Source organism: Bidens hawaiensis, unplaced genomic scaffold (genome assembly GCF_021521415.1).
Source record: "Bidens hawaiensis isolate Kalapana, Puna unplaced genomic scaffold, B.hawaiensis_p1.1 tig00036872_1, whole genome shotgun sequence".
In the NCBI taxonomy this organism is placed as follows: domain Eukaryota; kingdom Viridiplantae; phylum Streptophyta; class Magnoliopsida; order Asterales; family Asteraceae; genus Bidens; species Bidens hawaiensis.
Genome location: NW_027496446.1, coordinates 1 through 72,089, shown reverse-complemented (window position 1 = coordinate 72,089; position 72,089 = coordinate 1). Strand labels below are relative to the sequence as shown.

The window sequence follows — 72,089 nt, the reverse complement described above, 5'->3', positions numbered from 1 at the left end:
GTTAAAAATGACAATAATATGGAAAAAGAGAGGATTTGTAGTAAAAAAAATCAAAGAAAGCATGGAAGAGAGATGTAATGTAATGAACCAATGACTGAATTTGAATGAAGATTTCATGTTTTATTTGGTAGGGTTTTATTGTATTTTTTTTTCTTATTGGTATTTGGCTATTTGATTGATCATGTGTACCTTTTGGTAACCATGAAAACCCATTATCGGAGGCTCATAAGTCGAACATGAGACCACTGTCCGCTGCTATAGGCGAATTTTCTTACCGTTAGTACTTTTTCAAGGGTAAATGGTAAACCATAAAAGAATTATAACTAATAACCTTTAAAAGTGAAAATGGTTGTTCTAATATTCTAAAAAACTTTATTTAACCAGTAACTTGGATCAAATAATAAAAAATACTCTTAAAAAAATATTTAAAGAATTCGGGATCGTTGATCATATCAATTTAGTAGTTGAAACTGACGTCGTTTCAGTATTGCACTTGATAGGTTTGGTCAACAATGCGACTTTTGTCGAAAAAGTTTATTTTTGTGCAACAGGACCATTAAGGTTTTCAACTTCTCAATCACATTCAAAGCGTTAACTCTGTTAATTTTTATCATTAAGTAAAGGAAAGATGATGATGGTGATGGAGATGGTGATGATGATGGTGCTTCGTTTTGGCCTCTATTTATTTGTTTTAGCCCTCATTTATGTGTTTTGGCTTCTATTTTGCATCTGGTCTCCATTTATTCATTTTGGTTTGCATTTGTGCATTTTTGCCTCCATTTATGCATTTTGGCATCTATTTCATTGTTTTGACTTTCATTTCTTCAATTGTCTTCCATTTATGCTTTTTGACTTCCATTTATGAGTTTTGGGTTTCATTTTTCTTTGCTCTGGTGTCACACCCCAACCTAAGGCGGAAATGTCGGGACGTGAGCTGATTGTTCACACTTCAAAGGTACTATCATAAAATACAATGACAATATCTATTAAGTTAATTATTTCATAAAAAGTGCGCACAATATCAAACATGATAAAATATTCCAAACAAATAAAAATAATCCCAATCAAAAACTTAAATATAATTTGTCTTCATTAAACCCTAAGGTCTTTTCTAGGTGTTCATCACTTCAATCTTCAAGTCAAACGAAAACCTGCATATGCGTAGAAAATACAATAGAGTTTGTCAACATAAAGTTAATTGAGATTATCACCAGTTTTGCAATGATATAATATTAATATAATAAATAAGCAAAGCGTAATAAATTGCGGTAAATAAATCAAATCATGAGCACGTAATGAGTCATTAGACCATTGCCATGTGAGCGGGCGTTGGTCACTGTGACAGTCGTATGATCATACTATAAATGAGAATATGATGGACCTCTCCGAATGCGTTAAAGTACCAAATAAGCATGCAACAAGTATATTTGATAGATCACACACAATTACACGTTTACTATTTTGAGATATATAGATAATACGAAATACGGATAATACGCATATGTCCACAAAACTTGTGAAAATTCAGTAAAATAGGGGAATGATAAAACTCACCTTAAATCGAAGGCAAGTGAATAATAATAATAATAATAATAATAATAATAAGAATAATGATAAACGAGTTAAGAATTAAATGGATCGTCTTCTAATGCATCAAATGAAATAAACCAACTGAACCTAAAACTTTGAGATAAGAAAATATGAGAAAAACCGAACTCATTGCCGCTGGAATCGATCCAAACGGACGTCTAGAACTCTGGTTATGTTAAATTAGACATTTAAGTGAGTCGGTACCAACCATAATCCGAGCAGTGAGTCAGAAGTCAGGTTTTGGTCAGTAGTCTTAAAATTTCGTTACGAGAATAAAAGTCTTCTGGATGGAACGTCGGTTCTGACCAGAAGTATGAGAAAACGAGTAGTGAAACTTGTTGACCATTATGCCCTTTAATGGGTTTTAAACGAATTGACCAGTCAACACCCTTCAACCATAGAAATTGATTGAAGGTTATTGACTAGGGAATATTTATGAATGATTTTACAATTTAAACTTACCCGGAAAGTGAAAGAATCAACTGAAAAGTGAAGTCAACAATCAATACGGTAGCAAAGTCAAACAATAAAGCTTATATCTTCAAACAATAAAACAAAAACGAGCAAGATGATGATGGTCAAAAGCAAGTGACGGCTGGGAATGCTTAACTAGGGTTTAGGGAAAGTTTGTGGCAGATGATATATGTGTTGTTTATATAATATGTGCAAAAACGAACCAATTTTGGTTTGATTGCTCGTTTAAGAAACCGAATAAGCATTTAATGACCAAATCAATATAATGAGCAGCAAAATTTGTTTTTGGACAAGGGGTAATGAACATAGACATGTACTTAGGCTATATTACTTTTCTTAAGGCTTAATTTACTCGATTTAGTCCAAAAATAAGCGATTTATATGCTAAAAATGAACTAGGAAAGTGTATTGTCACACCCCGACTTAGGGCCTGGGTGCAACGCCCATTAGTTGGTATCCAGTTTTGAAAATATATCAGAGTTGCGGGTTATTAGAAGAAGTCTTTAAAATTTTAATATTTATTTATATAAAATAATGAGTTTAATTACCCATTTCAATATTTGACAAAATATGAGCTGAAGCCTTTTAATAAAATATTCATTTATAAAATGTCGGGTCAGAATACCCGTTTTGTTATTTCAATACCTGTTATTTCAAAATATGATTCTTTACAATATTTAACTAGAATATCTGAGCCATCAGATCACCTCTAATGACCATGTCTCCAATCTTCTATCAGTTCCTGTCTGTCAATTCTAATCTTTATAGTCCCCTGAAACGTGGGGAAAAATACGTCAGCACCCAGCCGGTGAATGACGCTGACTCAATAATACCAGTGTGTAAATAATAACAATACCTTTGTGACAATACTCATTAGGCACCCAACTCAATTGGGTTACAATTACCCTAAGTACATGTACAATTAATCATATACACAATATCATTTCTTTGATCAGTCCCGTAGACTACCAGAGGCATGTTTGATGATATGCATGGCCTCGGGGAAATCCGAGTCACCATGTATGTATGGATCCAGACATATGTATACTCTTAATTTGAGTATGCCCGTTTCTCATTATTGTAGCACAAAGTTTTAAGGATTCGTAAATCCTATGTAAACAGTTCAGACTCTAATGATATGCTATCTTGGATTAGATCTGTCAAATCAATTCCATCTCTTGATCTTTATTATTTGTTTTCCTTACGTCATAACAGTACCTTTGTACTTTTGAGCAATCATATTTGATATACAATCATGTCTCTTAAACATTCTCGAGTTCCTTTGACTTTTTGATCAATCTTTATTGATCATTCTTTCAACAGCATTTCCCAAAGATTTCTTTTCAATGATATGCTATCTTTGTATATTTTGATATCTCGTAATATCAGTGATATTCAGAATCTTGTTCCCTCAGTATACTATTAACCTAATAGGCTTGCATAAATATCTAGATGGTGTTTCTTGGTTTAATCATCAGACTTTAAGTCTGTTTCAGTTTAGCAAATTCATGGCAGCAGACTCGTGGTCCGATCAGCAGATTTTTAAGCTTAATTTTATTTCAGCAGACTCACAGTCTGATCAGCAAACTTTTATGTTTGATTTAATTCAGCAGACTCTTGGTCTGATCAGCAGACTTTAAGTCTGATTTGGTTCAGCAGACTCTTAGGTTTCACTTAACCTTAATAGAGTTTTATAGTAATTTTATATTATATTTACATATGATGTTTAATATGGCACGCCTTGGCCTAATAGAGATAATTCATCTAACTTGATGAATCTGTCAGATGATAAATCAAATCAGCATGTTATCGGTTTTGAATGTCAGTTTCAATTTCGATTGAGCATTCTTGTGTATTGACAAGATTTGTATGCTAATATCTTATTTAGAACAGATGAAATTAAATACCCTTTCTCAGTTTACAACAATTCTCATTTTCAGAACGAGTTACAACTAATGTACAGAAGTTAACTATTCTATCTGGACATTCCATATGTTTGATCTTTGACTTGATTGCCTTGTCAGATATTTCCGGTTTCTTCTGATATTAGTGTTGTAACACCCCGACCGATGGCGGATTATACATCGGGGCGCTACGAATTGTTTCATTACTCGTGACACTATTTGGGTGTCAATATTTGATAAATACATTTCATTGCGCATGCGCATCACACACCAAAAAGTAACATAAATCACATATCATAACTCATAATATTCAAATACATAAATTTGTCTTGTTATATTTTAAACTAGGTCCAAAGTAAAAGAAAACATCCTACGTGTCCTCGAGTTTCCAAAAGCAGCTACAGCAAACCTGAACATGTGTTAAAATAAAACGTCAACACTTGCGTGTCGGTGAGAAATCAAGTTTAATAGATATAAATAGATAATAACAAAGCACTGCGCGCAACATGTGTATAACTGGTGTTCAACATAGTGTGTAAACAGATTGTGATCAAGCCTAAATAGATCATAGCTCATAGTTCATAGCGTGCTCCAAATCGAGCAAAAATAAATAATCATTCGTGTATGTGCAAACAAACCAAGAAAATCGTAACAATAGGTCTCCCGTGTTTATCTAATGGATCCATGAAAACTTCGGAATAGGCCGATCAAAGCGGTTAATGATCAACACATACAAATATACAACACTAGTAAACGTCCATAACACATGGGTTTTGCGCACATAATTTCATAAACAAGTTTAAGACTCAAGTTGTACGAACACATGAACATCCCAAAACGTTTAAAATAAAAGGGGATTAGGTACGAGATTACTCACTTGTAAAAGGTGCGTTGAAAGATAACGTAAGAACCAACTTTTAAACAAGCGAAAGTTAACCTATAAATAAGAGGTTATTGGTTTAACGATTGGTTTTTATGCCTTGAATATATGCAAGTCACTTAAACAAATTATTTTAAAAAAAAATTATATATTATATATTTACCGAGATTTCTGGGCAGAAAAGAAGAGAAGACGGATTGCAAAGAGGGGAGTGGAGGCGTCGCTGAGGATCTTCGGCTGAGAGTAAGGGAGAAAGATTTTGGGGAGTGTTTAAGTGTTTGAGTGTAGTGATTAATTATCCAAGAAATTAGTTTTATTTATAGGAAAACCCTAGGGAACACATCCCTTGAATTAGGGAAAAAGATCTTATCAAATCAAAGCAAAAGATATCAAAAGCAAGAGATATGGTGGCAGCTGCAGGGGATGGGGAAGGCTGACAGGTTACTGTTCATAGCATGGGAGGGGTCAGTCAAAGTACTGTTCAAGACATGGAAAAGAAGATTTTAAAAGATTATGCCAGTTACTTTTTCTAACAACCAAGAGGGTTGGTAAGCAAGCTGCGCCGAAAGTGACTTTTCGGACAGATGTCAGATCTGGCCTACTGTGCCCATACCTTGGCAGGTATAGCACAGAAGATAAGATATTTCAAAAGAATACAGGCTGGCTTAAACTGGAGAAAAGACTTAAGTGTCTAGCGCGAGAAGGCTTGAGTGCGCGAGGGCGAAGGCAGACAGAACAAACCTTAGCGCGCCGCGGGAAGAACTACAATCCTTAGCGCGCCGCGGGAAGAACTACAATCCTTTGCGCGCCGCAGGAACAGTTCGTCTCGCGTATCGCAGGAACAGCCGGTCTTCACGCAGGCTTCCTTGTAAGGAGTCTGGCGCGTGGAGCTGCGCAGACATCCTTAGGCGGGAAGAACCAAAGGACAAGCAAAGAGAAGAGAAAGGGGTTCAAGGCTTAAGGGTTAAGCAGAGGGGCGGGACGGCGACAAGAGAGAAAAAGGGGCGGGACGGCGGAAAGGAATTATTATTATCATTATTATTATTAGTAATATATATATATATATATATATATATATATATATTTGATAAATTTATAAAGATTATAATCAAATTTTAATTCTTAAAATCGGATCCGAAAACGGGTACCTGGGTCGGGTCGGATTTGGGCAGTTGCCACAGTCTCCCCTACTTTAAGAAATTTCGTCCCGAAATTTATCTCGAAGTAGGATGCGCAGAGAAAAGGTGCGGGTATTTGATCTTCATTTGATCTTCCCTTTCCCAAGTGAACTCGGCTCCGCGCTTGGACTCCCAGCGAACTTTGACAATAGGGATGCGACTGCGCTTGGTTTGCTTCACCTCGCGATCCATAATCTCAACAGGCTTCTCAACGAAATGCATAGACTCATCAACTTGAACTTCATCAAGTGGTATGTGGAGGTTCTCGTCAGCTAAACATTTCTTGAGATTGGATACATGGAACGTTGGATGCACATTGCTGAGCGCGGGCGGCAGGTCCAGTTTGTAGGCAACCTTTCCCACTCTCGCAAGAATCTTGAACGGACCAACATAACGAGGTGCAAGTTTACCTTTCTTCCCAAAGCGGACAACACCCTTCCAGGGCGATACTTTGAGGAGAACAAGATCGCCAACTAGAAATTCGAGAGGCTTCCGCCTGCGATCTGCGTAACTCTTCTGTCGGCTTCTGGCAGTCAGCAGATGATCACGGATCTTGGCGATTTTATCGGTTGTCTCTTGAACTAGTTCGGGTCCTGTGATTTGAACTTCACCCACTTCGTTCCAACAAATCGGTGAGCGGCACTTTCGACCGTAAAGTGCTTCAAATGGGGCCATACCGATGCTGGAATGATAGCTGTTATTATAAGAGAACTCGATCAGAGGTAGGTGTGAATCCCAATTACCTCCAAAGTCAAGAACACAAGATCGAAGCATATCCTCAAGGGTTTGGATGGTTCGCTCAGACTGTCCGTCAGTCTGAGGATGATATGCATCACTCATGTCCAAACGAGTTCCTAACGCAGATTGGAGAGATTTCCAAAAGCGAGATATAAAACGGCCATCGCGATCGGATATTATGCTCAAGGGAGTACCATGACGGCAGACAATTTCTTTGACATATAGATGCGCAAGTTGTTCAACACGGTAGGTTTCACGAATGGGCAGAAAGTGGGCAGACTTGGTCAATCGATCCACTATTACCCAAATGCTATCATGTTTGCTTGCGGTCGAGGGTAACTTGGTGATAAAGTCCATTGCTATACTTTCCCATTTCCACGTAGGAATTTCTGGTTGTTCGAGCAAACCAGATGGGCGTTGATGTTCAGCTTTTACCTTAGAACAAGTTAGGCATTTAGCTACGAACACAGCAATATCCTTTTTCATACCGGGCCACCAATAAGTAAGGCGCAAATCTTTGTACATTTTGTCAGCGCCAGGATGAATGGAATACCGAGTTTTGTGCGCTTCACTCAGTATGTCAGTGCGAAGAATCTCATCATTGGGAATCCAGATGAGATTGAGATAACAGAGAGTTCCATTCAGGTTAGGGGCTAGATGCGCTTCCGCACCACACGCTAACTCGGCGCGTAGGTTGCCTTTGCTGATCGATGCGCGCTGCGCATCGCGAATGCGCGATTCAAGATTGCTTTGGATCGGCGCGAAGTGAAGCTGCGTGCGCGGCAAAATACAGTTGAGTTGACTGGGTTTGCGACTGAGCGCATCGGCTACCACATTAGCCTTTCCAGGGTGATATCGGATCTCACAATCGTAATCGCTGATGAGTTCGTTCCATCGGCGTTGTCTCATGTTAAGTTCCTTTTGATCAAAAATGTGCTGAAGGCTTTTATGGTCGGTGTAAATGATGCACTTAGTACCATAGAGGTAGTGTCTCCAGATTTTTAAGGCAAATACAACTGCGCCAAGTTCGAGGTCGTGAGTCGTATAATTCTTTTCATGAATTTTGAGTTGCCTTGACGCGTAAGCGATAACCTTGCCTCGTTGCATAAGTACACAACCGAGACCTTGGTTGGAGGCATCACAATAAACGACAAGGTCGTCAGTACCCTCTGGTAACGTTAGAACAGGAGCTTCGCACAACTTTCGCTTGAGCGTTTGAAAGGCTTCTTCTTGCTTCGAGCCCCAAATATACGGTCTGCCTTTGTGCGTTAATGCTGTTAAAGGCAAGGCGATTTTTGAGAAGTTCGAAATGAATCGCCGGTAGTAACCAGCTAAGCCCAAAAAGGAACGGATTTCGGTAGGAGTGGTCGGTGTAATCCAGAGCTTAATTGCTTCAGTTTTGGATGGGTCGACATGAATACCCATCTTGTTTACAACATGACCAAGAAACTGTACTTCGTCAGACCAAAACTCACACTTGGAGAGTTTGGCATAGAGTTGTTCGGTTCGAAGCTTTTGCAACACCAACAGAAGATGTTGTTCATGCTCGGCCTTGGTTTTGGAATATACCAGAACGTCATCGATAAACACGATCACGAATTGGTCCAAGAAAGGCCTACACACCCGGTTCATTAGATCCATGAAGACAGCGGGTGCGTTGGTTAAACCGAAGGGCATGACCAAGAATTCAAAATGACCGTAGCGGGTTCGAAAGGCAGTTTTGGGAATATCTTCTTCGCGGATACGCAACTGGTGATAGCCAGAACGGAGATCGATTTTGGAGAAACAAGAGGCACCTTGGAGTTGGTCAAAGAGGTCGTCAATACGCGGTAAGGGGTACCGGTTCTTAATGGTGAGCTTGTTCAGCTCGCGGTAATCGATACACATGCGAAACGAACCGTCTTTCTTTTTAACGAACAAAACCGGAGCACCCCACGGCGAAGAGCTAGGGCGAATGAATCCTTTATCGGTCAACTCTTGAAGTTGACTTGCTAATTCTTGCATTTCAGCGGGTGCAAGTCGATAAGGAGATTTGGCTACGGGGGATGCACCAGGAACAAGATCAACACGAAACTCGACTTCCCGAGCGGGAGGTAAACCAGAAAGATCTTCGGGAAAGACTTCAGGAAAGTCACGCACGATGGGGATTTCATGAAGTTTCTTCTTTCCTTCATCGGGTTTGACCACATGAGCTAAGAACGCGACACATTTCTTTCGTAAAAGTCTTCGGGCTTCAGTGCATGACATAAGTTTAAGACCGTTAGATGGTTTCTCGCCGTAGATATGAAGATCTTGACCATTTTCCCGAGGAATGCGAATCAATTTCTTGGCGCAGATTACTTCGGCGCGATTTTGCGAGAGCCAGTCCATACCAATAATAACATCAAAACTTCCAAGAGGCATGGGAATGAGGTCGATTAGAAAATCGTGTTCATTAAGGTTAAGCGTGCAATCTTTGATCACGGAGTTTATTATAATTGTTTCACCGTTAGCCATTTCAACTGTAAAGTTTCCGTTTAAGTTTATTCGCGGTCGCGCAAGTTTTTGTTCAAATGCGCGGGAAATAAAACTCCTATCGGCGCCAGTATCAAAAAGTATAGATGCATATTGTCCGTTAAGTAAAAATGTACCATTAACCACGTCATTATTCGCTTGCGCTTGGTGCGCGGTTATATTAAAAGCTCGTCCGCGCGCCACTTGGTTTGAAATTTGGTTAACCGGATTAGCTTGCGTAATTTGTACTTGCAGTCTCGGGCACGCGTTCCGGAAATGACTGGGGTCGCCGCAGTTATAGCACGACCTGGGTCGTGGATTATGGTATGTTGATTGTGGGTTTTGCGGGTAGGTTGGTGGTGTTTGCGCGATTGGGTTGGCGGGAAGGACTCTACAGTACTCAGCAGTGTGACCAATACGGCCACATCGGTTGCATTGTCGACACGGGGCTTGAGTTGGGTGATGAAGTTTACAGGTTGGGCAAAAGGGTTGGTTTCCTGTGTAAGGTTTCTTAGTTGACGGGGCAGGGAGCGCGGAATTGGTTAAGGCATAGTTATGGACTACAGGGGGTGTTGGGTAGGTTGACAGTGGGTTAGGAGCGTGTACTGGAGGTTGGTAGGCGGGTTGCTGGACAATGAGCGGGTTGGTAAGCGCGTAGGCTTGATGATTGGGTTTGTGCCTGCGTTTGAGGTTGTTACGGTTTGAGGGTTCTGGCTTGGTTTCTGTTGGTTCTGGGACAGTCTTGGTGAGTTTGGTCTTCTCGGCTCCCCGCAGGAACAGGGTTCCTGCCCTGACATGGTTGTCGCTGAGCACAGCGGCCAACTCGATGGCGTCAGAGAGGGTTACTGGGTTCCTGGCCCATACAGAATCTTGAATTTCCATGGGGAGACCCCCAAGAAACTTTTCGATGGCGCGGCGGGAAGGGGTAACTAGGTGCGGGACAAGCAAACTTAGTTCGTGAAAGCGCGTAGCGTACTCGCGCGCTTCGCCACTGTACTGTTTCAAGTTCCAAAATTCCTCCTCAAGGCGCTTTACTTCGTTGGGAGGGCAGAATTCTCGAGTCAAAAGATCCTTGAATTCCTCCCAGAGCATGCTAGAAGCAGCCTCTGCGCCACGCGCGTGAGCTACTCCGTTCCACCATGTAAGCGCCCTTGATTCCAGGACACTTGAGGCGTATAAGGTTCGTCGGTCTGGAGGGCAATGGGTATGGAGGAAGGTGTTCTCAATTTTCTCGAGCCATTGGAGCATTACGGTGGCTCCTTCGAGCCCTGTGAATTTCGGAGGGTTACCCGCATTAAAGGACTTAATATTGTATCCGGAGGGGTTGGTATTATTTTGATTTAAGGCTTGGGCTATTGCGGCGGCCATTTCCTGGGAACGACGCTGCATACGTCTGCGCGAGGCTTCTCTCCTCTGATGACGGCGAGCTGATAGCGGAGGCATTCTATAAAAGTTTTAGTTTTTGTTAATATCTTGGTATGGGAAATCGTTTTAGTGCAAAGTATATCATTGTAAAGCTTGTTTCGCGGAGTTAAATGCTATCAAATTTTGAAGTAAAATATGAATTTAAATGCAAACTTAATACAGGTAATGAATTCGAATTGAAAATCGACAATTCATGCATCACCATGACTTTTCAAATCTTCAATTTAAAATATACAAGTAAATGAGTATTGGAGGTTGACAATTCGTGTATCACCGTGACTTTTCAAATCTTCAATTTAAAATATACGGGTAAATGAGTATTGGAGGTTGACAATTCATGTATCACCATGACTTTTCAAATCTTCAATTTTAGAACATAAAGTTAATGGGGATTGAAAATCAACTATTCATGTATCACCATGACTTTTCGGATTTTCAATGTTAAGTCCCAACAACAAACGAATATGTAAGTAAAGAAACGAATTGAAATTTAACAATAAAAATCGAAAGATCGCGGATAAAACATGAAATCATGTGCTGCGTATGCGCAAGCATATTTTATAAATATCGAGTAACTAACAATTAGCGCGCAATCATGAGATTTTTCTCATGCGCGAGAAGGGACTCTTAGGTATTCTAGGTCGTTACGTCTAACCACCTAATCCTAAAGTCACGGAGCTCTGATACCAATCTGTAACACCCCGACCGATGGCGGATTATACATCGGGGCGCTATGAATTGTTTCATTACTCGTGACACTATTTGGGTGTCAATATTTGATAAATACATTTCATTGCGCATGCGCATCACACACCAAAAAGTAACATAAATCACATATCATAACTCATAATATTCAAATACATAAATTTGTCTTGTTATATTTTAAACTAGGTCCAAAGTAAAAGAAAACATCCTACGTGTCCTCGAGTTTCCAAAAGCAGCTACAGCAAACCTGAACATGTGTTAAAATAAAACGTCAACACTTGCGTGTCGGTGAGAAATCAAGTTTAATAGATATAAATAGATAATAACAAAGCACTGCGCGCAACATGTGTATAACTGGTGTTCAACATAGTGTGTAAACAGATTGTGATCAAGCCTAAATAGATCATAGCTCATAGTTCATAGCGTGCTCCAAATCGAGCAAAAATAAATAATCATTCGTGTATGTGCAAACAAACCAAGAAAATCGTAACAATAGGTCTCCCGTGTTTATCTAATGGATCCATGAAAACTTCGGAATAGGCCGATCAAAGCGGTTAATGATCAACACATACAAATATACAACACTAGTAAACGTCCATAACACATGGGTTTTGCGCACATAATTTCATAAACAAGTTTAAGACTCAAGTTGTACGAACACATGAACATCCCAAAACGTTTAAAATAAAAGGGGATTAGGTACGAGATTACTCACTTGTAAAAGGTGCGTTGAAAGATAACGTAAGAACCAACTTTTAAACAAGCGAAAGTTAACCTATAAATAAGAGGTTATTGGTTTAACGATTGGTTTTTATGCCTTGAATATATGCAAGTCACTTAAACAAATTATTTTAAAAAAAAATTATATATTATATATTTACCGAGATTTCTGGGCAGAAAAGAAGAGAAGACGGATTGCAAAGAGGGGAGTGGAGGCGTCGCTGAGGATCTTCGGCTGAGAGTAAGGGAGAAAGATTTTGGGGAGTGTTTAAGTGTTTGAGTGTAGTGATTAATTATCCAAGAAATTAGTTTTATTTATAGGAAAACCCTAGGGAACACATCCCTTGAATTAGGGAAAAAGATCTTATCAAATCAAAGCAAAAGATATCAAAAGCAAGAGATATGGTGGCAGCTGCAGGGGATGGGGAAGGCTGACAGGTTACTGTTCATAGCATGGGAGGGGTCAGTCAAAGTACTGTTCAAGACATGGAAAAGAAGATTTTAAAAGATTATGCCAGTTACTTTTTCTCACAACCAAGAGGGTTGGTAAGCAAGCTGCGCCGAAAGTGACTTTTCGGACAGATGTCAGATCTGGCCTACTGTGCCCATACCTTGGCAGGTATAGCACAGAAGATAAGATATTTCAAAAGCATACAGGCTGGCTTAAACTGGAGAAAAGACTTAAGTGTCTAGCGCGAGAAGGCTTGAGTGCGCGAGGGCGAAGGCAGACAGAACAAACCTTAGCGTGCCGCGGGAAGAACTACAATCCTTAGCGCGCCGCGGGAAGAACTACAATCCTTTGCGCGCCGCGGGAACAGTTCTTCTCGCGTATCGCAGGAACAGCCGGTCTTCACGCAGGCTTCCTTGTAAGGAGTCTGGCGCGTGGAGCTGCGCAGACATCCTTAGGCGGGAAGAACCAAAGGACAAGCAAAGAGAAGAGAAAGGGGTTCAAGGCTTAAGGGTTAAGCAGAGGGGCGGGACGGCGACAAGAGAGAAAAAGGGGCGGGACGGCGGAAAGGAATTATTATTATCATTATTATTATTAGTAATATATATATATATATATATATATATAATAAATTTATAAAGATTATAATCAAATTTTAATTCTTAAAATCGGATCCGAAAACGGGTACCTGGGTCGGGTCGGATTTGGGCAGTTGCCACAAGTGTCAGTCTTGATTAGCTTTTCTTTTCGGGCAATTTGTTTTGAAGTTACCCGTTTCTCCACATATGAAACATACTCCTTGTTTCTTCCTGCATTCTTGCATCATGTGTCCTTCTCTATTGCAGTATGCACACTTATCTGTGCCTTCTTGTCAACATTTTCCAAAATGCTTTCTTCCACAAGTTTTACAAGTGGATTTTGAAGTATTTCCTTCTTTCTGTATCTTCTCGTAATCTTTTGGTTTCTTGATTTCTTTTTCTTCTTTCTTTTCTTCCTCTTGATTTCTTATCATGCTATTAATCAAGTATCCGGCTACTTCCATGGCCGATTCAATTGTTTGCGGCATATTAGCTCTTACCAAGTCTCTTATCTCTCTTGGCAATCCATATATATAGCGTGTTATCTTATTATATTCCAGAGTAACTAGATGTGGGACTAGTCGGCAATATTCAAGGAATTTAGTATTGTATTCCCTGAGATTTGTTCAAACAACCTTGTGATTCCATAGCTGAGTTTGAATTCGATCCATCTCATGAAGTGGACAATATTTCTTTATAACAAAATCTTTGAATTCCTCCCAGCTTAGATTGTACATTGTTTCTCTTCCTTCATTCCAGATCAGGGTATTCCACCATTCAAGAGCTTCTCCCTTGAACATTTGAGAAGAATACTGAATAGCTTCTTCATTTGTACATTTACTAATGTAAATGATTGCTTCTTGTTCCTCAAGCCATCTTAGAGCGGCTATAGCATCCTTGTCTCCATAAAATTCCTTAGGTTTGTAAGCTTGGAAATTCTTAAAGTTGCATCCCATTGGATGCTTCAACTTCTTTCGAGGTTTGTCCCTTGAGTCATTATCAGATGTAGTGCTATCATAAACTTCCCCCTTTCTTGAATGAACAGATTTACTTTTACTTTCCTTATCAGATTTTAGTTGACTTTGATTGATATAATTATCTTTGATAGCTTCTTGTATCATTTTCTGAATTTCATCTTTATATTGGGCGGGAAGTTCCTTGTTTTCATTGTCAACATTTTCTCCGCTTCCAACTTTATTGGAAGGCTTGTTCTTAAAGTTTGCAATTCCTTCTCTTGACATACTACAATAAAATTTTAAAGACAAGTTTAATATCCGGGGAATTAAAACATATCCTTTATTTATATTATTGTAGTTTACAAAAGTGCATAACATTATTTAAAGCTACACTTGTTACAATTACTACAGTTCTTTATTTATCTATTTCTTCCGGCGGACAATCAATTTCTTGATTTTGCTGTCCTTTTTAGTATTCCCAATTGTTTCCTTTTCTTTTCCTTTTCCTTTTTCCTTCTCTTCTTCCATTTCTATATCGTTGAGCATTGATTCGGCTATTTTTGTAACACTGACTTCATAACATGTTGAGTCATCTCTGATGTACATTCCTTCATAATCTGTGCTCCGGCGTTCATTTTGAGGATGAGCAAAGTAAGGATCTTGGTTCATCGGATAATTGAAATATTCCTGCCCCTAAGGATTTTCTTCCTGTTCAGTCATTATCCCTTTTCCCTTTGACTTTATTGATCTTTGGGACCCACTTGATCCATTTGATCTTGTTCCCTGCACATCTTGTCTTCGCATGATATGGGCTAGTGGAATGTTGGAATCGAATGAATCTGAATTTTCCTCCATTGAGGTCTGATATGAGTCTTCACTACTAGATATAGGGATTGGAAGTAAAGCTGTCCCTATAGGCCCTTTTCCTTTACCTGACCGAGGTTGATATGATCCTTGGCTGGATTGATGATCAGACATCTCGTACGATGTTTAGATGAGAAATAGGATCGCGTTCCTATCTTATTCGTAACAGTTTTATTATTCAGTGACTTTATTTTAGATACTTTCAGTTAAGTACCTATTTTGTTTGAATCAGTACCCGTGTAGGATTAAATCCTATCCGTATCATATTCAATCATTCAGTGATTATATCAGTTAGTATTGAATACCAATGTTTTCACCAATTTCCTTATTTCTAGTCAAAGCCTAGGTAATAAGTATACCTAATTCGCTGAGAACGATGGCTCTTATACCAACCTGTCACACCCCGACTTAGGGCCTGGGTGCGACGCCCGTTAGTTGGTATCCGGTTTTGAAAATATATCAGAATTGCGGGTTATTAGCGGAAGTCTTTAAAATTTTAATATTTATTTATATAAAATAATGAGTTCAATTACCCATTTCAATATTTGACAAAATATGAGCGGAAGCCTTTTAATAAAATATTCATTTATAAAATGTCGGGTCAGAATACCCGTTTTGTTATTTCAATACCTGTTATTTCAAAATATGATTCTTTACAATATTTAACTAGAATATCTGAGCCATCAGATCACCTCTAATGACTATGTCTCCAATCTTCTATCAGTTCCTGTCTGTCAGTTCTAAGTGCAAAGTGCGCCATCAAAACGCAACATTACGCCTATCGCCCGAGTCCGAGTCCATGTCCGTGTCCATGCGCGTCGGGTGCTTCGCACCCTCCACTAGGACTATGGAGAGTGGTTAGCCACATTAAAACATTTTTATGGAAACTTGCTTCCTTATAAAGAGCTTCAATTTCTTTGTTTGTTTCTATGTGGGATGAAAGTATCTTTTCCTTATTTATACCCATGTGAAATGCTTATCTTTTCTTCCATCTTTCCATGTGGGATGAATTTTCTTATTTTCTTAACATAAGAATGCTTTGTTTTTCTTATCTTATTCTTCCCATTACCTGCCTTTGAAATTATTTTTAATCCTTCAACTTTCAAAGTAGACATTTTTAACACAAAATAAATATGGGTTTTTCCTAGATGTTACATGTATTAATCAAGACATCTGCACAGCATAGCCATGGCGGCGGCGCGGCCACCACTGGCGAAGCTTACTTAGGGCTAGGGGTGGCCCCAGCCCCCCCGGTTTTTTTGCGTAGTAGTGTAAATTTACTCGTTTTCTCCCGAAATTTTTTATGCGTGGTGTAAATTTAGGCGTTTTCGGCCAAAAATTTGAGTCCATCCCCTGATCGTTTATGATTTTTTGTATACATTTTGAGTCCCGCCCCCCCTCCCCCCCGGGTGTCTTAGTCCAAGCTTCGCCACTGGCACGCCACTAGGGCTGCTTGCCACCGCGCGGCGCCCCAGCACAAGGGAAGGAAAATTTGTTTTTTTTTGCAACTTAGGTCCCTTATACTATCTAAAAGGTTAAATTTTGATAATTTTAAAGTTAAATTGAAGAATAAGCAACTTAAAGATTATAAAGCGGTATAAAATGAAAATACAACTCTTAAATACTTATAAATGCATAATGATATTATTGATAAAGATCCGAATGATGTTCGCAAATCAATAAAACGAATACAAATACGAATACGGAAAATCCGAGATGCTATATTTGGCTTCCATTTCTTTATTTAGGCTTCCACTTATGCATTTTGGCTTCAATGCATGCATTTTGGTTTCTATTTCTTCGTTTTAGTTTTCATACATTCATCTGGCCTCCATTTATGTGTTTTGACCTCCAATTATGCGTTTTGGCCTCCGTATGTGTGTTTTGACCTCCAATTATGTGTTTTGGCCTCCATTTGTACATTTTGGCTCCCATTTCCTCGTTTTGGCTTCCATTTATTCGTTTGACTTCCGTTTCATTAGTTTTGGCTTTCATTTCTTCCCTTGGTTTCAATTTCTTCCTTTGGCTTCCATTTTTGCATTATGGCTTTCATTTATGCCTTTTTGGATTTCACTGTGTATTTTGACTTTCATTTATGCATTTGTGCTTCTATTTATTTGTTTTTGTTTCAATATACGTATTTCGGCTTTCCATTTGTGCGTTTTGGCCTAAATTTGTGCATTTCGGCTTTCCATTTGTGCGTTCTGGCTTCCATTTATGCATTTTAGCTTTCATTTTTTCCGTTTTGGCTTACATTTTTTAGGTTTCCATTTATGCACTTTGGCTTCCGTTTGTGTATTTTGGCTTCAATTTGTGCATTTGGCTTTAATTTCTTCTTTTTGATTTCTATTTTTTCTTTTTGGCTTCAATCTCTTTGTTTTGGTTTCCATGTTGTCGTTTTGCTTTCATTTATGTAGTTTGGCTTTCAATATGCATTTTGGCTTCCGTTTCTTCGTTTTGGCTTATGTTTATTCAATTTGGCTTCCATTTATGCAATTAGGCTTTCATTTCTTTGTTTTGACTTCCGTTTCTTCGTTTGGCTTCCATTTCTTCATTTTGGCTTATGTTTCTTTGTTTTGGCCTTCATTTATGTGTTTTGGTCCTATTCGTGCGTTTTAGTCTCCATTTATGTGTTTTGGTTTCTATTTTCGTGTTTTTGTTTCCACTTGTGCATTTTGACTTCCAATTGTTGGCGAAGTAGTCATGCGTAGGGCTGTTCAAAAAGCTCGAGGCGTGAAGCTCGGGCTCGTGGCTTGCTCGAAAAAGCTTGAACAAAACTAGCTATAAAAAGTTGGTTTGAAACATCCTGAGCTGATTTGGATCATTTTGATAACCGAGCCAAAATCGACCCTAGCTCGGCTCGAGTCATGGCTCGGCTCGTTGGCTCGATCTTAAGCTAAAATCAAGTTAGAGCCTAACTAAGTTGCCCCGTTTTATTTCGAGCCCGAGCTCGAAACCACCTTGGCTCGACTCATGAACAGCCCTAGTCATGCGGTATATGTTTGTCGAGAGTAGAAAGTGCTAAAAATACATCAAATGTTGAAAAATAATCACACGTGTTCGAGATGGGGTTCATAGAGAAATTACGTGGGTGTTCACTTTTGTGTAGTTAAAAAAAACATATCAGGAATGATTTAATATATAATGTAAATAAAACAAATAAACAATCAGACCATGAATGCTAAAAAAACGGAACAATGAAGGGATCCGACGTAAAGATTAAACCGTTGGTGCCGACAGAGTCAGCCTCCTGCACCGTCGGCCGACGGTTTAACCTTCCATCGGATTCCTTCACCGTTCTGTCGAATCCTCCCCTCTTATGTCTGAAGCGCCAAAACAATTACACACGTGGATATCTGTTACATGTCCCTCTAATCCGTTGGAGGGTATTGTGCTTTCGTCATATCCGATGGAAGATGATAACTATTTTGGATATTTTGTTTAAACCAAAGCAAAAATTAAAAATGATTGGTGAAAATAGCTATAGTTTTCCCTGTGATATATCCTAATATCAAACAGATAATCAGATTGCACATATAACCCATTTTGCGTTTTTAAAAGTGATATCCAAGTTTCTAGACACTGCCCTTAAAATAACTAAGCCAAATTAAAAATTGGGACATATAAATAAATAAATACAACATAATATTACATAAGGCAATCTATGTATCTAAAAATAATTAGAAGAAAAGAAAAACCATTATTCTTTCTTTCTAGCTGTCCGGTCTCAACGGAGACGCAATTTGCGGAAATGTTTAAATGGGCTGTGCGGGTAGAATATTTATATGACAACAGCTGTTTTATTGCGCTTTTCGGTGAGCACCACAATTTTATGCCACTCTCTCTCCCATATACCTTCCTACACACGCTATACACCCATTAAGTAATAATATTGCACGCATTAATAATAAGGCTGTTTGAAAAATGAAACTGGACAACTGATAAGGCTAAGTAAGGTTTTTAAGGGGAAAGTTAATGGACAAACAAAATTGACGTATTAATTGTGAGAATCAAGTATAATTACATAATTACTCTATTTGATTTTCATAATTAGCACGTTATTTCATTTGCATTTGATTCAAACTCAGGTTTTTATATTCTACTATATAGGCATTAAATTATGTTTGAAACTAGGCCTGTAAACGAACCAAACGTTCGGTGAAATATTCGTGAACCGTCCGACGGGAATTCATTTATGTTCGTTTATTTAATAAACGAACGAACATGAATACATGTTCCGTTCGTTCATTTATGTTCATGAACGTTCGTTTATGTATTAATAGAAAATAATTAAATATTATCTGTATATGTTATTTGCTTAAAGGTTTTATATTTGATAATTTGTGTTCATTTAAGTATTTTCATTAAAGTTCGTTTTTATTTGTGTTAATTTGCATTTGTTCATACGTATACATGTTCGTTTATCTTTGTTCAGTTATGTTTGTTTAGATTTTAAACAAACGAACACAAATATCCATTTTTAAATAAACGAACATAAACATAAATATTTTGTTCGAGTAAGTGTTCGTGTTCATTCGATTCGTTTACAGACTTTCATTATTTACATTGATAAACACATCGATCTCAATCTCTAGACTCTGCCATTTTATTTGTGTTCGTGAACCGTTCGTGAACATATTAATTTTCTTAATGAACGAACACGAACATAAAATCCCGTTCGGTAAAGGTTCGTGTCACATTATTTTCTTAACGAACAAACATGAACAAGACCTTATTCGTGTTCGTTCGATTCGTTTACAGCCCTATTTGAAACTATATCGGCGTCTTATTCAGGTACCTGATTGAGAAATTTCGAACTATATAAAATAGTTGGTTTCTAATATCTACAAAAAACTATTTTGAAAATTCAAACCGGACGTTTTAATTCTGCTGGCTATGCAATTGATTATTTTGTATACATATGGCTGAGATTTGCTTAACATCATTCACATTCTATCCCTTATTTTTTGTGAGGGAGGTTTTTATAATATAGAGAGTGATTTAGGATGCTGTGAGTTAATAAAAAAGAAAATATAGTAATTTTTCTGTATATTTGAAAAGCCATTGTTCACCCAATATAATTTTTTAATATTTGTTGAAAGTGGTTGTAAGTGAAAGAAAGAGAAAAGGTAATGATAAAGGTATAGAAAAATATTATTTAATTGAATAGGAGAAAGAAAGTATAGTGATTTTTAGTGAAATTTTGGATTTAAAGATATGAAAGATATGCAAATGCTAATATACAAAAGCACACTATTGATTTTTTTGTTCAAAGGTAACTAGGTAACTGTTAAGCGTGTAACAAGTTGAGCCGGCACCCCTTTTAAAACAGAGAGGCAAGTATCCAATTACACTATGATAAATCCACTTTTTTGAAAATTTATAGAGTAATTGTTGATATATCTTATTAGAGAAAAGTTTAGATTACATTGAAACAGAAGGCAAGCGGGTAACAAGCTACGCCGCTACCCCCTTTTGAATCGCAAAATCCAATCTTTTAAAAACTATATTTACATTATTGATTATTTATACAGATCGTCTTATATGCATTTTTTTTTATTATCATAAAAAGGCCAAATTATCAGAAATAATTAAAAGACGAGCCACCAGTCTATGCATTCGAGGTGAAAGAGTTATTGAGCTACATCTTACCATAAACGACAACGAAATTAAAAGACCAGCAATCCAAATCAATCATACTCACGACATGTTGTATATGAAAGGCAACGAACAAAATTATCTTCAGTGGCACATAGGTAACGATAACCAGAAACAAAAAGGATACACGATGTCTCGCATTTCTATGGGTGAATTGATGAAAAATGGTTGGGATTATATTAGGAGGTGTGGTGCTTTTTCTCATTTTGAATACTCGTAATATTTGTAACTAGGGGCAACCATAGCCACTTGCTAGTCTCAAATATTTAATAAAAACTCGTTCAAACAGAAACTAATAATAAGCCAACATTAACGATTTGATTTGATTGATTCACTTCTAACTTTAAGTGGATTAAATTAATTTGGAAGGACGATAAATCGTTACTTAACGATGGATTTGATTGAAAAAGAAGTCATGCTTAAAGCATTCTCAGTCCATTCTTCATTTTCATCTCTATAATTACACTAAAAACATTATATTTTCTCTCTCATATTCAATTAAATAATATATTTTTATACTTTTATCATTAACTTTTCTCTCTCCTTCACCCACAACTACTTTAAAAAACATTATAAAATTATAGATGTGAACAGTGTGTTTCTTTAAATTTAACCATAAACAGTAACATTTTCTCTCTCCTCCTCTCACAACCACTTTTAATCATCTCTAAATTATGAAAAACCCTCTCACATAATTTGGAGAACCCACTGGGAATGCTCTTAATATAGTTCTTCATTTATTAATTAACTAATAATTTACATGTCGTCCCATCGTGGCCTAGACGCGCCTAAGTAGCGTGGTAACAGCATCAATAATGAGACCGACAGACATAGAAATCATTTCACGAGAGGCCCATGTGTGAACGGTGCATGTTAGCAGAAACCGCGTCATAATAACAAACCCACCCAGCTTCTTCCTTCACCTTTTCTTTTATTTATTATCTTCCATCACTCACACATCCACATCCATCCTCTCTACTCTCTTACACACTGAAGAAACACTAATTGACCCCGGGCAGATTACGGATAATCTGGGGGTTAAATAGATGTTTCCCACGAGGGGTTAGGTCCGGCAAAGATGGTTCTTCTGATGACCTGCAAAACAGACACCGTGAGCTCGTCACTGAGAAGGGGGGGTACCTCCTTGTGACCACCCTCCGGCGTGAGAATCAGACTAGATTGCTCTTGAATATAAGTGTATATTAAGAGATTGCTAGAGAAGATAAGATAATGAGATATCAGATAATGTAAGATAATGTGTCCATACCATTCCAAGGTGTTGGAGTATTTATAGCCGAAGGTACGTTTCCAAGAAAGTACAGCCGGCTGAATAGTATTCCTGTTCTGCCAACTGTGGGCTACGCACATGCCATGCTGGTGGTTGGTGGGTAGGCAGCGGCTGATAGTGACCAGGCCGGCTGTGTACTATTCCTTTTCCACCAACTGCAGGCTATGCACGTGCTACGACAGGTTGGTGAGTAGGCAGCGGCTGATAGTGACATTAAGTAATAGAGCATGCTGCTCGTTGTACTGTTGTCAGTGAGCTGTCGCAGCTTTGGTCAGATCTTTTGTCCATACCTCGTCAGGTACAGTACAAAAGATCCTCCAGTAGCGTACGGACTGGCTTATTTGGGCGGGAGTTTTCCCGGCTTTGTGCGGGAGTATTCCCGGCTTGCTCACTCCTTCTTCAGGTGACATTACTGAATTATTTAAGAGTTAAGTGCCTTGTGCGTGTAGCCTTGCTGCGCGGGTAGCCTTCCCTGATGGCTAGTATCCGTTGCTGCGGGAACAGGCGGAGTACGTCGACCATTGGGAGGCTTTTCCTGCGGGAACAGCTTGCGTACTGCGCGTAAGGACGTCACGTCTCTGAGCATGGTGGGTCCCGCGGATCCAGTTGGTTTCTGCGCAGACGTCTCTCTTCAAGGTGAGTCTTGCGAGTTTAGCCTTTGCGCAGACGTCCCTGTTGAAGGTGAGTCTTGCGGGTTCAACTGCGCAGACGTCCCTCTTTGAGGTGAGTCTTGTGGGTCCAACTGGGCTCTGCTGGGACCTACCTCTTCAAGCCCAGTCCAATGTTCTTCTAATGAATTGTTAATAAGTGAGGTGAACTTTTGGACTTAAGCAAAGGGTTTTGAAAAGGGTTTAGTTTTAAGGTTTTCCGTGGGGATTCTTCCCGCGGAAGTCCTAATGTCACGTGCAGAAATTCCCGACTTTTCTGCTTGATCTTTGGGTATGATGCCGGTAGGTCTGTAACCTCCTCGCAAGTCAGGAGCGTTGAGTTCCACTTGTGTAGATTCTCCATGAGGTTTTGGTAGTTTTGAACATAGTGATCAATTATGTTAAAACAACCAATTCCATCTTGGAGCTTCCAACAATCTAGTTCTCGACGTTCCCACTATGCGGGGATGTTATTCCCGTTTCCGCAAGCATGGCCCAGAAGATTCTTCTTGGTTTCAATTCCCTGCGGAGTGCTAGGTATGTGAAGGGTTTCGCCTTGACACTGTACCCGCACTCGTCTTATAGTTACTTTACTTCCAAGGTATTCCTGGCTTCAATTCCCTGCGGGTGCTAAGTATGTGAAGGGTTTTGCCTTGACACTGTACCCGCACCCGTCTTATAGTTACTTGGTTGCCGAGGTATTCTTGGCTTCAATTCCCTGCAGGTGCTAAGTATGTGAAGGGTTTTGCCTTAAAACCTGCATAAACACAAAAAACAGCCAACCTTCACGCAGGTCAGTTATAGGTAAAGTTGGGTCATCCCACTAAATGAAAGTGCCGGTCCTACCCGTACAAATCATGATAGAGGAAACCGAACTAACCTATTGACAACCGCGCGTCGAACGGTTAATTTATTCAAAACACAGATATGCCGGTCTTCACCGCATAAATAAGTGTGAAGAAGTCGTTGCGTGTGGAAGGCGGCAAAACCCGCATAAACACAAAAAACGGCAAGAATTTCTAAGGAAAATATGAGGAAAACCTTCACGCAGGTCAGTCATAGGTAAAGTTTGGTCATCCTACTAAATGCAAGTGACGGTCTTACCCGCACAATCATGATAGAGGAAACTGAACATTAACCTATTGACAACCGCGCATCGAAAGGTTAACTTATTCAGAACACTTAGAAAATCTCTTAAGGAAAAAATGAGGAAAACCTCCACGCAGATCAGTTATAGGTAAAATTGGGTCATCCCACTAAATGAAAGTGCCGGTCCTACCCGCACAAATCATGATAGAGGAAACCGAACTAACCTATTGACAACCGCGCGTCGAACGGTTAATTTATTCAAAACACTGATATGCCGGTCTTCACCGCATAAATAAGTGTGAATAAGTCGTTGCGTGTGGAAGGCGGAAAAACCCGCATAAACACAAAAAACGGCAAACCTTCACGCAGATCAGTCATAGGTAAAGTTTGGTCATCCTACTAAATGCAAGTGACGGTCTTACCCGCACAATCATGATAGAGGAAACTGAACATTAACCTATTGACAACCGCGCGTCGGAAGGTTAACTTATTCAGAACACTTAGAAAATCTCTTAAGGAAAAATGAGGAAAACCTCCACGCAGGTCAGATATAGGCAAAGTTTAGCCATCCTACTAAGTGAAAGTGACGGTCTTCCCGCACAATCACGAAAGAGGAAGCAAAACTTTAACCTATTATTTGCCACGTTGAAAGGTTAACTTATCCAAAGTACTTAAGAAATTGCTAAGTTAAACTAAAGTATGCACAAGCGAATCATATATTGTTTATGCGGCAAAACAAGTGCCAAATTAAACTATAATATGCATGAGCAAGTCGTATAACGTTTATAAAGCAAGAGTGACGGTCCTACCCGCACAAAAGATTTATATTCCATAAAAATTCAACTGTTACAAGAATGGCCGGGTATCTACCCGCCTACAAGAATATAAATCTATATAAAGACGTAAATCTATCCTAACAGTGGGAAAGGATTTAAAAGATCAAGCTTCAGGGCCACTCCCTCCAAACCCACTTGTACCCGCACCATCAGTTGGCTGTGGCGGTTCAAGGAAGGTCTTGAGAATGGTTAGCCCATCATCAGCAGCAGCAACTTCGTTCACCTTCTCCACCACCGGGTGCGGGAAGGCGGCTTACTGGTTCACTGCTTGGTCATATACAGCTTCAGTATCCACATCATATAAAGGGAAGTTGGAAGGCGGGATACCCTTCTCAACGAACCCTAGACCAAGCAAGAAGCAGTCTTTTCCCCATCCTCATGAGAAGCGTTGAGGGCTTCGCTCATGGCATCGTCATATGATGTGTCCGTGAAGACCCGATGCACAACCTACAAAACAAAAATACAAGTATCAAAACTTTTTCTAAGTACAAAGAAAAGCGTAAAGATATTATGAAGCTATGCATACCTGCGACAACGCTTCTCATAGAAGCCATTCCTTGGTAACCAGAGCCTCCTGGAGGGCAGCTTGAGCTTCATTACGGGCGCGTTCGGCTTCGTTCTTTGTAAGGTTGGCAAGCAACACATCTTTGGCTGCAGCCTCTTCGACGCCCTTTAGCTTACGCTCAGTGTGGTCAAGCACCCCCCTCTGGTCCAAGATCTCTTGGAGCTTCTTGGCATCTTCCATGGCCAAGGCATCATGAGCCTGCTGGAGCCTCTCTAATTTGGCTTTGAGCTCCTCATTCTCAGTGCGTAGAGGCTCAGCAACAGCTTCAGCCTTGGTGGCCCTCTCAGTTGCGTTCCGTGCAGTTTCCTTAGCCAACCGAAGCTGTTCATTAACAGCTTGGGTAGCCTTGGAACGGGCCCCGAGACGGGCCTGAACTTCAACCTCGAGGGCCTTGAAGGCCTTCTCCTTCTCCGCAGCAACGGCGGAGAGTCTCCTGTTCTCCTCCCGGATAGCCCGCGCCTGAGCTACTTCTTGGATACGAGCCGCCTTTAACTTGTCGTTTTCACGACAAAGCAGCTCGACGCGCGGCTGCATCCGGGCAAGGAGAATTCGAAGCTCGTTTGTCAGCCTACCCTCTTGGTAGCTCGACATAGCTTCTCCCAGTGCACCACTGGAGGCGGCGTGGCGCGCCCACTCGACGCAATCCACAGCCGTCCGAAGGGTGGTTCCCCGGCGGATGTTCCACCGCGGAACAAACACCTCATTCGAATCCGACACTGCAAAAACAAAAAGCAGTTAGGAAAAGATGATAAAAAACAAAAATATATATAAAAAGGCCAAAATAACCCTACGCACCTGTAGGGTCGACAGTAGGCCGGTAGCCGCCAAACCCATCACCCGAACCTAACGGATATCCATCCAAGAGGTCAGGCAGATGGGAAGGAGGCAGAGATTGGCTTGAAGCCCCGAACATACCTGCTGAACCGGCCGGGGACGAGGTAGTCGCCGGCGCCGGAGGCACGGTCGAAGCCGCTGCGGTAGAGACCAGCGGAGGTGAACTCACTGGAGGTGAACTCACAACCGTGGCCGCCGCTGCGGAAGAACCCGCAGAAAATATCACCGCCGGCTCAGTGAAGGATTCCGTGAAGATCGCACTGACAGCCGGCGGGGATGATGTTACAGTTGGAACAGTTGCCTCAACCGAGTGAGCAACTGAACCAACACTTGAAGCAGGCGCAGTCGCCTGGGTCATCGCCTCGGGTAGGTTGACCAAACCTACCGTCATGGGTCCAGAGGTGCTCCTCCCCGCTCCACCCTGGAATGCAGTTGCATCCACGCCTGCATGAAGACAAGATATTTAAATATAATGGCGGAAGGATATGCAGTTAAAGTAAATGAAAATTATACTTACGAGTTCTCTTCAGCTTGAAGGTTCTGATAGGCGGGGACGAACCCGATGGAGCCGGCCTCTTCACGCCGCTCACCGTCGTACTAGGCTGCCCGGAGGTGACAACTGTCTCAACCTACGGAACAGTGGTCTCGTCACCACCAGGGTTCCCCGCCACCTCTTCACTCTCGGTCTCTGACTCTGACTGATTCCCCTGATCGGCAGTAGAGGCAACCTTCGCCTTACCCTTCCCGCCAGCAGCCTTCTTCTTCCGCGTGAAGAAAGGACCATCTGTGGATTCCTCATCAGAAGATGACAAAATTAGAGGAATTCCAGCAGAGGTTTGAGCATTGACAGGGCGAGGGTTAAATAACTCCTTACCTGGCCGCGTGGCGCTCAGAATCGGGTGGCCTGGCGGGTAGACCTCCACAAACCGATCCGCCATTTGCTCCAAGATGGGCAACTCATTCTCATCAAGAGCACGGGTACCCATCCGAGCGGGACCACCAGCTTCCCACGGATGGCGCCAATGAAGAAACACTAATTGACCCCGGGCAGATTACGGATAATCTGGGGGTTAAATAGATGTTTCCCACGAGGGGTTAGGTCCGGCAAAGATGGTTCTTCTGATGACCTGCAAAACCGACACCGTGAGCTCGTCACTGAGAAGGGGGGGTACCTCCTTGTGACCACCCTCCGGCGTGAGAATCAGACTAGATTGCTCTTGAATATAAGTGTATATTAAGAGATTGCTAGAGAAGATAAGATAATGAGATATCAGATAATGTAAGATAATGTGTCCATACCATTCCAAGGTGTAGTATTTATAGCCGAAGGTACGTTTCCAAGAAAGTACAGCCGGCTGAATAGTATTCCTGTTCTGCCAACTGTGGGCTACGCACATGCCATGCTGGTGGTTGGTGGGTAGGCAGCGGCTGATAGTGACCAGGCCGGCTGTGTACTATTCCTTTTCCACCAACTGCAGGCTATGCACGTGCAACGACAGGTTGGTGAGTAGGCAGCGGCTGATAGTGACATTAAGTAATAGAGCATGCTGCTCGTTGTACTGTTGTCAGTGAGCTGTCGCAGCTTTGGTCAGATCTTTTGTCCTTACCTCGTCAGGTACAGTACAAAAGATCCTCCAGTAGCGTACGTACTGGCTTATTTGGGCGGGAGTTTTCCCGGCTTTGTGCGGGAGTATTCCCGGCTTGCTCACTCCTTCTTCAGGTGACATTACTGAATTATTTAAGAGTTAAGTGTCTTGTGCGTGTAGCCTTGCTGCGCGGGTAGCCTTCCCTGATGGCTAGTATCCGTTGCTGCAGGAACAGGCGGAGTACGTCGACCATTGGGAGGCTTTTCCTGCGGGAACAGCTTGCATACTGCGCGTAAGGACGTCACGTCTCTGAGCATGGTGGGTCCTGCGGATCCAGTTGGTTTCTGCGCAGACGTCTCTCTTCAAGGTGAGTCTTGCGAGTTTAGCCTTTGCGCAGACGTCCCTGTTGAAGGTGAGTCTTGCGGGTTCAACTGCGCAGACGTCCCTCTTTGAGGTGAGTTTTGCGGGTCCAACTGGGCTCTGCTAGGACCTACCTCTTCACACACTCTCAAAACACACACTACGTAATGGCGAAATCGGTGCTGATCGTCGCACTATGCGTCCTATTACCAGCGCTCATTAGCGCCTCACGTCCGATGTCACGTCCCTACGTCCTTCAAGGCCGTGTTTACTGCGATACTTGCCGTGCCGGTTTTGAGACCTCCGCCACCACTTACATTCCTCGTATGTTTACTCTCTGCGTATAATATGTTGATTACTATTGTAGATCTGTGGTTATGAAGCGTAAATATGTTTATATATGTATAGATCTGAGCTTTTAGTGGCAGTTTAGTGTAAAAATGGACGAATCCGGTGGTTTATTGAAGGTTTAGGGTTTTAATTTATTAATTAACGATGAATTGCGATTGCGTGTTGTTCAAGCACTAATACTACTAATTTTGTTGAATCGGTTTTAAAGTGTTATGGTAATTAGTATCGAATATGTTAGTTTCTGACTAGATCTGAGCTTGTAGTAGTAGTTTAGTGTAAAAATGGACGAATCTGGTGGTTTTTTGAAGACCTAGGGTTTTATTTTATAAATTATCAATGAATTGTGATTGCGCATTATTTATTTAGGTATTAATACTGATTCTGTTGATTCCGTTATATAATATTATAATAATAGATGTCGATTTTGTGAATTATATTCTAGTGTTATTAACTTAGATCTCACGTATCAGTCAAGCATGATCTCATGTTAGTAGTTTATGGTTATTATTTAATAAAGCTTGTTGCAGAATTAGGATTAGGATTTTTGAGTCATTGCTAGATTCGATCGATCACAGAATTATGATCTGTAGAATGTTGTGATGGTTCTACTGTTTGGATTTATTGTTATAGTACATTGATCCTTGAGTTATATCTTTTCATTATTATCTCGATTCATAGTAAACGAGCAGTATATAATATTTAAGGTTTATAGTTATCAATTTGTCAAGTGGTTAGAGTATTAGGATCATGTTAATTCCTGAGGATTTAAGTCACTGCCAGATTAAATCGATAACAGAAGTATGATTTGTGGAGTGTTGTAATTCAAAATCTACCGTTGCAAGCGCGCAGTTCTTGTTCTTTTATAAAATGTTTAATTATTACATCTGTTATTGATTTGTAGGTGCTAAGGTTAGGGTGGAATGCAAGGACAGGACACAAAAGCTTCTATACACTGCTGAAGGAACCACTGATGCAACCGGAACCTACTACATCAAGGTGAACGAAGACCATGGTGACGAGACCTGTGATGTGGTTCTTGCGAGCAGCCCAATGGGTGACTGCAAGACTGCTGACCCAGGGCGTGACCGCGCACGTGTGGTTCTTACCAGCTACAATGGAATTGTGTCGGATACTCGTTTCGCTAACGCTATGGGGTTCATGAAGGATGATGTCATGTCTGGCTGCACCACGCTGCTCCAGTCAGTCATGGAAGAAGAGGATTAGAATGGTGGTAATTCTTGTCTAGTATGTAATATGTTGTTGGATTTGGTTGGTTAAAGCGTTCTAATATTTGTTTGTTCTGGATTGTGTTGAGATTGATATGGTTTTAATGGATATAAAGGAGTAATGAGGAAACACCTTGTTTCATGAATCATTTTTTTGTTTTCTGTTTTCTATCAACTATGTTAGCACCATCATATGCATTCTTCCTTTTCATTTATAGACTTTTTTTCTTAGTATATTCTAACCATTTACATTGATGTGGTTAAGACTTATATCATACGGGTCTAATTGGCTAGTTGGCTTCATGTGGGCTCATTTAGTGTTATGAGTCTGGTAATTGCCTTCATGTGATCTCAATTATTATTGTCATGGTGGTCTCAAATCTCAATAATAGTTATCATGAGTCTTGGCTTCAAAGTCATTTAATATCATATTACTTTTGTCTCCTTGAATATATGTGCATCCTTTCATATCATATGTAGATAGTATTAATATTGGAGCTTATGTCAACTACATAAACGGGTTCTCTTGCTCTTTGCCCCAAACAAGGTTCCAGCTTAAACAATCACTTTTAAAAACATTTTTAGCTTTCAATGACAAGCTTGGATTCCCTTTAGTTGGTTCTACAAATGCATCATGTGGGATTATTATTTGAATACACAAAAATGTCTAGAAGATCAAAGCACATGCCCAAATCTTAAGTTGTGAGGTTCATAAACCTATTATTAGTGAATTCATAAATCCAGAGGTTCAAACCACAAATTCATAGTATCGTGTCTAGTCTCAGAAACTCGTATTAGAAATATTATAGATTTTGACCTCCAACTGATAATATTCTAACCTTAATTCAACTGAAGAGAACAAACAAGTTCCTTTTAATTGATTGGGCAAATTGTCACTAACGAGTGCCTGTTCCTTAGGCCATGCGATATAATATTCCTGCACACGCGGGTGCCATTGGAACATAAGACGCCGATGTCCAACGTGAATGCCTTTGCAATAGGGGCTTATTTGGAATGATGTAACTTGTTCCAAACAAAAAAACTATCCTATGTTATAAGGCGAAGCGCTCATTAGCCAATATTAAAAACTACGAGAACCGCTTTAATTCTTATATTACTTACTGCATTAATTGGCCAAAACACAACAATTTTTAATATTTTTAAAAAAACATGATATTGACATTCTTTTGTATTAAAATATATAAGTGTATAATTGTATATATACATTGTGCACATATTAATAATTAAGTAATTATGAGATAAAAACAGAACATGCAATTGAAGAAGCTGGAATAGCTCAGTTGGTTAGAGCGTGTGGCTGTTAACCACAAGGTCGGAGGTTCAAGCCCTTCTTTTAGCGATTTGCTTATTTTTTTTTTATTTTGCTGCCAGATACTAACTTTAATACAAAGGTCTTGATTAACATAGCATAAAGGGAAAGAAAAAAAAAACAGAACATGAACTGCAACATTATCAAACAGTCGTGAAACAAATGACGATTCAATAATGTCATGTTACCAAATTAAGAAGAAAGTCTCAAACATTAAAAAAAAAAAAAAATCCCAAAAGGACCAACCTACTAATTCTCAATCCGGCCACCAATTCCGCCACCATCACTGTCGGCGATCTTTGAAGACTCCACCAACATCTCTTCCTCGTTAATCTCCAACGACTTCGTTTTCTCACCATCAGAATCCGAGTCTGTATTCGCGTGGTTAAATTCCGAGCCCAATGAGGACCGGCCCGATAGGCCCAATACTGAGCTGGTGCTGCTTTCTCCTTTATGGCAAGAAGCAAGTCTGTTTGCATCGTCATCTTTCATTCTCTGCGCGTATATTTTAAAGTCGAATTTTGCCATATTTTTCCCGCCAAATGAGGACTCGAGTTTGTCTATGTAAAACAAACTTTCCATGAAGTTTTTCGTGCCTGGATCGTCTGAGTAGACGAATTTCACTTTGCTTGTTGTTTTAGGCTCGAGAAACGGCTTCACAACCTGTAATAACATAACCTTGAAGTTGAACCGAGTAACTCTCAAGCTCGTAAATTTAACAAGTTTTTTCACTTGTTAGACTAAAAGAAACCAAACCCAGTATTGGTTTGACTTTAAATGTCAAACTGACTAGTTTTTTGAAGTTCACAAATTTATCTAGTTTTTTAAAAGTCAGTCTGACCTCAAAAGTCAAACTATGAAATATGTACCTTCCAAAACGGTTCAAAGAATTTTGGTGGATTGTAAAGAATTGCTAAACCGAGCCTCTCGGGATAATGATCTTGCAATATATGTGCGGTTTCTTTTGTCGTTTTGAGGGATATATTCGACATACTGAATCCATGAAAATCAATCAACCAAACCATTTGTTCTTGTTCTGGTGGTAGGTGAAATATCGCGTTTTCCATGCAATATACCAAATATTTAATTTGTGCTCGCGTTGACTTCGAGTTCTGCAGTAAAATACCCAAAAAAAAAAACAAAGGGTATCCAACAAAAATGGTAAAAGTAAGTTTGACTTTAAAGTCAAAGTCATAGTTATTACTTATTACTTTTGAGGCATAAAATGTGAAATGAAACCTGGCATTTAGGTCTCATAACAAGTACACTCCTCCCTTGTTTGTCCAGAAAACTTGATCGGTAAAACTTCCCGGTTTCTGCCTCGGCTGCAACATGTTCCTAAAAAAATTTTGTAAAAAAAAATTCAATTGATTACTGTAAAAGCAATGGTAAAAATAATATATTTAACGTTGTAATTACAATGAGGGAAAGCCTAGACAAACCTACTTTTGTAACACCGGTGGTCCTTGAAATGGATGAGGGTTGGTTTTTCTAGTTAAGGGTACTTTAGTCATTTCAAATGCACTTAACTGAAAAGGCTAACGCCATCCATTTCGAGGATCATTTGTGTTACGCTTTTAAACTATCTGTGACCAGATATGTAATTTAAGGACCAAAATTAACAATGATCAAGATTCAGTCAAGGGGCATTTTACCCAACGAATCTCTTCGGGTTTGTAGTTCACTCTCCATATTAAAGATGTTTCAAGCATTTTTTCTGCTTTTTTAACGTTCCAATTCCGGGCTCTAAGATATCTTGAAATTGATTGGTCAGATAAACACCGGGAATACTCATCTCCAAGCTTTTGTTTGATCTTGTCAATCGATGCGTGTTTCTCAATTGCCTTGCGTACCTCATTGATCTAAAATGCAACCATATTATATAACTTTTATTGTTTTATATAGTCATATGACTAAAGTATTTGAAATGATGAATAAGTATTGAAAACATACCAACTTTGGTTGATCTTGTAGGCTAACCGACACATTCGAGTTTGTTTTCTTCAGTGATGGAGACATAAGTTGTGGATTCATGGCTTTATTTGAGGTCCTATTTGTTAAAAAAAACAAGGATTTCAAATTGACACTTCCAGAATCAGAGTCAAAGTCAGAGTCAAACCACATATTTTCAAGGTAAAGTTTGATTTGAATTAAAAAAGTTAGTGAATGAAGTTCCAAAAGGTTCAATTTATGATACTTATTGATTGATAGTAAAGATTACTGTCAAAATTGTAGCCAAATCAATATCAAGTTGGATTTGAAAATGATAAGTTTGACCTTAACATTTCTGAGAAAAGGGCATCAAAAGGTCAACATCTTTTTCATGAAATTACAAAAATCATGCGCAATTTAAATTCATAGAAGAAAACTTATGCATTAAATAATAAGTTTAAACAACTAAACACACAATTGCTTCCATGCAATTCATAACATTCATGCATTGACCAAAAACTAAGTCTTCATTCCTTTTGATTTCATGGCCACATAAATATAAACAATTAATAAAAGTATAAAACACAATCAATTAAACAGCTTCAAATTCATTGCAGAGTCCACATATTCAAGAACAATCAAGCATTGACCGAAAAGTCAATACATATTTCATCAAATCCAGTAAATAACAACAACATATTGAAAATTCATCCTCTTTCCATTCAACTTATACAACCCGCATACTCAAGTATAAGGAATGAAACAAACAAACATTTTTTCTTGAAACTAAAAACTAAAAGAATATATAAATAACTAATTTAATCATCAGCATAGTTCAAGAACATTCAAAAATCCATATCATATCTTAACAAATTACAGGCTTAGTTCAGTCAAGAACATCTATTATTAAAAGAACTAAACACACAGTTCTCAAAATAATTAAAAATCTCAGTATGGTTCAGGAGCAATCAATCATCAACTGACTGAAAACCTTTTTTACAAATTTTTACAATAAAATTCAGGTAACTTTACACAATTATAACCAACCAAACACAATATTGTCAAATTCAAGAAAACAAATAAAAGCAACACATAGTAATTCTACACAGGGTAGTGTGTCTGTAATCTGTATGCCATTTTTTATTAAAAAAATTCATGGGAATAACAAGAAACAAGAATGATTAATGGGATTTAAAGAATTATATAAAACCTAAATAAAAAGAATACCTTTTTTGTTGTGATGAAAGATTCAAAAAGATTTAACCATCAATTGAAAGACGAGAAATTAAATCAACAAAGGATGGCTGATTTAATTAAGGATGATGATTCCAAAGATGGATTTGGTATGTATGGGTTATGTTATGTTATTGAGGAGGTCAAATTCGACGTGCAACAAACAAAACAAACAGTCGGCAATTCGACATGCAAACCAAACCAACACACCTTTTGTTATTATTATTATTAATTTTATGTGTTTCAACAACCTTAGAATTATACAAAAAAATATATATTGGTTTTTTATATTAATTATAATGGATATCACTCAAATTAGTGCTTATTATTTTATCCATATCTTTCTTAAAACTTATTTTTTTATCTACTTATTAAAATAAATAAAATAAATGCATTTAAATCAAATACAAATGACTTTAAGTGTATAAATAACATGTTTGTTAATATGATGTACTTATTATTACTCTATAACTTTTGAGCTAAAGCAATCATTATTACATTATTTTATTTTTTATAACATAATTATTATAGTTCAAAACTGTAATCACTCTAGTTTTATATATATATATATAGAGAGAGAGAGAGAGATGGTTAATTTTATTTATACCAGATCTCATCGAAGTTAAATATATGATTCTTATTAATATACCTAAGCGCATTTTCACGTACGCTAGTTGTCCGTGCTTTGTGAACACTTAACTATATAAAACTTACCTTTTGCTTTAAAGACTTTAAGGTTATGTTAATGGTTTTGTAACACCTATGCATTTTCATGCATGAAATCACTAGTCTTTTATACTCGTATTTAATAAGGTCCATGTATTAGTTCACCATCTATATTATTATGGAATCATATATTATTTATTTCTAGTTATTAATATTATTTTCATATGCACAATTACATGTTTCTATGTACATTTAGTTATACATGATTAATCGTTAACGTGACACGTTTAACCAGGAATGCCTAGATTTAATATTTGTCATTGTCAATTTTATCCTAAAGTAATTTTATTTATATCCTTAAATTCAAATTAAGAATAACCTTCTAGAATATTCTATTCTTGATCTCCAAGATTAGCCTTATTCAAATTTGAATTCAACTCCTAGTCAAATTCTATCTATAATTCATCAGAATCTCTTCTCTAAACACCTCTATAAATAGAACTCTCTAGCACCCCTAAAATTCATTCCAAACCTGCATATTCCAAAGCCCCAAGGTTGAAAATTCGTGATCATCATCCTCTCAAAGATTCACAACTCGTTTCCTTCCTAGTAAGTTTTAATTTCCGTATAATGTTTTGTTCTTTCATTCTGCAGAAAAACCTTTTATTTCAACGCTTAGATCTCGGTCATAATATATCCAAATCACGAATTTAAAAAGCCTAAATTGGTTCTTTATGTATCTAGTATCTCTGTAATTTTTGGTGTAAAATTTTATAAACTTTAAAAACGTTTTTATTATTTTTTTTTTAACAAAGGGTCTTGCTGAAAATCCTAATAGATAACTTTAGCCTCAAAACGAATGTCATAACTCACTCATGTTTACGAATTATGACCCAATTTTTGGATATATTGTAGACCTTCTAATTATAAAAATTATCCAACTAGAATCTCCTCAATTTGTTAAAGTATCGATTTTTAGTTATTTTTCTACTAAACTGACTCAGAATCAGACCCCTCGGTAGTCTATGAATTTTATATTTTTTTTTATAAACACTTAAATCTTATAAAAAATATACATGTTAAAAAACTCATACGGTTACAAGATATAAAACTTTCGTAATCTAACTCAAAGGTTTACTATTTTTAAAAATTCTTGTCTTGAACAGTAAACAACCTATTCTTTTCTAGAAAAGATAATTTAAAACCCTAAACCATAAAGTATCACTTGAAAACCTAAAATCCAATTGTACTTCCAAACAAACACCAAGTCTATAGATATTCAACCAAGGGTTCTGTCACCAAGGCTACGGCCTAAGGAAAAACCAAGTGGCGTGTCCGGGCGTGAATGGACCCACTTACCTTTTCCTGGGAACCTGAGGTCGGAGATTCTATTCCACCGAAATAGGGTCACATTCTAACAACTTTCTTGATCATTAGGGCTCTAAACAAAAGCGTTACAAGTCTCAATTCATCAACGAAGGTGAGTTCATAGCCCCTTTTACATGCTTTTAAACGTTTTATACTTCGGGGTGGAAACATGCATAATCAATTTGTTTTACATGTTATTTGATTCAAGATTTATTCATGATATTCATTGTGTGATTATTACAAGTGTATACTTAATCGCATGTACAACCATTAACTTGTTAAAGCCCGTGGTAGTATGATGATAGATCTATTGGCCGGACCCGCCCACGCAGGCCTTAGGTAGAGGCTTGTGTGTTCAGAATCCGACGATCGTTAAACATTAAACATAATAGTCTAATCGTGGATTAGACGACTCGCTAAACGTGTCAGAGGTTTGGTTGTAATCACAAAGTATACAAAGTAACTTAACACATATGGATTGCTTTCAACTTAAAACTTATTTTATTAAAACCTATGTTCTCACCAACTATTTTTAGTTGACACTCGCGCATGTTTTTCAGGTATTGGAAATTTGTTTGTTGAAGATTACTTGATGCAAGATATAGGATTGCATGATTAGACCTAGATGATTATAAAACAATTCATTGTATCTCTGTATTGCTTGATATTAAATTAAATTTAACGACTATTGTAACACGTAGTATCATGTGCTATGAACAATCACCGTCTCACCTCGACGTATTCCGCCGTCGGTTGGGGTGTGACAGTTTCTAACCACCTCTAGAGATTTGTAACATCATATTTCAATAAAGTGCACTGTGCAAGCATGCAAGGGCGGGACTGCTCGGTCAACCAAAAGATGTATGTATTTTATGTATTTAAAAATCGAGTAACATTGTATATTACCGACTACGGCAGCCATTAAACATATAATTATTATAATACAGCGTAAGTAGCATACTTGATCTAGTGGTTAGTTAGCTCCCACTTGATTCGATTTGCTATTCACAAAAAATAAAAGGATGAACAAGAAAACTGACCAAAACTTGATCGACACTATTGAACTTGCAATTGGAAAACACACAACTCCTGTTTGCTTGACTTTTAAATAAAACAAATAAACTTGCAAAACATTCAAAAACAAAACATATAATTATTTATACTTTCAAACTATTAATTCAATCCAACTTTCTTTCAAAACCAACCTGTTAACTTTATTCATAACTTGTTTATGGATTAACTTCCAATATTAGTCACTTTATTAAAAGATTGTGTGTTCAAATATTTACATTTATATTTTTTTTCCCTATTTTGACACATGTATTACCCTTGTGATTGATTCTTCTCGCTTAGTTGCTGTTTTTTGTTTTTATTCTTACATTTTATTTTGTGTGTGTGTGTAAAACTAGGGTCCAGTTTTGGTTGTGTTCAAACCTCAACCACAACATAGTTTTTTAGATTTTAGCACAAGTATTACCATTCTCTTTCTAATTTTCGTTCATGTTTGTTTGTTTTTGTTGTGTGTGATAAGGCTAGGCTTTTTATTACTTTTATATAAGTGTGTTTTTTAGCAACAAACTAATTAATGTTAGGTGACTTTTTTTAAGAAACCATTTACCTAAATAAACACAAAATGTGTAAGTAGTTCCCTAAACTCGTGCATTTCTCTTTCGGTATATAAACAATAACATTGCATACTCACAAATCACAATTTCCATATTTTAGAAAAGAAACTTATTATATGCAAACTTTTTTATATTCGCAAGATGAGAAAGTGAGGTTTTATATAACCGAATGTATGGTTCAAGATAATAAATAGCATATACCAAATCTTATATAATTTTTGTTTTTTATTTTATGTATCAACGATAGAGGTGGCATGTAACATTCATATAGTGGGATAGGCACATGACCAAAGCCGAACCGTATAATCATCTTTTGAAACATAGTAAAAACTAGTAAAATATAACTCAGTGCTTCGCAGCGGGGTAAAAACATGAATACAACGCTAACCAGTTTCGACGACATTTACATTAATATTAACATCACAAGAAACAACTGCATGGAAACTTTAAGAAAGAGAGTCTACAATCAAAATTACGATTATTAGTTGATAACATTAGATGACTACTATTCAAATTTCTGCTCACGTTAAGCAAAATTAATAATAGGAACTAGGAAGTGTATAAAAGTCTAAATTCATGTACATATATGGGAAAAAAAAATCACAAGAGCACACCAGGCTTTGATTAGGCTTGTCAGAAGTGGGCCCATTGTCGGACTTTCGGCCCAATAATTAGGATAGCACCATAGTCATCAGATAACTAGACCACTTGGAAGATGATGGACAAAGTTATCTTCTCTAACAACCCGACTTATGTTTCTAATATGCTGATTTTGTATTAGAAATCATTCCACCTTTAAAGTATTTTGTTGAAAGACTGTTGCAATTTTTGTAGTATTTGGTTGTTGTCTTCTAGTGTCTTGCTAGTTGTGTTTTATAAAGTCGTTTTTATAAAAAAAAAAAAAGATGGTTGATCACTTAATAATTCTTTTATGATTAGTTTCATTGTAGAGTTTCATTATCTAGTAAAGCCCAGTTGGACCCGCAAGACTCACCTCAAAGAGGGACGTATGCGCAGTTGAAACCGCAAGACTCACCTTCAACAGGGACGTCTGCGCAAAGGCTAAACTCGCAAGACTCACCTTGAAGAGAGACGTCTGCGCAGAAACCAACTGGATCCGCAGGACCCACCATGCTCAGAGACGTGACGTCTTTACGCGCATTACGCAAGCTGTTCCCGCAGGAAAAGCCTCCCAATGGTCGACGTAATCCGCCTGTTCCCGCAGTAACGGATACTAGCCATCAGGGAAGGCTACCCGCGCAGCAAGACTACACGCACAAGGCACTTAACTCTTAAATAATTCAGTAATGTCACCTGAAGGAGTGAGCAAGCCGGGAACACTCCCGCCCAAAGCCGGGAATACTCCCGCCCAAATGAGCCAGTCCGTACGCTACTGGAGGACCTTTTATACTGTACCTGACGAGGTATGGACAAAAGGTCTGACCAAAGCAGCGACAGCTCACTGTGACAAAGGAATAGTACACAGCCGGCCTGGTCACTATCAGCCGCTGCCTACTCACCAACCCCTGTCACTATTAGCCGCTGCCTACTCACCAACCTGTCGTAGCACGTGCATAGCCTGCAGTTGGTGGAAAAGAATAGTACACAGCCGGCCTGGTCACTATCAGCCGCTGCCTACCCACTGTAACACCCCGACCAAAGGCGGATTATACATCGGGGCGCCACATATTGTTTCATTACTCGTGACACTATTGGGTGTCAATATTTAATAAATACATTCATTCGCGCACGCGCAAAGCAAACACAAATAATACAAATCAACATAAATCAATATATTATAAATCATAATATCCGAACAGCAATAACTTGTCTTGATACATTTTAATCTAGGTCAAAAATAAAGAAAACTTCCTACATGTCCACAAGCTCCAAAACAGCTACTGCAAACCTGAACATGTGTTAAAATAAACGTCAAACACTTGCGTGTTGGTGAGAAATCAAGTTTAATACAATACATAGATAACAATAAATCTGCGCGCAACACGTGTATGTCTGGTGTTTAACAAGGGTGCAATCAGATTGTGATCAAGCCTAAATAGATCATAGCTCATAGTTCATAGTTCAATCCGTGCTCCCGATTGAGCACAAAAACGAGAAAACATCTGTGCAAGTGTAAACAAAGAAAACCGTAAACGATAGGTCTCCCGTGTTCATCTAATGGATCCATGAAAACTGCGGAATAGGCCGAACAAAGCGGTTAATGATACACACATACAAATAAACAGCCAAGTAAACGTCCTCAACACATGGGATACTGCGCGACTAAAGCTCATAAACAAGTTTAAGACTCTAAGTTTGTATGAACACATGAACATCCCAAAACATTAAAAGCAAAAAGGGATTAGGTACGAGATTACTCACTTGATAAACGATGCGGTGTAAGATAAAGCAAGAACCAACTTTAAACAAGCACAAGTTAACCTATAAATAAGATTATTGTTTTAATGATTTGTTTTAAGTCTTGATTATAAGTTAGCATAATTAATAAGTAAACTATTATATATAATATATTACCGGAAAACAGGGCAGAGGAGAGGAGAAAACGGAGGCAAGAGAGGAGGGAGGCGGCTGAAGAACAACGGCAGAGAGCAAAAAGGGAGGAAGAGAATAAGTGTAGTGTGTGAAGTGTTAAGAAAATAGTACTATATATAGGCAAACCCTAGGGGACACAAACCCTAGAAAAGATCTCCAAAAGTAAAAGAAAAGATATCAACAGTAAAAAGTTCTGAAAAGTAAAGATATCAAAAGATATGGTAGCAGGGAAAAAGAGAAAGGCTGACAGGATTCAGAAAAAGGCATGGGAGAGGACAGATAAAGTTACTGGTCAAGCATGGCAAAAGCAGATCTCAAAAGATTATGTCAGTCACTTTATCTACTAACCAATGGGGTTGGTGCGCATGCTGCGCTGAAAGTAACTTTTCAGACATAAAGCAGATTAGGTCAATAGCTCAAAAGATAAGACAACACAAAAGCAAATGGCTAGATTAAACAGAAGAAAACTCAAAGGGTTTAGCGCGAGAAGGCTGACATAGAAGGTCAAGAGAGCGCGAGCGCGAAGGCAGACAGAACCAACCTTAACGCGTCGCGGAAAGAACTACATTTCTAAGCGCGCCGCGGGAAGAATCACATTTCTTAGCGCGCCGCGGGAGGAATTAAAATTCCTAGCGCGCCGCGGGAAGAACTATAATTCTTCGCGCGTCGAGGGATGAACTACGATTCTTAGCGCGCTGCGAGTAGAACTACAAATCCTTAGCGCGTCGCGGGAAGAACTACCGTTCTTAGCGCGCTGCGAGAAGAATTACAATTCTTAGCGCGCTGCGAGAAGAGTTCGTCTCGCGTATCGCTGTAACAGGTGGTCTTCACGCAGGATTCCTTGTAAGGGAGTCTGGCGCGTGGAGCTGCGCAGACAACCTTAGGCGGGAAGGAACAAAGGACAAGCAAAGAGTTAGAAGAAAAAGAGGGAAACAAGGCGTAAGGGCGGGACGGCGACAAGAGGGAAAAGAAGGCGGAAAGAGAGGAGAGGGACAGGACGGCGGAAAGAAAAAGAGAGAAAGAGGCGGGAAGGAAATATATTATTATTCTTAAAAATAAAGTACAAGTATAAATAAATATTAAATCATAAAAGAAGGAGATCGGATCGGAGAAACGGGTACCTGGGTCGGGTCGGATCGGGGCAGATGTCACAGTCTCCCCTACTTTAAGAAATTTCGTCCCGAAATTTATCTCGAAGTAGGTTGCGCAGAGAACAGGTGCGGGTACTTGATCTTCATTTGATCTTCCCTTTCCCATGTAAACTCGGCTCCGCGCTTGGACTCCCAGCGAACTTTCACGATAGGGATACGACTGCGCTTGGTTTGCTTAACCTCGCGATCCATAATCTCAACAGGCTTCTCAACGAAATGCATAGTTTCATCAACTTGAACTTCATCAAGTGGAATGTGAAGGTTCTCGTCAGCTAAACACTTCTTGAGATTGGATACATGGAACGTTGGATGCACATTACTGAGCGCGGGCGGCAGGTCAAGTCTGTAGGCAACTTTTCCTACACGCGCGAGAATCTTGAATGGACCAACATAACGAGGAGCAAGCTTACCTTTCTTCCCAAAGCGGACAACACCTTTCCAAGGCGACACCTTGAGGAGAACAAGATCACCAACTTGAAATTCGAGAGGCTTCCGCCTACGATCTGCGTAACTCTTCTGTCGGCTTCTGGCAGTCAGCAGATGATCACGGATCTTGGCGATTTTATCGGTTGTCTCTTGAACAAGTTCGGGTCCTGTGATTTGAGCTTCTCCCACTTCGCTCCAACAAATCGGGGAGCGGCACTTACGACCGTAAAGTGCTTCAAATGGGGCCATACCAATACTGGAATGATAGCTGTTATTATAAGAGAACTCGATCAAAGGCAGGTGTGAATCCCAATTACCTCCAAAATCAAGAACACAAGATCGGAGCATATCCTCAAGAGTTTGAATAGTTCGCTCAGACTGACCGTCAGTCTGAGGATGATATGCCGTACTCATGTCCAAGCGAGTTCCTAGCGCAGATTGGAGAGATTTCCAAAAGCGAGATATAAAACGGCCATCGCGATCGGATATGATGCTCAAAGGAGTACCATGGCGGCAGACAATTTCCTTGACATAAAGCTGCGCGAGTTGCTCAACACGGTAGTTTTCACGAATGGGCAGGAAGTGAGCAGACTTAGTCAATCGATCCACTATTACCCAAATGCTATCATGTTTGCTTGCTGTCAAAGGTAATTTGGTAATAAAGTCCATCGCTACACATTCCCATTTCCACGTAGGAATTTCTGGTTGTTCGAGCAAACCAGATGGGCGTTGGTGTTCAGCTTTTACTTTAGAACAAGTCAGGCATTTAGCTACGAACACAGCAATATCCTTTTTCATACCGGGCCACCAATAAGTTATGCGCAAATCCTTGTACATCTTATCAGCGCCAGGATGAATAGAATACCGAGATTTGTGCGCTTCACTCAGGATATCAGCGCGAAGATTCTCATCAAAGGGAATCCAGATGCGATTGAGATAGCAGAGAATTCCACTCAGATTGGGCACAAAATGCGCTTCCGCGCCACACGCTAACTCGGCGCGAAGGTTACCATTACTGATGGATGCGCGCTGCGCGTCGCGAATGCGTGATTCAAGATTGCTCTGAATCGGCGCAAAGTGAAGCTGTGTGCGCGGCAAAATACAGTTAAGCTGGCAGGGTTTTCGGCTGAGCGCATCGGCTACCACATTAGCCTTACCAGGATGATACCGGATCTCACATTCGTAATCGCTGATGAGTTCGTTCCATCGGCGTTGCCTCATGTTAAGTTCCTTTTGATCAAAGATATGCTGAAGGCTTTTATGGTCAGTGTAGAGGATACACTTAGTACCATAAAGGTAGTGTCTCCAGATCTTTAAGGCAAAAACAACTGCACCAAGTTCGAGATCGTGAGTTGTATAATTCTTTTCATGAACCTTAAGTTGCCTTGATGCGTAAGCGATAACCTTGCCTCGTTGCATAAGAACACAACCGAGACCTTGGTTGGAGGCATCGCAATACACGACAAAATCATCATTACCCTCAGGTAGCGCAAGAACAGGAGCTTCACACAACAAACGCTTGAGCGTTAGAAAGGCTTCTTCTTGCTTCGAGCCCCAAATATACGGTTTACCTTTGTGCGTTAGAGCTGTTAAAGGCAAAGCGATCTTTGAGAAGTTCGAAATAAATCGCCGGTAGTAACCAGCTAAGCCCAGAAAGGAACGGATCTCGGAAGGAGAGGATGGCGTAATCCAGTTCTTGATTGCTTCAATTTTGGATGGGTCGACATGAATACCCATCTTGTTCACAACATGGCCAAGAAACTGTACTTCATCAGACCAGAATTCACACTTGGAAAGCTTAGCATAGAGTTGCTCAGCTCTAAGCTTTTGCAACACCAACCGAAGATGTTGCTCGTGCTCGGCCTTGGTCTTAGAATACACCAGAACATCATCGATAAACACAATCACGAATTTATCCAAGAAAGGCCTACACACCCGATTCATTAGATCCATGAAAACGGCGGGTGCATTGGTTAAACCGAAGGACATGACCAAGAATTCAAAATGGCCATAACGAGTTCGAAAAGCAGTCTTCGGAACATCTTCATCGCGGATGCGCAACTGGTGATAGCCAGAGCGGAGATCAATCTTCGAGAAACAAGAGGCACCTTGGAGTTGATCAAAGAGGTCGTTAATACGCGGTAAGGGATACCGGTTCTTAATGGTGAGTTTGTTCAACTCGCGGTAATCAATACACATGCGAAACGATCCATCTTTGTTTTTAACGAACAACACCGGAGCACCCCAGGGCGAAGAGCTAGGGCGGATGAATCCTTTAGCAGTCAACTCTTGAAGTTGGCTTGCCAATTCTTGCATCTCAGCGGGCGCAAGACGGTAAGGAGATTTAGCCACGGGGGAAGCACCAGGGACAAGATCAATACGAAACTCGACTTCACGAGCGGGAGGGATACCAGGAAGATCATCAGGAAAAACTTCAGGGAAATCACGCACAACAGGGATATCGCGAAGCTTCTTCTCTTCAGCAGGTTTAACCACATGTGCTAAAAATGCAATACACTTCTTCCGCATGAGTCTTTGGGCTTCGGCGCAAGACATAAGTTTAAGACCACTGGAGGGTTTCTCGCCGTAGATGTGAAGATCACCATTTTCTCGAGGAATGCGAATCAACTTCTTGGCGCAAATAACTTCGGCGCGATTATGCGAAAGCCAATCCATACCAATGATAACATCAAAACTTCCAAGAGGCATGGGGATGAGGTCGATTAGAAAATCGTTTTCGTTAAGGTTAAGCGTGCAATCTTTAATCACTGAGTTTATTAAAACAGTTTCACCATTAGCCAATTCAACTGAAAAATTTTCTTTTAAATCGTTGCGCGGTCGCGCAAGCTTCTGCTCGAAGGCGCGAGAGATAAAACTTCGATCGGCGCCAGTATCAAAAAGTACAGAAGCATAAAATCCGTTAAGCAAAAATGTACCATTAACTACGTCATTATTCGCTTGCGCTTGGTGCGCGGTTATGTTAAAAGCTCGTCCACGCGTCACTTGGTTCGAAATCTGGTTCACCGGATTTGCTTGTGTGATTTGCACTTGTAGTCTCGGGCACGCGTTCCGGAAATGACTGGGATCACCGCAGTTATAGCACGACCTGGGTCGTGGGTTTTGGTATGTTGGTTGTGGGTTCTGCGGGTAAACTGGTGGTGTTGGCGCAATTGGATTGGCGAGAGGGACTCTACAGTATTCAGCAGAGTGACCAACGCGGCCACATCGGTTACATTGACGACACGGGGTTTGGGTTGGGTGGTGGAGTCTACAGGTTGGGCAAAAGGGTTGATTTCCTGTGTAAGGTTTCTTAGGTGGCGGGGCAGGGAGTGCTGGATTGGTTAAGGCATAGTTGTGGACTACAGGAGGTGTTGGGTAGGCTGTCAGTGGGTTAGGCGCGTAAACTGGAGGTTGATAAATGGGTTGCTGGGCAATGGGCGGGTTGGTAAGCGCATAGGCCTTGCGCCTGCGCTTGAGGTTGTTACGGTTTGAGGGTTCAGGTTTGGTTTCTGTTGGTTCAGGGGCAGTCTTGGTGAGTTTGGTCTTCTCAGTTCCCCGCAGGAACAGGGTTCCTGCTCTGACATGGTTGTCGCTGAGCACAGCGGCCAACTCGATGGCGTCAGAGAGGGTAACTGGGTTTCTAGCCCATACAGAATCTTGAATTTCCATGGGGAGACCCCCAAGGAATTTCTCTATGGCTCGGCGGGAAGGGGTAACAAGGTGAGGGACAAGCAAACTTAGTTCATGGAAGCGCGTCGCGTACTCGCGCGCTTCACCGCTGTATTGCTTAAGATTCCAAAATTCCTCCTCCAGGCGCTTAATTTCGTTGGGAGGGCAGAATTCTCGCGTAAGAATTTCCTTGAATTCCTCCCATGTCATGCTAGAAGCAGCCTCTGCGCCACGCGCATGAGCTACTCCATTCCACCATGTAAGCGCTCTAGATTCCAGGACACTGGAAGCATATAGGGTTCGTCTGTATGAGGGGCATTGGGTGTGGAGGAAAGTGTTTTCTATTTTCTCAAGCCACTGGAGCATCACGGTGGATCCTTCAAGACCTGTGAACTTTGGAGGGTTACCCGCGTTAAAGGACTTAATGTTGTTACCAGAGGTGTTAGCATTGTTTTGGTTTAAGGCTTGGGCTATTGCGGCGGCCATTTCCTGGGAACGTTGTTGTCTACGCATGCGCGAGGCTTCTCTTCTCTGAAATCGGCGAGATAGCGGAGGCATTCTATAAGAATTTTAATTTTAGTTAATATCTTGGTTTTAGCGCAAAGTATAACCTCGAAAAGCTTGGTTTCACGGAGTCAGTTACTGTCCAAAGTTAAAGTAAAATAAATGATCCTAAATGCAGACTTAATAAAGGTAACAAATTCGAATCAAGAATCGACAATTCATGTATCACCATGACTTTCCGAATTCCCAATTTAAAATATACGAGCAAACGAGTATTGGAGATTGACGATTCATGTATCACCATGACTTTTCAATCCTCAATATAAAACATACAAGAAAATGAGTATTGGAGGTTGACAATTCATGTATCACCATGACTTTTCAAGTCTCCAACCTCAGAACATAATCGTAAATGGAAATTGAAAATCAACTATTCATGTATCACCATGACTTTTCGGATTTTCAAATCCAACAAACGAATATGTAAGAAAAATCAATAAAAATCGAAATTCAACAAAAATCGAAATATCGCGGAATAAAACATAAAATCATATACTGCGCAAGCGCGAGCATATTCATAAATAACGAGTAATTAACAATAAGCGCGCAAACATGAGATTTCTCTCATGCGCGAGAAGGGACTCTTAGGTATTCTAGGCCGTTACGTCTAACCACCTATCCTAAAGTCAACGAGCTCTGATACCAATCTGTAACACCCCGACCAAAGGCGGATTATACATCGGGGCGCCACATATTGTTTCATTACTCGTGACACTATTGGGTGTCAATATTTAATAAATACATTCATTCGCGCACGCGCAAAGCAAACACAAATAATACAAATCAACATAAATCAATATATTATAAATCATAATATCCGAACAGCAATAACTTGTCTTGATACATTTTAATCTAGGTCAAAAATAAAGAAAATTTCCTACATGTCCACAAGCTCCAAAACAGCTACTGCAAACCTGAACATGTGTTAAAATAAACGTCAAACACTTGCGTGTTGGTGAGAAATCAAGTTTAATACAATACATAGATAACAATAAATCTGCGCGCAACACGTGTATGTCTGGTGTTTAACAAGGGTGCAATCAGATTGTGATCAAGCCTAAATAGATCATAGCTCATAGTTCATAGTTCAATCCGTGCTCCCGATTGAGCACAAAAACGAGAAAACATCTGTGCAAGTGTAAACAAAGAAAACCGTAAACGATAGGTCTCCCGTGTTCATCTAATGGATCCATGAAAACTGCGGAATAGGCCGAACAAAGCGGTTAATGATACACACATACAAATAAACAGCCAAGTAAACGTCCTCAACACATGGGATACTGCGCGACTAAAGCTCATAAACAAGTTTAAGACTCTAAGTTTGTATGAACACATGAACATCCCAAAACATTAAAAGCAAAAAGGGATTAGGTACGAGATTACTCACTTGATAAACGATGCGGTGTAAGATAAAGCAAGAACCAACTTTAAACAAGCACAAGTTAACCTATAAATAAGATTATTGTTTTAATGATTTGTTTTAAGTCTTGATTATAAGTTAGCATAATTAATAAGTAAACTATTATATATAATATATTACCGGAAAACAGGGCAGAGGAGAGGAGAAAACGGAGGCAAGAGAGGAGGGAGGCGGCTGAAGAACAACGGCAGAGAGCAAAAAGGGAGGAAGAGAATAAGTGTAGTGTGTGAAGTGTTAAGAAAATAGTACTATATATAGGCAAACCCTAGGGGACACAAACCCTAGAAAAGATCTCCAAAAGTAAAAGAAAAGATATCAACAGTAAAAAGTTCTGAAAAGTAAAGATATCAAAAGATATGGTAGCAGGGAAAAAGAGAAAGGCTGACAGGATTCAGAAAAAGGCATGGGAGAGGACAGATAAAGTTACTGGTCAAGCATGGCAAAAGCAGATCTCAAAAGATTATGTCAGTCACTTTATCTACCAACCAATGGGGTTGGTGCGCATGCTGCGCTGAAAGTAACTTTTCAGACATAAAGCAGATTAGGTCAACAGCTCAAAAGATAAGACAACACAAAAGCAAATGGCTAGATTAAACAGAAGAAAACTCAAAGGGTTTAGCGCGAGAAGGCTGACATAGAAGGTCAAGAGAGCGCGAGCGCGAAGGCAGACAGAACCAACCTTAACGCGTCGCGGAAAGAACTACATTTCTAAGCGCGCCGCGGGAAGAATCACATTTCTTAGCGCGCCGCGGGAGGAATTAAAATTCCTAGCGTGCCGCGGGAAGAACTATAATTCTTCGCGCGTCGAGGGATGAACTACGATTCTTAGCGCGCTGCGAGTAGAACTACAAATCCTTAGCGCGTCGCGGGAAGAACTACCGTTCTTAGCGCGCTGCGAGAAGAATTACAATTCTTAGCGCGCTGCGAGAAGAGTTCGTCTCGCGTATCGCTGTAACAGGTGGTCTTCACGCAGGATTCCTTGTAAGGGAGTCTGGCGCGTGGAGCTGCGCAGACAACCTTAGGCGGGAAGGAACAAAGGACAAGCAAAGAGTTGAGGGAAACAAGGCGTAAGGGCGGGACGGCGACAAGAGGGAAAAGAAGGCGGAAAGAGAGGAGAGGGACAGGACGGCGGAAAGAAAAAGAGAGAAAGAGGCGGGAAGGAAATATATTATTATTATTAAAAATAAAGTACAAGTATAAATAAATATTAAATCATAAAAGAAGGAGATCGGATCGGAGAAACGGGTACCTGGGTCGGGTCGGATCGGGGCAGATGTCACACCCACCAACTACCAGCATGGCATGTGCGTAGCCCACAGTTGGCAGAACAGGAATACTATTTAGCCGGCTGTACCTTCTTGGAAACCTACCTTCGGCTATAAATACTCCAACACCTTGGAATGGTATGGACACATTACATTACCTTACATTATCTGATATCTCCATATATTATCTTATCTTCTCTAGCAATCTCTTAATATACACTTATATTCAAGAGCAATCTAGTCTGATTCTCACGCCGGAGGGTGGTCACAAGGAGGTACCCCCCCCTTCTCAGTGACGAGCTCACGGTGTCTGTTTTGCAGGTCATCAGAAGAACCATCTTTGCCGGACCTAACCCCTCGTGGGAAACATCTATTTAACCCCCAGATTATCCGTAATCTGCCCGAGGTCAATTAGTGTTTCTTCTGTGTTAAATCTTGTTTGTTTGTCAAAATCTTAAAAATGACTTAAAATATCACACATCTATTGTTTCATTGGGTTAAAAGTATATCTAAACCATGTTATATGACTTCGGTGGAGTGGTCTTGTTTAGAAGAGCTAAAAAAAGGCGGTTTGGGACTGGTTTTAGACAAACCAAACTGGTTTGAGTTTAAAACTGGTTTCACCCAAACCGGTTCTCAAGCCTACTCAAACCGTCAGTTTTAGGACCGGTTCCCCTTAAGATCTACCAAACCGGTTTAAAACTGAATCGGTTCTAGAAAAACCGGTTAAACGGATTTATAAACGGACCGAACCGACGTGACCAGGTCGGCCTATCTTGCTTCTAAACCGGTTTTGGCTAGCCGTTGACCAAACCGGTTTGGGTTTAAAACCGGTTTTGTACACCTCTAGCCTTGTGCGCGAGCCGAGAGTTTTACCACATACAATGGGTCTTCGTATAGTCGGTTCCCCTGGAATTGACAAGCCAGGTCCCCAGCACTAGCAGGCGTAAGTGACCTTTTGCTAATAGGTTATAGGTGTACCCTGATGCCGGATTTTGTAGGTTGCTAAAGAAATAGATAGTGTAGGCTATTCCGGCATGTGTCACCCATCATCTTGTTGGCGTCGCCTTCTTGTCGACGCCACATCCTCGACCATCTGTCTTGGGACAAAACAACATGTATAATGCTAAGTTTCGAGAAAAAGAAAAACTAATAATGATAATAATACAAATAAATACATACATTTTTCATTCTTCTCATATTTATATATTTAAAACAAGAATTTGTCAATAAGAAAAGAGAGAACTTCAAAAATGAAAATAAGAAAAGAAGAAATAATTATGAAGGAAGGGTAGTAGAAAGATCCAAAAACCAAGTAAAGATGCCTGCGGGTCATCAATAGTATCCGCGAGCCGTCTACAGTATCTGCGGGAAGTAACCACGCATCATTCATAATATCCGCAGGAGACACCCGCAGGTCATTCACAAAACTCGAGGGAGTCATCCACAAAAGAACGAAAGCCCAGATATTCCCTTGTGAACCGTAGAAGTTCCCCCGCACAAGAAAGAAACAATAGAAGTTCACACTTTGGAGGGGAAAACAGTTGTAACGATATTATTATAAAGGATTGTCAAAATATTCACTGATAGTGATATTTACCTCCTTCACGGAGAACACGAGGTGACACGGCCAATTAGATAAAGACAACTGGACACCTAGTAATAATCATGCACATGGCCAGTTGTCGCCTTCTGCCAAAACGTGACACGTATCCATTCAGGTAGAAGGAGGAATCTTTTGGATAGTGACAACTCCACCAATCACACTCGCGAACCCCCGGCTGTAAATACCTTCGTCATCATCGTAAGGTATTCATTCACGATCACAACATTACATCCTTCTTCTCTCTTAAGAAAGGTACTTATTCTCACATTGGAGGGAGGTTACGGGAAAACCCCCATCTTGTACTTCCCATAGTGAGATTCACGGTGATTTGTTTTGCGGCCCCAAAATAGCCCATCAACAAAATGAGATTCCAACTTTGTCCCCTAAACTTAATATTTCCAAAAATGGCCCTCTCTAACTTATCTTTGACCATGTATTAGGAAATCTAGCGCGTCTTTGACGACATGTTAGCATAACACGTCGTAAAAGACGTATTGGATTTCCTAACACATGGTTAAAGACGCTAACACGTCGTCAAAGACACGTTAGATTTCCTAACACATGGTTAAAGATGAGTTAGGCCTCCAAACACGTAGTCAAAGATATGTTAGCATCAAACGCGTAGTCGAAGATATGTTAGCTTTTTTGTTTGTTTTTTTAATATTATATTTTTATAATTAGTTTTACTTATTTTGTTTTTCTTTTATAACTTTTAATATATAAAATTTTATATTATTTCGAATACACCGACGAGAAATGTTTACTTTTATCTACGGACCGACATAAATTTTATTTAAAACCGAGCGGGGTCAAATTTTATTGAATATTTCGATATTGATTTGGCACGGCTCGAGTTTGAGTTAGTTTATGTCGGTCAGTAGGTAAATGTAACCATGTCTCGTCGGTATATTCGAAATAATATATGTGACATTCGTCAATTTCGGGTCTTGTTTGTATTCGTTTTTGTATTTGTTTATTATGTAAACCGACCCGATTTGTAAACCGAAGCTTATGTTATAATCAAAATGATGGATTTATGTTACAATATTGTTTCACACTTGTTGGGTCTTGAAAATATCCTATTTTTATTTGTATTTTTATTTATTTATTTATTTATTTGTTGTTTTGTGTTTTTGTCTTGATCCATTTTGCATGAAAACTCTTGTGTCTCACACCCATATTTGACCACCAACATTACCCTATATATACACCACATTTCCTCTTCATTTTCCCTTGCTACAACTCCAAAAAAAAAACTCTCTCAAACATCAAAGATTCAAGGTTATTTTCTTAAGTGTTCTTGAAGGATTTTGGTCTTTCATCTTAATTAGTTTATGTACCTTATTAATACTTGTTTATGGTTGTGCAACATATATATAATATACACCCCTTGTTTACCTTTGGTAGTTACTTCTCCGATTCCGGTCGGTGAGGTTTCGGACCCCATAAGGCAAGGCTTCATGGAGGACTTCGTGTCCTTGATATATATACATCTATATAACTTGTTCATACATATTAATCTTGCTTATTTTAGTTTGTTGGTCATGTTTACAAGTTCCATGGTTATGGGTTTTTAAAAGTCTATGCTTCGGTTTAACCGTAAATAGCTCTAAACCGTAAACCGAACTTTGTTACTAGTTTTGTTTGTTTAAACATACTTAGTGTTAGATCTAAGTTTCTAAAATCATTTTTACAAATTCTATGGTTATGGGTTTGTAGAATCTTACCTCGGTCTTAACCCGAAACACGATCCGAACCGAAAACCGAACTTTTGTTTAAAGACTTTATTGTTAACTTTTGGTATTTTTTTATTTGTACATTATTATACAAGTTCTTTAGTGTTTGGACATGTGGAAACCATCTATGAACTTGTTGTGAGATGGAAACCGAACCAAACCGATTATTGCTCGCTTAAGACACACAAGTGTGTTTTTTTTTAGCCATCAAGACTTGTATATTTCTTTAAAAATAGTTACAAATTGATTTTTAAATATTTTCTTAAGTACTTGGAAATGTTGGATCCAACTTGATCTCATAACAAAGTTTGGACCGACAAAACCGAACACTCGCTTAACGTGCGTTATTAGTTCTAAAACAATGGAACTACATACTTGGTTAAGTCTTATTAAATTGTATTGAGTTATCTCATAACATTCAATATTTTGGAAAGTTGACTTTGGGTTTGACCAATTATCAAGACCCGAGCCGACAACCTGAACACTCGATAAAAAAAACCCGTTTTAGTATCTTTATTCCAAAGGGATTTGCATTCTTGCATTTTACCCACCTTATTACTTAACATAGGTTGAGTAAATATTAAGGTTAGATACTTTAACCCGGTTTCGAGCAAACTTACATTTTTAAAGGGTTATTATTATAAATTCTTAAATAGTCACATTTTAAACCTTGAACTTTAATTATTTACATTTCTCAACATTTATTTTGTTTAAAGACCTTCAAGACAACCTTTCTAAATTCAAGACTTCTTTTCTTTTTAGGCATTGTGCGTTAAACTCGTCGTTACGACAAATCTCCAAATTATCATCTTTCAAGTTTACTACTTGAAGGTGAGTACTTCATACCCCATTTTCCATCTTTTATTTTGGGGGTGACATTTCATACTTATTCAACAAAATGCTTTATATTTGAATCTTAAACCACAAACGTAGTTGTATACTTTACATAAATAATTGCTCGATTTGGTGTTCTATGCTTATATGCCTATGTGTTTATCGCTTTTGGTTGGTGGAACTATAAAATCCTAGACTATTTGGCATCCCCTTATAGCAAGGTGTCGTTAACGTAATGCAATTAACGATAACTATAAAATCCTAGACTATTTGGCATCCCCTTATAGCTAGGTGTCGCTAATGTGTTTAGCGATATCTATTTATCCAAATTACCACTTTTATTTATCGTTTCGTATGCAAGTTTTGTGGCTATCTTTATTATATACTAATATGATTAAATTTATGTATTGCTCACCGACCTTTGTGTTGACAAACTTTATTTTATGAAATGTTGCAGGTTTGCATCTTGGTTGATTTATGATGTGAAGAAAACGACATCAAAGACCTTAGGATATTAGTAAAAATGAACAATATCAATTTGCCATATTTTGTGATATCTTGTTTATGGTTATTTTATGGATAATTGTTATGTGACATTTTCGATGTTATGAAATGAAATGAGTTTATTAAATACTGTCATTTTAATTAGTGTCATGTGCTTATGGATAATCGTTACACCTCGGCATGTTCCGCCGCCTTTGGTCGGGGTGTGACAATATAAAACTTTTATATATTAAAAGTTATAAAAGAAAAACAAATATAAGTTAAACTCGTTATAAAAATATAATATTAAAAACAAACAAACAAAAAAGCTAACATATCTTCGACTACGCGTTTGATGCTAACATATCTTTGACTACGTGTTTGGAAGCCTAACTCATCTTTAACCATGTGTTAGGAAATCTAACATGCCTTTGACGACGTGTTAGCGTCTTTAACCATGTGTTAGGAAATCTAACGCGTCTTTGACGACGTGTTATGCTAACATGTCGTCAAAGACGCGTTAGATTTTCTAATACATGGTCAAAGATGAGTTAAAGAGGGCCATTTTTGGAAATATTAAGTTTAGAGGACAAAGTTGGAATCTAATTTTATAAATGAGCTGTTTTGAGGATTTTCCCTTTGTTTTGCAGACACAAATCCGGATTTGGCTTGATTATTGATTCTATTTGACCTTAATTCATTCTTAACCCTTTACCGGTGAAAATATAGATCCGACGCTAATAGGGTTTAGATTTTTTTTCTTCATAAGTAAAAAGAAATTAATATGGAGTGAAACCATTTAGCATCTAAAAGGGAAAATCGCCACTCCCTGCATGACTATGTATGACGTGTAAAAAAATGGTTTTTTAAATGCCCACCGGGCCAACACTTTGGATGCCCCCAATAAAAATTAAAAATGTTTGATTTATAGCTGTCAAGCTACCAAGTTTTCTGCAAATGAGCTACTTCTTTATTTATTTATTTTTTCTGTTATTGACTAATAATTTCATGAGACAACCATTGTAAAATTTGAAATTCTGTTTCCGGAAACTGTTATATAATTTTATTTCCAGGAAGATCTAAAAACACGTATATTTCTTGTCAAATTTGTAAGTAAATAAATATTAATTTTTTTTTTTATTTTAACAATTAGACTATCATTTAAAACCTCAAAACTTGTATGATTGTTTATTGGATTACATCGAAACAGAAGGCAAGCGGGCAACAAGCTGCGGCGCTACTCCTTTTTGAATCGCAAAACCCAATCTAAACAAATCATGTACAAAACAAATCACAAAGTCTAAAAATCAGTGGATGTTATTCCTCTTTCTTTCTATACACAATTGTTCAATAAGAATCAATCTATCCACATTAACAAATCCTAAACCTACCTTTCTTTCTATTCATTAATCATCCGTATATCCACATCCTTTTTATCCGATCGAAAACCGTTCAACTTCATGTTTTCATCGCCCCACGTAACAAACCCGTCACCCGACTCGTCAAAGCTCGGGCCCACCTCAAACCATTCGCAGAGAGTCAACAGAACAAGTTTCTTTCAACTTTTGTTCCGTTTTCACGAATCTGTAACGAAAACAAACTCGACATCCGGAAAAAATTACGGGTCACGTTTCCCTGTAACGGGGTTCAAATTCGGTCTCTTTTGAATCCCGTGTTGCCAGGAGTCTCTTGACTGATCACCCGATTGGTCAAACTCGTCAAGGGAGCCGTCTTTGAAAGACCGGTAATTCCCATTTCTTGACTTAGAACTTATTTCATCGTCTTCGGAACGAGTATCAATGGGATCATATGATTGGTGTCTTAACCCAGGCCTTTTTAAACCCCTCATGTTGGAAAAACGGGCCTGTGGTGGGCCATAGGCTGGTGGTTGGGCCACATTTGGGCCCATGAAATCTTTAGGAACCGAGTCCATGTCCATGTAACACTGTCTTGTTTTTGCATCAGCAATTAGCGCAGCCCAATCATCCGATTGAACCAGTGTACTTGCATTCCCCATAACCTAAAAGAACGCACACAAGTCGGTTAATTTCAGCCCGTTTTCTTATGAACAGGTCAGTTTTGGGCTATTTCAACAAACCATATTGACTTTTTTAAACACAAATTATTGGCAAAGTTAGTGTTACAAGTCAACCAAAACCGACCCAGCTAGTGTTGACAAGTTATACAAAAGTGCCTGTTTCATGTTTCAACTCAGACCTGTTTTGACCTTTTTAACTATGAATGACTGACAAAATGTTGTTTGTAAGTAAACCCAAACCACACAGCTCGTGTTGACTAGAAAAAAAATTGAATAACTGAAAAAATAGTGTTTAAAAAGTTAACCAAAACCAAACCAGCTCGCTTTGACCTGTGTATAGAAGGGCTCTTTTTAATTAAAACCCATATATGACTTCTAAAAATTGAATAATTGACAAAACTGTGTGTACGGGTCAACCCCAACCAACCGGGCTCATGTTGACCAGTAATACAAATGGACTTGCTACAAATCAAAAGCATTTTGACTTATAAATAATGAATAATTAACATAACAGCGTTTATAAAGTCAACCCAAACCAACCCAGCTCATGTTGACCAGTAAATCAGTAACACAAAGGAGAAAAAAAGAATAATACCCAAAGAGCCCTTTTCGCACGAGTGAGAGCAACATTCATTCTTCGAATATCAGCAACAAACCCGACACCATGGTTAGAAGCCCGTACACATGACATAATAATAACGTCCCTCTCCTGCCCTTGAAATGCATCAACCGTATTAATATACAAATCCTTCCCTTCTTCCGACTTGAAAACGTCTTCAAACTCCAATTGCATACACTTCAACTGCAACTTACAAGGCGTTATTATCCCCACTGACACTTTCCCAACACCCAAACTTTTAACGCATTTTTGAAGATGCTGATACAACCGCAACCCAAACTGCGCTTCATGCACATTCTGATACGAAACCGACCCGTCCCTATGTGACTCCCGCCCATGCGTAACATCATAAAAAACATACGGTTTCAACATCGGGTCCTTGTAATACACCTCATCGGGCAAACTATTAACGCTTTCACTATCGGTTAACCGACCCTGATAAAAATATCGAGAAGGAAATTCGCGTATTTGCGGGTGCATTCGGTACTGAACCGAAAGTAACATTGTCGGACAACCCGCTTGTTGAAACCGCTCAAAAAGACTCCTACTGTATAATAGCGTTCCAGCTGCTTTGCTAATAACGGTTGCGGGAAGTTGTTGTGGGTCCCCCACGAGCACACACCAAGCCGCACCAAGAGCGAGTGGTAGTAACACACCGACTTCACTTGCTTGAGCCGCTTCATCAATAACCACCATGTCGAACCCCTGGGTTAACCGCGAGAAAAGCCTTCGACCGCTACTCGAGACCGTTGTGAACACGACTTCAGCCTCGTTCGTGAAACTCGCTTCAAGACTCGCTCGAGCCTCTTCTAGATTGAAATTCCCGCCAGCACGAAATCGCGGTTCAAGAATAAAAAGACGAGACAATTCGACTAAAACTTTATCACGGTTTTCAACCACCGCCGCAAGGTTTGGTAATAACGAGTCTCGGCTTTGGTCACGAGCTACAATAACATCTGGGTCGACCCCGACTGACCCTTGGGCCCGGCCCGTGAAAGCTGAAACGCTTAACTCTCGTTGCAGTGAAGTGATTTGTTGAGATAACTGAGCTTTGCGGGACCGTAACTGATGCATCCACCCGTAAACTTCATCTCGGGATTTCATCAAAAGCTGTTCGGTTCGACGCTCGACTGACACAGTTTGAGCCGCGCGTGTTTGTGAGTCGACACCGACTTGAGCCACGTCGGGCCGGTAAACCTTCATCTCACCATCAATGAACCCGCGGTCAAGGACGCGTGTAAGCAGCTCATCGGTTGCTGCGTTTGACGGGGCACAAACGAGCATTCGCGGTTTTGGGCAGAGTTTATGAAGCGTTCGGAACGGATTCCGGTCCATGCTTTGAAGAACTTCATCAATCGACCCGTTTGGGATGCTATCAGAAACAAGATTTTCACTTGTTTGTTTGTAGCTTTCGGGTGCTAGTTTTTTTAATAACGCGGTGTAATAATGTTGGTATTGAACTAAATGAATAACGTTTAACATTCCCCAAACCGTATGAGTCTTTCCGGTCCCTGGTGGGCCCTGGACAAGGGTAAAAGGCCACGGTTCCTGCCTTTTGGTTGACCCGTTAACCGTACCGGCTGCAGTGTGCATTGCAGCCCAGTGAATTGCCGATAATTGTGGCCCGTTAAATGTTCGGTGAAGATAATCGACAAAGTTTGATGTGAAACAATCAGGCATTGAGGGTGTTTGTTCTTCATATTTGGGGAACAATTCTGGGCTTGGTTGAAGAATCGCGTTTTGCATCTGAATAACACAAATTAATCAGCTTTCTGAAAAAAAAAATACAAAGATTGAATAAAACGGTGCAAACGAGTCGAGCCGAGACCGAGCTCGACTAGGCTTGAGCTAGGCTCCTTGTGAATTACGAGAACCTGAGTTCGAGCTCGGCTCGTTTTGAACTCTTTTTCTAAAGCTCGAGCGCGGCTCATGAATTGTTTCTAAAGCTCGAGCATAGCTCGATTCAAAATGAGTCAATCTCGAGTAGCTCATGAGCCGGCTCGGCTCATTTGCACCCCTAAAAGGGACCTACCTGGGAATTGAGTCGGCGAAACGCGTGTAATGCGATATATTCTCTTTGGGTAGTTGCAAGCGCACCGAGAACGGTTAAAAACCAGATTCCTTTTGGGTGTAGTTTCTTTAGAATATGATCATCATCGACTTTGCTGCAAGTAGAATCACGTAATAATAATAATAATAATAATAATAATAATAATAATAATAATAATAATCGTAATAATAATCATAATAATAATAATCGTAATAATAATAATCGTAATAATAATAATAATACTAATAATAATAATAATAATAATAATAATAATAATAGGATGATTAATATCATTTGTCTTAACCAACCTGTTAGAATCGTAGGAATCGCCAACATAAAAGTGAAGAATGGCACCCGTTGGATCCCGAGTGTCTATCGGTATGTGACGCCTCACGGTTCCAGCTACACGTCCACTCACCTCGGTATCCTCCCCCGTGCTGTTTCTCTTCGGTATGACTGATACAAAATTTGTTAAATTGTAGATCTTACAAGATAATTATTGAGTGTTTTTCTAGGATTAATTAATGTCATGAAAAACCAATATACTTTCTTATTTTACACGAAAAAGTCCCTCTATTTATTTTGATACATTAAAATTCCCTAAACTTACCTAAAATGCAAGTATTTGTAAACTTCTTTTACATAATGACTTGTTACCTCTTAAAGTGATCAAAATTTGATAAATTGGCATCCAACATTTTCACTAAAAAAGATAATAAAATACCATCTTATTTTAACCAATTTAAAAAGTTAACTATCATTATTTTATAAATAAAATTAAAATATGTGCAATTTACGCAAGTTTAAGGACTTTAATATACCACAATCAGTTTATTGACATTTTGTGAACTTTTAACAAGTCAATGGCTTCGGTAAACCAAAATTACGTTGAGGGACTTGATCATGAAAAAATACAGAAATTAGTATTCTCTATGGTATTAACCATAGTCACAGGAAATGCCAGCGAACCTGGCTATGCGCGATCCGCAATCCAGATTGTCTGTACAGGATCGTGGTACAGAATCAATCAGATCACCGATGGTACGTGATCCGGATCTGAAAAAATTAACCATACCCAATTGATTGACGAATCTAACCATTATCCACAAAATCGCATCCCCGCTTGAAGAAAGCAGTGTTCCAGATCGTTCAAGAACGTGTACCGGAATCCCAAAAGCCAATTTCACACGTTTTTTTATAAAAACAATTGATAGCCGGTGTCTCCGCATCCCCTTAATTTTCAGTATGCGGTACAATCAATTGAAATTGGGAAATGCAGTGCCTTCAATTCTATTCCTAACCCAGCAGCCTCTTCAATTTCTAATCCTAATTCCTAAGCCGCGGCCCCCGCCCTAATGAAGAGTCGGTACTCCGTACTCTGTTCCCTGTCTGTTACAAATGGGCGACTGCTGGGCTTATAAATGACATCCTACTGATATGATTATGAAACGTGTCATTTTAAATTTAAATTTTGTACCGAATTTTAGAAATGCACAACCGCGTACCCCCATCCATGTGACTATAGTATTAACCCTTTTTTCTATTAACTTCAAAGATATGTAAACAAACCTGTTCCAGGTCTAGGAGTTGAAAGAACTGCCATGTCACCCTCCTTGAAATTCCATCTACATTCATTTGTAGGTAGAAGTATCACATCATACCAACCTGTAATAAACATGCATAAAATTAAGTAATAATCTTTAACATAAAATTAATATTTACCATAAAATACACAGTTAAAAGAAAAAGACATTTTACCCTTTAAAAAAGTGTAAACATAATACCTCGTTCTCGTCTCTCGACGTTTTTTATACGAACCATTGCGTGCGAATCCCGAGACCCCGCTTCGGTTAGTTCCTCCCACGTACTATAAAGTTGTGCCCGACATTCCTCAAAAAGCAAGGGCTCAAATACTTTAATATATTCTTCTACTGACTCAAAGCTTCCGGGAACACATTAAAGCTCAGCTTCCCCTATATGTATAAAAAAAATAATACTGTTAATTAAAAGAAACCGTATTCAATATCCAAATTAAATAAACGTTTCAAACCTGGATGCTGCCAAAACTTTTTGTTAGTCACTTCACGAATAAGCCGTTCAACCGATGTATCCTGATATTGTGTTGCAACAGTCGGTGGCTTCTTAGACGGAAGCTTTTTAACTCCACCCGTTTTATTATTATTATCAACAGAATTTTGGCTAACTAAACCGCTCTTTCTACTCGCTTTATTATTATTATTATCATTATCATCATCATTAACACTAATTGACCTTTTCGGACGACCTAAAATCCCCAAATTTGTATCACCATTATTGCATTCGGTTTTAATATCATTAGCATCTGTGTGATTGCTGCTTTCAATCAGGTCAACTTGTTTTGAATCTTTTGTTATTGGTGGTTGACTTTGACTTTGTTTATCTTTGACAATACGAGAAGTGACAGGTGGCGGGAAGTTCTGCCTTCGTGGGGTCGTGGTTTTAGTGATCCCCGCTTGTTTGACGTCTTCTAGGTTAAGAAACATTGTTTGCCTGTTTCGTTTTTTCCCCAACATTGCTTCTTTTTGTTGGTCAAATTTAGGGCGTTTTCTGAGGTTAGCATTATTAGCGATTTGTAATGCGTGAACCGCTTCAACCCCTTTAATCTCTTTCGATTTTGGCAACAAAACTGAATCTTCTTGACTATCGTTACTTTTTATGTGGATTGAATCACCATCGATTCCTAAAGAGTTATGATCATTATTATTTTTGTCCTCAGCAGCCATTGGTTTCACTTCTGGCTTATCGTCAACGCTTAAAGTTGACTTTTCCGGCACACTACTGCCCTCTGCATAAGACCATTCACCTTCTTCTTTTTCAGTAACAGGAGTTGGCTTTTCCACAATATCATTTGACTTTGACTTTTCCACCAAGTTATTTGACTCGTTTGACTTTTTTGGGTCTTCATGAAGTTCAGATTTTACTTTGTCTACTTCTTTGGGTCGAATAAAAGGCTGAAAGCCGGAAACAGAAGACGCGTGAGAAAAAGCATTGTTGTTTATGATTCTGCGTGGACTATTTGAGCTTTCAAATAAGTCGGAAGTATGAGTAATTAACGGAATTGCCCTTTGGGGTTGGAAGCTGAAGACACCATCACTTTCCTCGTCTTCCTCAGTAGCAGGTTCATTGAGGTCAAATAATGGTTTTCCTTTGGAACTCATTGCTCTTATACATAAATAGAAATATATTTCTATTTTGTAAAAGATCCACCTTTATTTGCACATCACATGTGCAGGAAAATGATAGAATTATCTCAAAATTTTGAAGCTTTAAATAAATGTTATAGGTCCTGCAAATAAACTCAAGATTTAAAAGATAATAAAAAATTATACAGAACATTTGACTAGGCTTGTAAACTAGCCAAACGAACACGGAGAGGTTTTTCTTGTTCGTGTCCGTTTATGTTCATTTGTTAATAGTATAAACGAATGGTTCACGAAATTAAAAAAACATGACCAAACATAGATGAACAAATAAGATATGTGTTTATGTTCCTGCCAAATAGTTCACGAACGTTTTGTGAAATGTTCAATTCGTTTACAGGCCTGCATTTGACACTGAGATACAATGCAATGAAATAAGAATACAGACAACACATTTCCTAACATTATGCTACTTCATACAAAGACTGGCCTCCATGATTAATCATGGTCGCCTCTATACAAACACCTCTAATATAATACACAACTGAAATGTAATATGACCTAAATGGTCATCCAGGCCATTTTGCTATTCATACAGCCGCAGGAGTCAGCCGGGCCGTATGAGGACGAAATCACACGATCCATATGATGTTTTGACTGATGAAACTGAAGAGGTAGGTCCCAGCAGAGCCCAGTTGGACCCGCAAGACTCACCTTAAACAGGGACGTCTGCGCAGAGACCAACTGGATCCGCAGGACCAACCATGCTCAGAGACGTAACGTCCTTACGCGCAGTACGCAAGCTGGTCCCGCAGGAAATGCCTCCCAATGGTGAAGGACTCCGCCTGTCCCCGCAGCCTCGGATACAAGCCATTAGGGAAGGCCACCCGCGCAGCATGGCTACACGCACAAGGCACTTAGCTCTCCATCATTCAGTGTCACCTGAAGGAATGAGCCAAGCCGGGAGCAATCCCGCACAGAGGCGGGAGGGGGAATACTCCCGCCCAAATAAGCCAGTCCGTATACTGAAGGATCTTTTACTGTACCTGACGAGGTATGGGCGAAAGATCTGATCAGAGATACGACAGCTCACTGATACAGTATGGCGAGCAGCATGCTCCTGTACTGTATCACTATTAGCCGCTGCCTACTCACCAACTACTGCCATACCACGTGCGTAGCCGTCAGTTGGTGGAACAGGAATAGTATACAGCAGGCCTGGTCACTATCAGCCGCTACCTACCCACCAACTACCAGCAGGGCACGTGCGTAGGCTACTGTTGATGAACAGGAACACTGTAGCAGCCGGCCATACCTCCTTGGAAACCTACCTTCGGCTATAAATACCCCAAATGGTATGACCATCTCAACACATCATATCTTATTACATTATCATATAATCATCATAATATACCTGATATCTGCTCTAGCAATCTCTTAATATACTTTTATATTTAAAGAGCAATCTAGTCTGATTCTCACGCCGGAGGGTGGTCACAAGGAGGAACCCCCCCCTTCTCAGTGACGAGCTCACGGTGTCTGTTTTGCAGGTTATCAGAAGAACCATCTTCCAAGGGTCTAACCCCTCGTGGGAAACATCTCTCCAACCCCCAGGTTACCAGTAATCTGTCTGGGGTCCGGTTAGTGTTTCTTCATTGGCGCCATCCGTGCATAAAGCTAGAACTACAATTTTCTCCAGTTTTTTCAAACTTCTACAAAGATGGTTAGAGAAATTCCGGTAACCACAACCCCAGCTACTAGGGGGAATACCGGCAACACAGTTTTTACGAACACTACCCCGGCTACCGAAGCCGGGGCAAGTGAAGTAAATTTTACGAACACTACCCCACTTACCAAAGCTGGGGCAAGTGCAGTAAATGATCGCCTACTGGGATCCACCGATACCCAGTTTGAGAAACGAAGACTCCCCCGCCAGACTCTCGATGAAGTTAAGGCATGGGCGGAGGCACGACAAAAGGAATTCCAGGCTGAGTTGGACGAACGCTTGCGTTCCGTGCAACAGGCCGACGAATTCGAGTACTGGGAGGATGACTCGGAGGAATCCGACTCCGACGCGAACCCTCGCCATAGGGCAAAAGGGAAGCGTAAGGAAACGGAATCCCAACCGAAAAGGCATTTTGGACAAGCCTTCAAACCAAAAAGCACAGGTGGAAGTCCACGAGACTTCTCCAAAACGTTCAGACCAAACATTGCAAATGCAGGAATGTCCAAGTTTGCAAGGGACATTGCGGAAGCAATCGCCCCAAAGAGTGCCAAACAAATGCCTAACATAGGCACATATGACGGTTTATCTGATCCAGACGATCATTTGAACAGGTTCATAGCGGGGGCAACCGTCAGCAATTGGACGGAACCCACATGGTGCTACATGTTTCAAATGACGCTTGTTGGGGCTGCTAGAGCTTGGTTTGATCGTCTACCGGTCAACCACATCTACGACTGGGCAGACTTCCAACAGAAGTTTAGCCAACACTTCAGCCAGCAACGGAAGTATACCGAGGAGCAATGGACAATCCTCAAATGCATAAGAGAGGAAGATGAATCTCTGCCAAACTTCATCACTCGCTTCAACTCAAAGAAGCTAAGTTTGGGCAATATCAGCGAAGATCTTGTTCGCGCTGCCTTCATCCAGGGCGCACATGACCCAGAGCTCATCCGCACCCTAACGGGTAAAGATGGCATGCCATCCACATGGGATGACATCATGACAGCAGCAAAACGCTATGCGGAAACGGAGAAGCAGCTGGGTAAAGATCTCCCACAGAGCACAAACCTCTACACCCAGAGGACGAGAGAGGACAACGTCCTCACCGCCAGACTAAATAAAAAGCGAAAGCTAGGCATTTGGCAGTCAAGGGTAAACTTTGACACCTCATCCGGCTTGCAACATAGAGTGGGCGGAAGGGATAATGTACAGCCGCACCGAAACTCCAGATGGACGCCACTCACCAAAAGCGTCACTGAGATATTCGCCACTGAAGAGCTCCCGTGGCCAAAACCTCCGATAATCCGACATCGTCACGATGCTGATCGGAGCAAATACTGTGACTTTCACAAGACAAAGGGCCACAACACTGAAGAATGCATAGATGTAAAAGACATGGTCGAAGCATTTGTCAGAAATGGGACGCTCGCGCACCTCGTGGCGCAATAAAGGCTGAGCAGGCGGATGCGTGTAGAACCCCAGCTGGGGAAAACGAATAAAAATTCCAGCTTCAACATTGAGACTACATGCTGCGTAAAGAACGAGATCCCGAACCAGGTGCGTATCGGCTCGATGGCGCTCCCATCCCAACATGGAAGGGAGCTCATTTACACAGTTTGCATGTAAATCAATTCCAATTTGTAAAGAAAAGGCCAAGAGCCACTTCTAATGGAAATGATTCTCTTTAAGAACATCGAAGCTGATGATTTTACATTTATACTTTTCTGAACACTAATATGCCGGTTTTCACCGCATAATTACGTAAAGTCGTTGCGTGGGAAGGCGGTCCTACCCGCACGAACCCAAAAACGTGACAAACCTTCACGCAGGTCAGTTGAAGGGGAAAAGTTCAATTCTCCCATTGAATGAAAGTGCCGGTCTATCCGCATGAATCATGAAAGGAAATTGAATAACCACCTATCAACAACCGCGCGTCGAATGGTTAAACTATGCAACACTGGTGACGGCATTCACATTACGTAAAGTCGTTGCGTGGGAAGGCGGTCCTACCCGCACGAACCCAATAACGTGGCAAACCTTCACGCAGGTCAGTTGAAGGAAAAGTTCAATTCTCCCATTAAATGAAAGTGCCGGTCTATCCGCATGAATCATGAAAGGAAACTGAACACTAACCTATCGACAACCGCGCGTCGAATGGTCCAAAACAAAATTCTTAAAAGGATGAGGAAAACCTACACGCAGGTCAGATAAGGGTAAAGTTTTGCCATCCTACTAAGTGCAAGTGACGGTTCTACCCGCACAATCACGAAAGAGGAAGCAAAACTTCACACCTATTATCAACCACGTTCAAAGGTTAACTTATCCTCAAAAGGTGAGGAAAACCTACACGCAGGTCAGATAAGGGTAAAGTTTTGCCATCCTACTAAGTGCAAGTGACGGTCTTATCCGCACAATCACGAAAGAGGAAGCAAAAACTTTAATCCCTTATCAACCACGTTCAAAGGTTAACTTATCTTAATGCCTTAGAAATTTCGAAGGAAAACCTACACGCAGGTCAGATAAGGGTAAAGTTTTGCCATCCTACTAAGTGCAAGTGACGGTCTTATCCGCACAATCACGAAAGAGGAAGCAAAAACTTTAATCCCTTATCAACCACGTTCAAAGGTTAACTTATCTTAATGCCTTAGAAATTTCGAAGGAAAACCTACACGCAGGTCAGATGAAGGCTAAAGTTTAGCCATCCTACCAAGTGCAAGTGACGGTTCTACCCGCACAATCACGAAGGAGGAAGCGAAACTTTAACCCATTATCAACCACGTTCAAAGGTTCTTATTCTAAACACTTGGAAAATTGCTAATTTAAACTAAGTATGCAAGTCATAAGTTTATAAAGCAAGGAACCCAAAGAAGGAAATAACAATCTTATACGCAAAAAGATTAATATTTCAAGAATATATTACAAGAATGGCCGGGTAACTACCCGCCTAAAAGAATAAAACTATACAAGTCTATCTTAGCAATGGGAAGGGATCTTCAGGATCAAGCTTCAGGGCCGCTTCCACTTGGACCCGCTCCGTCAGAAGAACGGGGTGGTTCGAGGAACGCTTTGAGGACAGCTAACCCATCATCAGCAGCAGCTACTTCGTCCACCTTCTCCACCACTGGATGCGGGAAGGCGGCGTATTGGTTCAATGCTTGGTCATAAATGGCTTCGGTATCCACACCGAACAAAGGGAAGTTGGAAGGCGGGACGCCTTTCTCAACAAACCCTAGACCAAGCAGGAAGCCGGCCTTTTCCCCATCCTCATGAGAAGCGTTGAGGGCTGCGGTCATAGCATCATCGTAAGAGGTCTCTGAAAAGACCCAACGCACAACCTACAAAGAAAACACAAGTATTAGAACCTTTTCTTACAAAAGAAAAGCGTGAAGATAAAACTAAACATACCTGAGGCAACGCTTCTCGAAGAAGCCATTGGAGGGCAGCTTGAGCTTCGTTATGGGCGCGTTCGGCTTCGCTCTTGTTAAGGTTGGCAAGTAAAACTTCCTTTGCGGCAGCCTCTTCGACGCCCTTAAGCTTCCGCTCGGTGTGGTCAAGCACCCCCCTCTGGTCCAGGATTTCCTGGAGTTTCTTGGCATCTTCCATTGCCAAGGCATCATGAGCGCGTTGGAGAGCCTCTAATTTGGCCTTGAGCTCCTCATTCTCCACACGCAAAGGCTCAGCAACGGCTTCAGCCTTGGCAGCCCTCTCGGTTGCGTTTCGCGCAGTCTCCCTGGCCAGCCGAAGCTGTTCATTCACAGCTTGGGCAGCCTTGGAGCGGGCCTCGAGTCGCGCCTGAACTTCAACCTCGAGGGCCTTGAAGGCCTTCTCCTTGTCGGCGGCAGCTGCCGCCAGCTGTTGGTTCTCCTCCCGAAGAGCACGCGCCTCAGATATGTCCTTGGCGCGAGCTGCTTTCAACTTGTCGTTTTCACGACAAAGCAGTTCGACGCGCGGCTGCATCCGGGCTTGGAGAACCCGAAGCTCATTGGTTAGCCTACCCTCCTGGTAGCTAGCCATGGCTTCCCCCAACGCACCATGAGGAGCAGCGTGGCGAGCCCAGTCCACGCACTCCACAGGGGTACGAAGGGTTGTTCCTCGGCGTATGTTCCATCGCGGAACATACACTTCATTGGAATCCGACACTGCAAAAGAAAACAAAGGCAGTAAGGAAAAGATGATAAAAAACAAGGGGAAAAGAAAGGAACCCTACGCACCTGTAGGGTCAATGACAGGCCGATAGCCGCCAAACCCATCACCTGAACCTAAAGGAAATCCATCCAACAGGTCAGGCAGACGGGAAGGTGGCAAAGATCGGCGGGAAGCCCTGCGCGAACCTGATGGTCCGGCTATCGGTGCCGGTGGCGCGGGCATGGTGGCAGCCGCCGAGGTCGCCGTTGTGGTCGCCGCCGCGGTCGCCGCCTCGTAGGCAGCAGCAGTAACCGCCGGCTCTGTGAAGGATGCTGTAAAAATCGCACTCACAGCCGGCGGTGACGTCATCTCAACTGGAACAGTCTGCTCAGAGGGAGCAACTGAACCAGCGGTAGCAGGCGCAGGCACCTGGGTCGACGCCTCAGGTAGGCTGACCAAGCCTACCGTCATTGGCGGAAGGGTACTCCTCTGCGCTTCACCCCGGAATGCGTCAACATCCACGCCTGCACAAAGAAGAAAGTGTTAGATAAATTTATGAAGTAATAAATCTGCAAAGACATTATGATTGTACTTACGGGTTTTCTTGACCCTGAACGTACGGACGGGCGGGGAGGAACCCGATGGAGCCGGCCTTTTGGTACCGGTCACCGTCGTCTTCGTTGGTTCTCCGGAGGTAACGGCCGTAGCCTCCGGAGCAGTGGTCTCCTCACCACCGGGGTTCCCCGCCACCTCTTCACTATCTGACTCCGAGTCAGATAGAACCACCGGACCAGCCGTGGAGGCCTTCTCCTTCCCTTTCCCGCCGGCAGCAGCTTTCTTCTTCCGCACCAGTGGAGGAGCATCTGAGGATTCCTCAGAAGAAGACAGGTCAAGAATTCCAACAGCGGGTACAGCATTAAGGGGTTGAGGAAAGAATATCGCCTTACCTGGCCGCCGGTGGCTCAGGATCTCGTGGCCCAGCGGATAGACCTCCACAAAACGATCCGCCGTTTGCTCCAGGATGGGCAACTCGCCCTCGTCCAGAGCACGAGTACCCATCCGCGCGGGACCGTCGGTTTCCCGCGGGAACAGAAGCGACTCCAAATTATTTCCCTCTGAAAGAAAAGAAACAGTTAGAAGACAAACTTGTATCAAAAAGAAAGACAAGACATACCATAGGGAATAGAGTTCAAACCGTATTCGAGAAGGATGGGAACCTGAGACGCATCCTTCCACACCCGGCTCATCCCTAACATGACCATCCCGGACTCCGCAAACCGGTAAACCGGAGATTGGAATCCGGGATATCTTCGAAAACCATTCCGCCTCCTGGTAGTTGGGGGCGTGAAGGCTCGGTATCGCTTGGCCATTCTTAAACTTCATGGCAAGGGGGATGGCGCGGGCAGAAATGTAGAAGAATTCCTGCTTCCACGCGCGAAGACTGCGCTCGGTGTCGCAAATCTTCAGACCCTTAATACGGGTCGTCAAGGTGTACCACCCCTGGATGCACCTCCAGGTATAGAAGGTCATCAGGCGGTACACATGGGGCTCGATGCCCAAAATCCGGCACACCCCACTCAAAATGGCGAATCTTGGCGATCGCCATGGGGTGCAGCTCGGTCAAATGAACACCGTGCCTCTCAAGGACACGGTAAACAAATTTAGTCAATGGAAATCTAAGATTCCCATAGACAAAAAATGCAGCATAAACCCCGATCTTGCCTCTGGAGGCATCGTACACGGTCTGGTGGGATTCAGGAAACTCAGGCTCGAGATGATCGAGCATGAACTTCCTGACAACATACCGGTACTGATCGCCGGGCAGAGCACACTGGCACTCGCCAGCAGTACCCCTGTCATCGGCTATAGCTTCAGCATCACGAGAAGACATCTTGCAGAGAAAGAAGAGAACGATTTCGAGAGAATGCTCGATTGAATAAAGGAGTATTCGCCGGAAATCGCCTTAAGGATGAAGAGAAGAGTGAAAAGTGTGAATTGCAAATAACCCTCTCCCCCTTTATATAGTAATCGCAATTAATGCGGTGAATTTAATGCGGAGGAGAGAGAAATTGAATGTGCAATGAAACTATGACACGTGGCAAAAAGCAGGCTGGCAACAGCTGTTGAAAGGACGTGTGCCAGTGATTTCGCGGCCACGCGCCCCGAAAAATCGCGCCCACACGCGCCTGAAAAAAGCGACTGGAATGACCATGTTCTGTCACGTCACCATAACTTCCTGCACGTCCTGACACAGTCAGAAGAAACCGTCGCACGACGTTTCAGAGGTTTGGACTTATCTTTTCACCAACTCTTCGAATTTCAAAATTCAAAATTCGAAAATATTAAAAAGTAAGCGGGAAAATACCCCTTTACCCCTTGGCAAACAAGTAACCGTAAGACGGATGCGGGTACCGTGTAAAGGGCAAAACCCTTCACATACCGAGCACCCGCAGAGAATTGAAGCCAAGTACCTCGGCAACCAAGTAACTATAAGACGGCTGCGGGTACAGTGTTCAGGCAAAACCCTTCACAATACCTAGCACCCGCAGGGAATTGACGCCAGGAATACCTTGGAAGTAAAGTAACCGTAAGACGAGCGCAGGTACAGTGTTAAGGCAAAACCCTTCACATACCTAGCGCTCCGCTGGGAATTGAAACCAAGAAGGATCTTCTGGGCAATGCTTGCGGAAACGGAAATAACATCCCCGCATAGCGGGAACGTCGAGAACTACGTTGTTTGAAGCTCCAAGATGGAATTGGTGGTCTTAACATAATTGATCACTATGTTCAAAACTACCAAAACCTCATGGAAAATACATACAACTGGGACTCAATGCTCCTGACTTGCGAGGAGGTTACAGACCTACCCGCATCATACCCAAAGACCAAGCAGGAAACTCGGGCATTTCTGCAAGTGACAAGGACTTCCGCGGAAAGAATCCCCATGGAAAACCTTACAAAACCCTTTTCAAAACCCTTTGCTCAAGTCCAAAAGTTCACCTCACTTTATTAAACACTCATGAGAAGAACATTGGACTGGGGGGACTTGAAGAGGTAGGTCCCAGCAGAGCCCAGTTGGACCCGCAAGACTCACCTTAAACAGGGACGTCTGCGCAGAGACCAACTGGATCCGCAGGACCAACCATGCTCAGAGACGTAACGTCCTTACGCGCAGTACGCAAGCTGGTCCCGCAGGAAATGCCTCCCAATGGTGAAGGACTCCGCCTGTCCCCGCAGCCTCGGATACAAGCCATTAGGGAAGGCACCCGCGCAGCATGGCTACACGCACAAGGCACTTAGCTCTCCATCATTCAGTGTCACCCTGAAGGAATGAGCCAAGCCGGGAGCAATCCCGCACAGAGGCGGGAGGGGGAATACTCCCGCCCAAATAAGCCAGTCCGTATACTGAAGGATCTTTTACTGTACCTGACGAGGTATGGGCGAAAGATCTGATCAGAGATACGACAGCTCACTGATACAGTAATGGCGAGCAGCATGCTCCTGTACTGTATCACTATTAGCCGCTGCCTACTCACCAACTACTGCCATACCACGTGCGTAGCCGTCAGTTGGTGGAACAGGAATAGTATACAGCAGGCCTGGTCACTATCAGCCGCTACCTACCCACCAACTACCAGCAGGGCATGTGCGTAGGCTACTGTTGATGAACAGGAACACTGTAGCAGCCGGCCATACCTCCTTGGAAACCTACCTTCGGCTATAAATACCCCAAATGGTATGACCATCTCAACACATCATATCTTATTACATTATCATATAATCATCATAATATACCTGATATCTGCTCTAGCAATCTCTTAATATACTTTTATATTTAAAGAGCAATCTAGTCTGATTCTCACGCCGGAGGGTGGTCACAAGGAGGAACCCCCCCCCCCCTTCTCAGTGACGAGCTCACGGTGTCTGTTTTGCAGGTTATCAGAAGAACCATCTTCCAAGGGTCTAACCCCTCGTGGGAAACATCTCTCCAACCCCCAGGTTACCAGTAATCTGTCTGGGGTCCGGTTAGTGTTTCTTCAGAAACCATACAGGCTGAATGAATACTGTAAGGCGAAAAAGGTCGCAAACTGGAGTAGCTAATAATATCATATCAGGTTCCTTAATCATGTAGAGTACAGTAGTCAGTCATATAAATAGAATAACCTACCTACCTAAATTGATTATTATTATTATTATAACCTAAATAACCAGTAGCCCTAAATTTCTAGAAAACAATTGAGAATCTGAAGATCCAACTAGCATAGACTGAAATATCCAATAATTAATTATTAGCATTGTAAATCGTCAATTGAGTTAATAATCAATTAAGTCCAATTACACAGTACGCTAGATCCCCAAACCGAAATAAAATCAACATGTACGGATAATCAATTGGTTCATACGTCATCAAATAAAGGGTAGGCGGTAGTTAGGGAGGGATAAACAACGCACCTTCGATTGATTATTATGGTGCGTGATTGCTGATTAATAATAGCAGAGAGAAAGAGAGAGATGATGATGATGATGATAACAACAAGAAGAGAAGAAGAGTTTGTGTTGTTGGGTTGGGTTGGGTTGGGTTGGGTTGGGGTGGGTAAGAGAGATGGATCCGAACATGTGTTTTCTTTTATCACATGTTGGAAATCAGTCTGAACCACTTATTACATGATTTGTCCCTCTTGTTGCTTCATCAACGTTTACCTCCTTTACTTTTCATTTATTTTTTTTATTATACGCATAAATCAGAGCATGTAGAGTAAATAAATCATTTACTTTTCTAATCTTAAAATATTTGTAATCTTAAAATATTTGGAATGTAACGAAAAAAAAATGATTGAAATGAAATCTTTATTCATTTCTTTTAAGATTAATTTCTACACATGTGTATCTTATATTCCCTGTACATAGTTTACACATGTCATGTGTAAATATATGGTTGAAGTTTATTTAAAAAAAAAAAAACATATGAATATTTTAGTTTGATGGTTATTTTGTATATAGCATGCACACTTGTTATAAAGGATGCAAAGTTTAGAAAAATATGGATGCAAAGTTTAGAAAAATATGAATCATTGATTAAATTTTAAAGGATCTAGAT

At 40.5% G+C, this 72,089-nt stretch overlaps 2 protein-coding genes, 1 non-coding gene and 1 pseudogene across 4 annotated transcripts; 2 read left to right on the top strand and 2 right to left on the bottom strand.

Annotated features, from left to right (window-relative positions):
* The first annotated feature begins 27,977 nt into the window (after positions 1 to 27,977).
* On the top strand, positions 27,978 to 29,446 carry LOC143588888 (pollen-specific protein C13-like). Its single transcript, XM_077069787.1, has 2 exons — positions 27,978 to 28,140; positions 29,069 to 29,446. Exons 1-2 carry the CDS (start codon positions 27,984 to 27,986, stop codon positions 29,389 to 29,391), a joined length of 480 nt encoding a protein of 159 aa, XP_076925902.1. The 5' UTR covers positions 27,978 to 27,983; the 3' UTR covers positions 29,392 to 29,446.
* Positions 29,447 to 30,679: 1,233 nt separating this feature from the next.
* On the top strand, positions 30,680 to 30,753 carry TRNAN-GUU (transfer RNA asparagine (anticodon GUU)). Its single transcript has one exon. It is a non-coding gene; the product is annotated as a tRNA-Asn (tRNA).
* Positions 30,754 to 30,972: 219 nt separating this feature from the next.
* On the bottom strand, positions 30,973 to 33,970 carry LOC143588887 (uncharacterized). Its single transcript, XM_077069786.1, has 6 exons — positions 33,866 to 33,970; positions 32,677 to 32,759; positions 32,379 to 32,585; positions 31,963 to 32,061; positions 31,593 to 31,835; positions 30,973 to 31,386 (listed from the first exon to the last, which is right to left on the bottom strand). Exons 2-6 carry the CDS (start codon positions 32,755 to 32,757, stop codon positions 30,973 to 30,975), a joined length of 1,044 nt encoding a protein of 347 aa, XP_076925901.1. The 5' UTR covers positions 32,758 to 32,759; positions 33,866 to 33,970.
* Positions 33,971 to 54,872: 20,902 nt separating this feature from the next.
* On the bottom strand, positions 54,873 to 61,316 carry LOC143588893 (putative helicase MAGATAMA 3; annotated as a pseudogene). The gene is made up of 7 exons (XR_013145181.1): positions 60,012 to 61,316; positions 59,746 to 59,934; positions 59,527 to 59,626; positions 58,270 to 58,404; positions 57,944 to 58,076; positions 55,888 to 57,657; positions 54,873 to 55,274 (listed from the first exon to the last, which is right to left on the bottom strand). The product of XR_013145181.1 is annotated as a putative helicase MAGATAMA 3 (transcript).
* Between the last annotated feature and the right edge of the window lie 10,773 nt (positions 61,317 to 72,089).

Bases quoted from the DNA above. Each gene is read 5' to 3' on its own strand.
- LOC143588887 (XM_077069786.1), bottom strand. From the start codon at position 32,757: ATGAATCCACAACTTATGTCTCCATCACTGAAGAAAACAAACTCGAAT. The intron at 32,586-32,676 runs GTATGTTTTCAA...GTTGCATTTTAG, and splicing joins TACAAGATCAACCAAAGTTG to ATCAATGAGGTACGCAAGGC. The intron at 32,062-32,378 runs GTAAAATGCCCC...AAATTTTTTTAG, and splicing joins AACCCGAAGAGATTCGTTGG to GAACATGTTGCAGCCGAGGC.
- LOC143588888 (XM_077069787.1), top strand. From the start codon at position 27,984: ATGGCGAAATCGGTGCTGATCGTCGCACTATGCGTCCTATTACCAGCG. The intron at 28,141-29,068 runs GTATGTTTACTC...ATTGATTTGTAG, and splicing joins CGCCACCACTTACATTCCTC to GTGCTAAGGTTAGGGTGGAA.